Source organism: Nomascus leucogenys, chromosome 8 (assembly GCF_006542625.1).
Source record: "Nomascus leucogenys isolate Asia chromosome 8, Asia_NLE_v1, whole genome shotgun sequence".
NCBI lineage: Eukaryota > Metazoa > Chordata > Mammalia > Primates > Hylobatidae > Nomascus > Nomascus leucogenys.
Window position 1 is genome coordinate 42,470,514 of NC_044388.1, and position 72,089 is coordinate 42,542,602.

The 72,089-nt window shown below is 44.8% G+C and overlaps 1 protein-coding gene, 1 long non-coding RNA gene and 1 other non-coding gene across 3 annotated transcripts in view; all 3 read left to right on the plus strand.

Moving 5' to 3' along the window:
• The first annotated feature begins 43,434 nt into the window (after positions 1–43,434).
• LOC115836465 lies at positions 43,435–43,542 on the plus strand. Its single transcript, XR_004031547.1, has one exon. It is a non-coding gene; the product is annotated as a U6 spliceosomal RNA (small nuclear RNA).
• Positions 43,543–45,107: 1,565 nt separating this feature from the next.
• Positions 45,108–53,008, plus strand: LOC115836258. Its single transcript, XR_004031220.1, has 2 exons — positions 45,108–45,147; positions 52,909–53,008. It is a non-coding gene; the product is annotated as an uncharacterized LOC115836258 (long non-coding RNA).
• Positions 53,009–70,901: 17,893 nt separating this feature from the next.
• ZNF703 (zinc finger protein 703) overlaps positions 70,902–72,089 on the plus strand; it is a 4,333-nt gene continuing 3,145 nt past the window's right edge. Inside the window, exon 1 of the mRNA XM_030817094.1 lies at positions 70,902–71,393. Within this exon, the coding sequence (XP_030672954.1) occupies positions 71,145–71,393 (249 nt within the window). The 5' untranslated portion in view covers positions 70,902–71,144. The remainder of the gene's footprint in view (positions 71,394–72,089) is intronic.

The following is a 72,089-nucleotide window of genomic DNA, read 5'->3' on the forward strand; positions in this document are numbered from 1 at the left end:
CGAATATATTCAGCAAGCACATAGTCCCAAAATAGCACTCCTTGCCCCAACTTTACCTGGCCTTTCAGCACAGGCACCCAACACCAGCCAACAATTTCTTTCTGGTCCCTGGTTCAGATTTCCCAAAGAGAGGCTCTTATTGGCTTAGGTGAACGTTTTGTTCCAGTCCACATAAGGCTTTCTTGTTCTCTGGCCAGCCCACAGGCAGGCCACTCCTGGCTCCCACACCAACACTGGGTCCAATCAGTTGTGACAAGCGAAGGCAGTGTCACATGGGTCCTGCTCACTCAGCAAAACATGGGAGGACAGAAGATTCCCTGAAAACGGAGTTTGGGCCAAGTGGGAGCCACTGTGACTAATTCCTTCACCAAGAGCTATTAAGAGTGTCACTGAATCAGTGATTGTATTTCCAGAAAGGTTCTAGAAATGCAGCCTTCAGGAAAGTGCCAAAAAAACGCTATCTCTTCCCCAACAGTCAGGTGGACAAACAACGTGGTTTACGGAAACCATAAGCTCTGTGTACCCTTTCTCAAGCCGCTGATTCTGGTCAGGAACTTTGAGGCTCCAGCAGGTTCTTCCAATCAGCCAGTACCTGATCTACCTGCAAGCTCAGGGGAACTCCAGGAGCATCTTGGGGTTGGAGTGAAGGTGTCCTGGCAGGTATGACTGCTGCCTCCAGGCTTCCCCAGGTCACAGTGCAGTCTTCTGGTCTGCAGGAGGCAGTGGTGGTAACTGAAAGCCACTGGACCTCACACCCCAACCAAGATTTCATAAGCAAAACACAATAAGACACTTGTCATAAGGCAAAATGTTGATACATTAAACAACACTACAATTAGAAACTTATCATAATAATATACCATCAAGAGAGTGAAAAGGCAAGCCCCAAAGTAGAAGATACGTGCTCTCTCTCTCTCTCTCTATATATATATATATATGCGACAAATATATTGTAATTAAAATATAGTAAGAACTTCTGAAAATAAATGTAATAAAAAGTGGACAAAAGACTTGAACGAGGGCTTGAAAAAAGATATATTTAAATGGCTTGTAAGTGTATGAAAATATGCTTAACTACAGTAGCTATTGGGGAAAGGTAAATGAATAAACAAAATGAGATACCGCTATACCTCACCAGAATGGCAAAATCAAAAATATCAATTGCCAATATCAACTGTTGAGGAAGAGGGAAGGTAACAGAAGCGTGCTGCTGCCTAGAGGTGTAAATTGATACACCCATTTTACAAACCTATCTGGCAGTGTCTATCAAAGCTGAACCATACATATACCTTAGGAATCAGCAATTCCATTCTTAGGTATATGTCAAACAAACAGAAATGCCTGCAACATAAACAAGCATGTGTTGCAACTGGAAAACAACCCAAATGTCCATCAACAGAATAAGCTGGGCACAGTGGCTCATGCCTGTAATCCCAGCACTTTGGGAGGCCGAGGTGGGCAGATAACCTGAGGTCAGGAGTTCGAGACCAGCCTGGCCAACATGATGAAACCCCATCTCTACTAAAAATACAAAAATTAGCCGGGCATAGTGGTGGGCACCTGTAATCCCAGCTACTCAGAGGAGGCTGAGGCAGGAGAATTGCTTGACCCCGGGAGGCAGAGGTTGCAGTGAGCCAAGATCATGCCACTGCACTCCAGCCTGGGCAACAGAACAAGACTTTGTCTCAAAAAAAAAATAAATAAATAAAAAGTAACAGTGGAATGGATACATTAGAGTCTAATCATACCATGGGATGTTGCATAGCAATGAGAATAAATGAATGGACTGCTGCTAAGTACAACCCCATGGATGAATCTCACAAGTGAGACATGCCAGACACAAAAAAGTACACACTGAATAGTTTCATTTATGTAAAGTTCAAAAACAAGCAAAACTAATCTATGGTGTTAGGACATAGGATTGTGGTCTTTTGGGGGTGGGGGCAGAGAGAGGGTATTCTGGGGTACTGGTAATGTTATAATTCTTGATCTTGGTGGTGGTTACATGAGAGTGTTCACTTTGTGATTATTCACTGAGCTGTACATTTATGATTTAGGTAGTTTTCTAGATGTATATTATATATCAATTTTTAAATGTTCATTTTTTTGCAAAGATAATTACTATGCCATGGAATACATCTAACTATCCCCAAACATTATTAAATTCCATGTACATGTATAACTCCTGTGGACCAGAGAGGTTAAGTGACTTCCCCGAAGTCACACAGGTTAGTTAATGGTGGACCCAGTCTCAACCCAGGTTTTAAGACTCCAAGACCAGTTCTCTTTCTACTATAATGTTGCTTCCATTTATATATTAAAGCCTCACCCATAACTCCTATTCCTGGCAACACTGATCAACTATGCCGCCACCTCACAGAAAAAAAAATTAATATTTAAGATATTTTTTTAAGCCATGAACTAAACTTGATGTAATGAAAGCTCTCTAGTGGGAATTAGCCAAACTCAACACTCTTTTGCCTTGCATGTATAAGTCATTCCTGCAGAAACACCTCATCAAGAAGGCACCAAACCAAGGTGCCCCCCTCCCACCAGCCTTCCTAGACAGCTGCTGCAATGCTGACCTCATGTCTGATAATACAGCCTTGGCAAGGAAGCTGTGTTGCTCTTCACAGACCCATTGTTGCTTTAAGGATCTATTTGGTTCAACTTAAAACAAAAATAAAGAAACAACTACCAAACTGCACTAAATTAAGAGGACAGAGAGTAATCCCACTGGATTTCACTTGGATTTGATGTCCCTCCCTCTTGAGACTGTGGGTGTCTCGTGGGAAGGAAGAATACAGAGATCTGTCCTAGGAAGAGTCTAACATCACAGCATTTTAAAGTTGAAAGGGACTTTAAAGTTCAACTTCTAAGAGCAGAGAATAATAAAGACAATGCTAGAAAGTACCTTATAGATTCCAAGATCTTTTTACATTTCTCCATTGATCTTCCAGGCAATCATTTCAGGTAAGGTATTATACCCCTTTTAGAGGCAAGGAAATCAAAACTCAGGCAACTTGCAGAGCTACTAGTGGTGGCCTCTTATTTCTGGGCCCTGTCTTGTTGAGCCTCAATTCTAAGCTCTTTCCAGCACAGCACATTATAAACCACGCCCAGCTCACTGGAGACACCTGAAATTTGTCATCACTAGTTCTCAAGGAGTTTCAGAGTCAGAGACAAGTAAGATTCTAAGAAATACAACTGTTAGCTAGCCAGACTCTTGGACTAAATAGTTATGTTTAGCCCAGGAGTCTGGCTGGTTCCATGCTGAATGTCTGGATTTTTACAGAGATGCCCATGGGTTTGTAACACACTGCACTCATAGAAAGTATCCTCCTCAAATGGATTAATGGTATTCACAGCAACCTGGATAGGATTGGAGACTATTAATCTAAGTGAAGTAACTCAGGAATGGAAAACCAAACATGGTATGTTCTCACTCATAAGTGGGAGCTAAGCTGTGAGGACGCAAAGGCCTAAGAATGAAACAATAGTCTTTGGGGACTCAGGGGGAAAGCATGGGAAAGAGGTGAGGGGTAAAAGACTACAAATTGAGTGCTATGTACTGCTGGGGTGGTAGGTGCACCAAAATCTCACAAATCACCACTAAAGAACTTACTCATGTGACCAAATACCACCTGTTCCTCAATAACCTATGGAAACAAAAAAAAAATTGTTTTAAGAAGTAAACAAAGAAGCTATTTGATTACAGTTTAAAAAAAGAAAGAAAAAAAGAAAGAATCCTCCTCAGTCAGCCCTAACTCTGCAAGGCTTAACCACTCCAAGGTGCTTGCCCACTTGGGTTGTGACCCAGGTCTACATTAAAACAAAGGTACAAAGTTAGTGGTGAACAAGTGGAATCTGCGTAAAGGATGCATCCCTAGCATCCTTTGTTATTTCTCTCCGTAGATGCAAGTGCTGCCCTGATAGTACCAATAGCTGCAATTAGGTTGGTGCAAATGTAATTTGCATAAAGTAACGGCAAAAACCGCAATGACATTTGCGCCAACCTAATAACAAAGGTCCCACCTGTGCTCTTCAGCTGACTCCTAGGAAGCCACAGAACACATCTGTGGGAAGGTGGGTGCCAGAGGAAGGGCAGTGAACACACACGGCAGCAGATCCTGGAAAGGGATGGGAACATAGTGAAACCCCTTCTCTACTTAAAAAAATACAAAAACTAGCCAGGTGTGGTGATGGGCTCCTGTAATTCCAGCTACTCAGGAGGCTGAGGTGGGAGAATCACTTGAACCCAGAAGGCGGAGGTTGCAGTGAGCCGAAAGCGTACCACTGCACTCCAGCCTGGGCCACAGAATGAGACTCTGACTCAAAAGAAAAAAAAAATTGCTTTTCAACCATGAGCTTTTTTGTTCATAGCCTAGCCCCAAACAATGACAGGGAGAAAGGAGACCTCTTCCATCTACACAAATGAGGAAGGAGAACTCAGAAAGACCACTCTCCCTTATGTTCAAAATGTAGCTGCTGTGAAGAACTTCCTTTTTCAGGATTCTCTTCCTCTGCACACATATTCTAACTCCCCCCTTACAAACTCTCTTCACTGGGCAAATTGAAAATAAGTAATGGTTTAAATACTGCACTACTGCCACTACCTTAAAAAGTACGGCCACAGAGCCATTTTGGTGGGCACGGCCGGCCAGCTGGAGGCAGCTTGGAGCCAGAAGCCAAACCCCAGGTAGCCACTCATTGCCTTTTCCTCCCCAAGTTTCCTGAAGTTCTGCTGACTGCACCCTAGAGGCCCCAGCTCTTCCTGCACATGGCATGAGCTCACACACAGCCCTGGGCATGCCATGGGTTTGGCATAAAGGGCTCAGCTGAACCAGTGGAGTTGTTCTTATGGCCAGGAGGACTGGGCCCGGCTGGCTTTCAAAGAAGCCAATCCGCAGAGCTTGAGTTCCAACCCTTCCAAAGCCTTTCCCTATAGCAATGGGACTGTGAACAGGCGATTCCCCCGCCTGCTGCTCCCTCTGCAATCAAAAGGAAGAAAAATATCTGGGCCTGGAAAAGTGATTGCCATAGGCTACAGCCCAGCACAAAACAGCAGACACCCAGACATCCATCAAGAGCAAGTATTGACATTTATTGACTGCAGACAGAGGCTACACTACGAGCTCAGAGGGTTACTGAGGATCAGCCTCAAAGGAAGCCCCAGAAATACCACATTACCTTTGCAGAACATTCTGCAAATCCTAGTCCCTCTGCAAGAGGGTTGGCCTGAACAGCACTACTATACCAGACACAACAGAATCACATCAGCCAAGACATAAATATATACCATTATCAAAGAAGGGTCCCTTCGCACAGTGATTCTCAACCAGGGAAGTAACTCCCACTAATAGGGCATCTGGAAATTCAGGGAGTGAGGTTTGTGTTGTCAGAGGACCTGAGAGATGCTACATGGGGGAAGGAAGCCAGGATGCTAAGCCTCCAGTGATGTAGGAGATCACCTGCACAAAGAACTGTCCTGCCCAAAATGCCACTAGTGTCCTTGGTGAAGAAAACAGTATACCTACCATCCCTCAACCTTCATTCTCAGCCTGATTTTGTCTTGTCACCCTTGAATCAATTTCACATTCTCAAGCAATGCCCTGCAGTCTGGGGGACTCCTTAGCATACATGGGAGGGCACTGTGCTAGTCGGTATAGATGCCGTGGGGCACAGTGGTTATAAGCATGGATTCTGGATAGCCTTCCAAGGTTAAAATCCTGTATGTGTGGATGCTAATTTTCTCTTCCCTCATAGATTCATAATGAGGATTCAATGAGATAATGGGCTTGCAGGGCCGTGCTCAGTAAGTATAGTGATTTTTTTCTATTTGAGAAATTTTTGTCCAGGAATCTGGATTTAGATTTTTCAGTAGCAAACACAATGTGGTAAAGTGAAATGAAGACTGGTATTTAGAAAATTGAACCTCAAACCCCAGATCTACTTGTTTTACCCATGAAATCATAGGCCAATCGGCTGACGTCTCTGAGCCCCATCTTCTCACATTTGAAATGTTCAGAATAACAATAAAGCCTTCACAGGGAGATTATGGGAATTAACCAAAAGGAGGAAGTGAAAGTGACCTGACTGCTGCAGTGAGCGTCAAGCACCCGTCACATGTTCTATGTGGAACCGCCTAAAACAAGAGCGTCACATAATGTGTGTTTCCTCCTTCACTTAGGATGGCATCACTTCCTCTGAGATTAAAACTTAACAACACGATGACATATAGAAAAATGTCCAACCTCACTAATAATAAAAGATGCATATTAAAATATCAGGAGATCGTTTTCACACAACACTGGCAAAGATTCAAAAGGCAGATGATAATCAGTATTGGTGAAGGAAACAAGCTTCTTTATATACAATATTTCAAAAGACAATATGGCAAGGTACACCAAAAAGTATGTGCATGTGTGTATGCATACATATATATGAAGGAAATAATTAGTGCTCACAAAAATCTGTATAAAATGCTTATTGCAGCATTCTTTACAATGGATAAAAATTAGAAACAGACAGCCTAAGTCAGCTGGCATGGTGGCTCATGTCTGTAATCCCAGCACTTTGGGAGGCCGAGGCAGGTGGATAACTTGAGGTCAGGAGTTCAAGACCAGCCTGGCCAACATGGTGAAACCCTGTCTCTACTATACATTTTTTAAAAATTAAATAAAAAAAATTAACCAGGTGTGGTGGCCCACGCCTGTAATCTCAAGAGGCTGAGACAGGAGAATAGCTTGAACCCGGGAAGCAGATGTTGCAGTGAGCTGCGATTGTGCCATTGCACTCCAGCCTGGGCAACAAAGCGAGACTCCCTCTCAAAAAAATAATAATAGCCTAAATGTTCTTTAATTAAGGATTGGGTCATTAAATAATGCCACATCCATACAACAGAATATATGCAAGTCATTACAAAACATAAGATACAGCTACACATAGTCTCACAGAAAGATGTTTGAATTAAATTATCTTTAATGTAATGGTAAATAACAAATTACTGGACAGTATATGGGATGATCCCACTGTTGCAAGAACAAATACAATTATTTTATAGAAACATTTCAAAAGTCTGAAAGAGTATACACAAGGCCCTTAAGCACCAGTGGTTATCTCTGGAGAAGAGATCAGGGGTTGGGGGAAGAAAAGATTTTCAGTTTATATTTAGGGGTACATTACAGTTACAAGTACATTATGGCTGAATGCCAAATGGCCAAGTGTTAAAGTTCAGCTGAAGAGGAGGCCAAAGCCTGTGCATAATTTTAAATACAAATTTTATTATTACAATTTTGAATTGAAGCTATAGTAAAGTTTTCAGGGCTGACATAGGGCGCGGAAACAGTTTTCTTGGGCCGCCATCTTGAAGGGATAATCCGAGGCCCTTCCGCTGCCCATTTGAGTGACTGAAGGTTGATCACTTCCACCCATGTGGGTGAGGAGCCAGATGTTTGGAGGGAAGTCTCATTTTTCTCTAACAGCATCTTTTTTCTTCATTTTTATATTCTCTTTTATGACTGGATCAAGGATCATGTATCATGGATGCTGTATGCGATTTTGGAATGTTTCCTCTTTTTGAAATTTTAAGGCAGCAAAGTTGACATTCTGTCTTTTATTCATCCTCACAAGATGTGAAAGATTTTCAAATGAGACTTTTTCTTGAAAGATTTCTGGCCTTGATGGAATTAAATATTTAAAAATGAAAAACAGTTCTGAAAGGTTGTTTTATTTAATGTCATGCATGTTGCTACAACAAATAATTCTATAAAAATGAGATTTAATGACATCAGCTAATCTACTTTTTATTTTGTTATTTTTTAGGGTTTTATAATATTTTTGGCTCCCAAATAGGATACAAGGATATGTTTTCCCTAAAAGTTGTCGAGCTAGCATTACTCCCCTACGACTCTAATTAAGTGCTGACTATTCCCGTATTTATGTAACTATTTGAAAGTCCAGGATAATTCCTGCACGTAAAAGTAACAACACTCACTTTCACAGTTATTGCAGCTCTTTAGTCTTGCAATGATTATAAATGCACATTTTAACTTCAACCGATTGATGGAATTTGATGGAATATACAGCACAAAAGATATTCCCACTCCAAGTTACACCTAGAGGATGTGCCTCTATTTCAGAATGAATGGTTTGCTATTAATAAATCTCAGTGCTGTGCCTTGTTCATATCACTGCTATGGTTATGATCATTAGATTCAATGCAATCACATACCAGTTCAGGGATGCAAGAAATGACATTGAATTCACCATCAACTATACAGCCTTCTGCAGGCCAACTCCAGAGCTGAAGCCAAACAGCAGATTTGAGACGAGTAGCAAGGCCAAGGCAGACTTTCCATGCATCCCTAACTTATTCTTGTCTATATTATTTTTTTACAAGAAGCATGTATTTTCATTATATCAAAAGGATACCTGCACTTGTATGTCTATCACAGCACTATTCATAATAGCAAAGAAACAGAGTCAACCTAAGTGTCCATCAATGGAAAATTGAATAAAGAAAATGTGGTCTGTGCACACCATGGAATACTATTCAGCCATAAAAAATACTATTCAGCCATACTATTTGCAGCAACTTGGATGGAACTGAAGACAATTATCTTAAGTGAAACAACTTAAACAAAGGCAAATACTGCATGTTCTTACTTAATAAGTGAGCTAAATAATGTGTACACATGGAAGCAGAGTGTGGAATGATGGACAATGGGGACTTCAAGGGGTGGGAGAGGGTGGATGATGGGAGGTTGCTTGGTGGGTACACTGTGCATTGCTCCAGTGACAGATGCACTGAAGGCCCTGACTTCACCACAGTGCAATACATCAAGGTAGCACAATTGCACCTGCACCCCATGAATATATACGAATACAAATAAATAAAAGATGTATTTAATGATTTTAAACATTTTTATTAAAATCACATACACACTAGTACCCTACCCCTGAAAGAAAAATATGGTGGAAACATTAAATTGGACCTTTATATTATTCCCAACCTTTTTGAAAAATTGTTGTTATTTGATCACTATTTGAGTGTGAATCACACATTCTCAGAGCTTGTAGTCGCTACAGTAATCAACATGACCCTCTGCACCTCCCACTCAGATCATCATGGACTTAGCTGTCTCTCTGACATCAGTCTCCCCTCACTGCAAACCACGCTTCAACGCACTGCCAAAGGCAGCTGGCTGCAACACAGACCTTGCTATGTCCAGCCCCCAACACAGAAATGACTATGTCCAGCCCCTGGACAAAACTTTCAATGCCTTATTTTCACTGACGGGATAAAGCCTAACTCCTTGGGGTAACATTTAATGTCTTCCAAAATATGGCTTTGCCCTGCCTTTTCCATCTTATCCCCAGCCACTCCTCCCTTGCAAACCAAGCTACTGGCATGCTGAACTCTGCTCATCCTGTTCCCTTCCCTAGAACTACCGGTCCTGGTAAACTTGTACTCGTCCTTCGAGATCCAACATCAACATCACTGCCTCCGTGATGTCCTCTTCTACCATGCCACAGTGGAATTATCTGTCCTTGCCAGTATAGACAGAGTGGACCCCTCACTAATCTGCAAATTTCCAAAAACAGGGACCTCATCGTTGTCACTTTAATCTCCAGCCCCCTGCACAGTTCTAGCAAATACCTCCTTTGAGCCAATAGAAGGACCCCAACCAATTTTGAAAGAAAGAGTGAATGAGTATGTATCACTAATCCCAAATTTTTGTGTAAATTTTTTTTTAATTTTTTTGATACACGTTCTCACTCTGTCATCCAGGCTAGAGTGCAGTGGCACAATCGTAGCTCACTGCAGCCTCCAACTCCTGGGCTCAAACAATCCTCCTGCCTCAACCTCCTGAGTAGCTGGGACCACAGGTGTGCTCCACCAAACCTGGCTAATTATTTTTATTTTTGTTAGAGATGGGGTCTTGATATGTTGCCCAGGCTGGTCTCAAACTCCTGAGCTCAAGCGATCCTCCCGCCTTGGCTTCCCAAAGGTGCTAGGATTACAGGTGTGAGCTACCTTGATATTACTAGGAATGTTCTGACTAGACTGCAAAACTAGAGTTAAAATCACTGCACCATTGGTCTTCAAGCCTCACTCTCCGGAGACCTCGGGTTCACAGTAGAGACGGACGACCACTCTGTTGTCAGGAGGAATGGTCCCTGCACTCAACCATGTCACGTACAGCAGATCTTTCCTGTTCCTTCATCCGGATTCTGTGGGACAGTGTGTTTGTAAGACAGGGGGATGTTTGTGCCGCCAGAAAGAGTCTGAAAACCACTGTATCACAGCAAGAGGCCCACTTATGGTGGGCAGGCTTCCTCTCAGAGGGCCACCCATCAAGTGAGAATGTCACTGAAATAAGTGTCGGCTCCAGAGTGAAATCAGAGCTCCCTCTGAAACCAACTGCATATCCTTGGGCAAGCCATGCCTCAATTTCCCCACCTGCAAAGCAAGGCTACCGATGCCTGTCCTCTGTGTCTGACTTGGGGTGGGGTGGGGGCGAAGGGAGTTGAGGCATAACAAATATAAAATATGTAAAGTGCATCAATCTTACATTTACAGAGTGATGGTTTTTTCTTATGTGTACCCGCCATGCAAACCAAGATATAGAGCCATTTACAGCACTACAGGACTCCTTCAAGTCTCCTCACTTACACTTACACCCCCCACCACCCAGTGGCAAACACTCTTCTGACTTCTTCCCCCATAGATTTGTTTTGCCTATCTTTATTTAGACCAGATAAGTTGAGTCCCAGAGTATGTATTCTTTTGTATCTGACTTCTTTCATTTAACATATCTGAAGTTTCATCCGTGCTACTGTGTATTTATTTGGGTGCTGAAATAGCCAAATAAAATACCAAACAGGCCGGGCGCAGTGGCTCACATCTGTAATCCCAGCACTTTGGGAGGCCGAGGCTGGCGGATCACTTGAGGTCAGGAGCTCGAGACCAGCCTGGCCAAACCCCGTCTCTACTAAAAATACAAAAAAGTAGTCCACGTGGTGGCACATACCTGTAATCCCAGCTACTTGGGAGGCTGAGGCAGGAGAATCCCTTGAACCTGGAAAGTAGAGGTTGCAGTGAGCCAAGATTGCGCCACTGCACTCCAGCCTGGATGACAGAGACTCTGTCTCAAAAAAATAAAATAAAATAAAATAGCAAATGAGGAAATTATTTAGAACGCATAAAATACAAAAATAGGCAAGACACAGTATTACTAGCTGAGTCTCAGACTGTCTGTAGACTGTAAGCTCCTTGAGAGTAAAAGCAATGCCTATAATTCAGTTTTGTATTTCCAACCTTTAAAATTATCCCTAGCTCATGAGAGGGGCTCAACAAATGTTGGTGGGATTGAACAGTATTATTACTGCATAGATAATAATCTGGCCTTTTTTATCCGGCCTTTTTTTTTTTTTTTTTTTGAGACGGAGTCTGGCTCTTGTTGCCTAGGCTGGAGTACAATGGCACAATCTCAGCTCACCGCAACCTCCGCCTCTCGGGTTCAAGCGATTCTCCTGCCTCAGCCTCCTGAGTAGCTAGGATTACAGGCATGTACCACCACGCCCAGTCAATTTTTTATTTTTAGTAGAGACAGGGTTTCTCCATGTTGGTCAGGCTGATCTCAAACTCCTGACCTCAGGTGATCTGTCCCCTCATCCTCCCAAAGTGCTGGGATTAGAGGCATGAGCTACCGCGCCCGGCCAATCCTGCCTTCTTTTTTAACCCGAAGCCCCGTGGGCCTCTCCCTACCTCTTCAACCCACACCCGCCCTGCTGAACTCTGTTCTTTGTCTTTCCTTTCTGGGCTGTACCCACATGGTCTGTCCCTGTTTGAGGCTGCGTTGCCTCCTTCTCTGGACGCTGGAATGACTCACAGGCTGGAGGGGAGGGAACTGAGAGGGGGCAGGGCTGACTGGCTCAAAGGCCCCGACAGAAAACTGTCAAGGAAGGGTCCTTCCCAGGGAGGGAAGGAGCCCCAAGCAGCGTGCGTGGCCCCAGGGGTCAGACAGGAAACAGAGGCGTGTCCAACAGGGCCCCTGGCCTGGGCTCCAGACCCGGGAGCCCCCTAGTCTCAGTCTGAGGCCTGTGACCTTCTCTGGGTGATGTGCACCTTAGCCAAGTTTACAGCTCACCCCAGCTGTCGGGGCACACTGTCACTCCAGCTGTTACTGAGCAATGGATTCCTGTTGCCAAGATATGGATTTGGTTTTAATAACAGTTAGTGCAAACACTAAATTTACTGCTGCGAGAGAGAGTTTTTGAAAACGTCCACTCTGGCTATAATTTTTCAGCCGCGCCAGCTGTTTGTGCTCAGCTCATACCTGACATGGTGCTTTGAAATAGCAATCACTGTATTTATAAGAAGGCAAGGACTCATAAATATGTCACAAGTGGAATATACAACGCCATATTTCACCATTTTCTATTTTAAAATTGTGAGTTATGACTGCAGAAATGCACGCCCATTAAAGGTGATATGATGTATTTTCTGCCTTGTTCAGGAGTCCATCCATCATCAAGACAATAAAGAAAACCGCACTTACTTTTTTCCTGTCGTCTGTAATTTATGATCTCCAAAAAGCTGTAACCTTTTGGCAGGCTTTGCAGAAACCACTGCACTGTTAGCAACTAAATAACCTTTTATAAGGTTTTAAATGTGTTGCTACAGTCTCAATGCACTTGCTGTATTGATCCAGAAGATCTTGGAGGGAAAAGAAGGTAGGGGGAGGAATGGAAGAAGGTGATCTATAACAAGATCGATAACGGCATATAGATTGTTGAAAGATGCTTCTAATGATTTTTGCCAGCCATCATCTTTCAGCACGCCACGCCCTATCTCTTAGGCTTTGGTCTTGTCTCAGAATTGATTGACCTTGCCTCCCAGCTGCCTCCCTCTCTCCCTCCCTCCCATCCAGCAGCCAGACAGGGAGAAGAAAGAAGAACATATCGGCCACCACAGGCTATTTGCAGAAAAGCTCTGAGAATCACAGGGTTGAAAGGTACCTTCAAGTCTGTCTCAGGATACAGATATGGAAACCGAGGCCCAGCCAGCGGCTGTGACTTGCCCAAGGTCAAATGAACCCGGATTTGGATGCTGGATTTCAGTCTACTCTTTTCCAACCCTGTCACCCCACCTCTCGTGTTTGCCCCAGAGAAAGAGGGAGTGGAGGGAGCAGGTGAATGCATTTCTGATGAGCTTTGCAGACCTAATAAATCTGCCTGGCAACAAGGTGTGGTAGAAAGATAATGAGCCTGGAAATCACATAGACCCAGGCTGGATCTCGCCCCCACCCCTCACTCCCTTGGGCAGGTAACTGGCTTCTCTCGGTCTCTGCTCCTCCACCTGTATGAGGGCAATCATAATTTACCTTGTAAGATGATGGAGAAGATTAGATCTTGTGTCTGGGAGACACCGAGATCAAAGCCTGGTGTGCACATAGCACGTGAACACGAGAAGCTACTGGCTCATCCAGCTCCTCCCATCCCCACCATTTTCTGGGCTCCCTCCTCTTCCTTTGTCCTGCCTTATCCTCCAGGTCAATGGCCATAGAAACTTCCAGGGAAGAGCCAGCAATGGAGGAAAGTAGGATAATCTTTAACCACAAAATCTTTAGCACAGGGCCATTTCCCTGATTGTTGCAGATGAAAGCACATGGAGTGAATAGGTTGTCTAAGCCTGAGCTGAGCCAAGCTCACACAGCACAGGGACCAGGCCTGCACAGTTCCCTTTAGAGGTGCCCACAGGAGGCTGCATGCATGAGCTTCTTCTTTTTTTTTTTTTGACGGAGTCTCCTCTGTCGCCCACACTGGAGTGCAGTGGCATGATCTTGGCTCACTGCTGCAACCTCCTCCTCCTGGGTTCAAGCGATTCTCCTGCCTCAGCCTCCCAAGTAGCTGGGACTACAGGCGCGTGCCACCACGCCCGGCTAATTTTTTTGTATTTTTAGTAGAGATGGGTTTTCACCATGTTAACCAGGATGGTCTTGATCTCCTGACCTCGTGATCCACCTGCCTCGGCCTCCCAAAGCGCTGGGATTATAGGCGTGAGCCACTGCGCCCGGCCACATGAGCTTTTAACACTACCTTCTTGGCAGTGATAACTTGCAGGTTAAAAAAACAAATATGGGGGTGGTGGGAAAGGGGAGGGAGAGCATTAGGACAAATACCTAATGCATATGGGCTTAAAACCTAGATGATAGGTGCAGCAAACCATCATGGGACATGTATACCTACGTAACAAACCTGCACATTCTGCACATGTATCCCAGAACTTAAAGTAAAATTGGAAAAAAAAAAAAAAATGGGCCTGGCATGGTGGCTCAAGCCGGTAATTTCAGCACTTTGGGAGGCCGAGACAGGTAGATCACTTCAGGTCAGGAGTTCAAGACCAGCCTGGCCAACATGGTGAAACCTTGTCTCTACTAAAAACACAAAAAAAAACAAAATAGCCGGGTGTGGTGGTGCAGGCCCAGAGTCCCAGCTACTCAGGAGGCAGAGGCAGGAGAATCACTTGAACCCAGGAGACAGAGGTTGCAATAAGCCAAGATCACACCAGTGCACTCCAGCCTAGGTGACAGAGCAAGACTCTGTCTCGAAAAAAAAAAAAAAAATGTCTGGGCCTGGGCACAGTGACTCATGCCTGGAATCCCAGCACTTGGGAGGCCAAGACAAGACGATCTCTTGAGCCCAGTAGTTCAAGACCAGCCTGGGCAACATAGCGAGGCTCAGTTTCTACAAAAAAAAAAGAAAATATTTAGGAGTTAGCTAGGCCTGGTGGTGCGCACCTGTAGTCCCAGCTGATCAGAAGACTAAGATGGGAGGATGGCTTGAGCCCAGGAGTTCAAGGCTGCCGTGAGCTATGATCACACCACTGCACTCTAGCCTGGGTAACAGAGAGACCCTGTCTCAAAAAAAATTTTTTTTTAATGTCGTGTGATTCAACCAGACTGCAGTACAGTTAATGTGTCTCGGCATATCCACGACCAGGGAACCATCCCACAAGACAGCCCTGCTTTCTCAAAATCAGTGCTTTTCGCCCCAGGAAACTGCTGCCCTGGAACATGGATCCACAAACTACAGTCTGCAGGATAAATCCAACCAGAGCCTGTTTATATAAAGAAATTTTCATTAAAACACAGCCGTGTCCATTCCATGATGTGTTGTGCATGGCTGCTTTCAAAATACAACAGCAGAGTTGAGTCGTTAAAACAGAAAGCAGAAGGCACACCACACCTAAAATACATACTCACTTGCCTTTTGCGAGAAAATGTGTAAACCCCTGTTCTGGATTCTATCCAGTAATGCTGCATGACAGGGGAGTCTTCTTAGTAAAAAGCAATCAATAATTAGTATGCATACGGCGATGTATTGTTTACCAAGTGTGCTCATGAACGGGATCCCAGCATCCTGTGAGATGGAGATTCTCATTATTCCTGTATTACAGAAGAGCATACTGAGACTCAGAGAAGCAAAATAATTTACCCAAGGTCACACAGAGAGTCAAGAGGTGGAGCTGGGGGTTGAGGCCAGGCCAGGTGATCTAAGAGCCTAAGCATCCCCACTATTCCACCCTGAAGTGGAGAAGCCCTGGGCTGACTCCAGTGCTACTACTCAACAGCTGGCGACCTTGGGAAGGTCACTTAACCTCTCTCGATCCTAGTGTCTTCAACTCCAAAATGAGGAGTCACAAAGCTGAGCGCAGTGGCTCACACCTGTAATCCCACACTGGGAGGCCGAGGCAGGAGGATCATTTGAGGTCAGGAGTTTGAGACCAGCCTGGGCAGCAGAGCAAGACCCCATCTCTACAAAAAAAAATAAAATAAAAAATCAGCCAAGTGTGGTGGCACACGCCTGTAGTCCCAGCTCCTCACAAGGCTGAGGCAAGAGGATCCCTTGAGCCCAGAAGTTCGAGTCTTCAGTGAGCTATGATTGCACCACCAGACTCCAGCCTGGGCAAGAGTCAAACCCTGTCTCTAAAAAAGAAAACAACAACAACCACCAAAGAAAAGAAGAGTTGTTCATTGGCGAGCCACTAAAACACTCATTTTGATAGATGCTAAGGGACTCTCCAGGCAAAACCCACAACGCAAACAGCCTGTGAAACATCTCCTGAGGCAAAAACCCAGTTTCCTTTGCCTGATCCGATGCCTCCTCCACCCACAGACGGATCATAGAAGAAGCTCCCAGGCAGTCCTGCGGATGGGAAGGAAGGGGGTCAGGAGAGGCCTGCTTTGAGGACTGGCCCTCCAAAAGCCCCTCAAGTGCTGCTGGACCCCAAAAAAGCCCCATCAGAGGGTAGAAACATTAGCAGCAGGCAGGAGAGGTTGCTGAACACACAAAGACACCCCTGACCCCACACCAACCCCACCGCCGCTCCCTGGTCATGCGGCCTCCGGAGAGAGCAGTCTGCGCTGCCAGAAAGCCCCCACTGCCTCAGTGGTGCTAGGCTGCCTCACAGCTGTTGGGGAGGTTGAGGCAGGGGCAGGTGAAAGCAGGAGGGAGAATGCTCATCCCTTTGTCATAGGAACTGCCATCTTTCTGTGTCGACGACTCTGTCTTCTTTCTCTCTTTTCGTACGCTCTCCCAGAGCACCCCTCAAATCATTATTAACATGATAAATAAAAACGAGAAACAAGTTATTAAATATAAAATATGCAAAGTTCCTCCCAGAACTCATTGGGCAGTTCATAAATGTGGCAGCTTAATGTTGCTGCTGATGCAGGCAGCTGATGGAGCCTCACCGGCTCCTGGCTAATTGAAGCTGTTAACGAAGTGGAAGAGAGAGGTGATTACGGGTGGCTTTTTCCCACCTGTGGGAGGATCAGAAGAGCAGCCCTCGACTAAGACCCAAGACAGAGTCCATGGTCCTCGTTGAGTACCTGCAGCCACTGACACCAGGGCCAAGGGCCTGGAAATTCCCAACCTACCCAGATCTCAGAGTCTCCACCTGGAGCCCACTTTACGATCTCTCTCATCTGGAGAAAAGCATTTTCTTCTTTTCTTTTTTTTTTTTTTTTTAAGAGATGGGGTCTTGCTCTGTCGCCCTGGAGTGCAGTCTCATGATGAGAGCTCACTGCAGCCTCGAACTCCTGAGCCCAAGGGATTCTCCCTGCCTCAGCCTCCCCCATAGCTGGGACTATAGGCATGCACCACCACACCTGGCTAATTTTTGTATTTTCCGTGGAGACAGGTTTCACCATGTTAACCAGGCTGATCTCAAACACCTGAGCTCAAGCCAGCTGCCCACCTTAGCCTTCCAAGTCAGGGTTTCACCATGTTACCCAGGCTGGACTCAGGCTCCTGAGCTCAAGTCATCTGCCCACCTTCCAAATAGCTGGGACTAAAGGTGCACACCACCATGTCAGGCTAATATTTTAATTTTTTTTTATGGAGATAGGGGTCTCACTATGTTGCCCAGGCTGGTCTCAAATTCCTGGCCTCAAGTGGTCCTTCTGCCTTGGCCTCCCAAAGTGCTCACATTACAGGCCTGAGCCACTGCATTCGGCCTAAGAAATGCATTTTCACCCAGAGATTGGGGCAGGGTCCAGAAACAGTTGGTTTTAGGGTAACTGGAGGGATTCTGACTCACATAAGCCTTTGTCCTCAAAACCCAGGCCAGGTAGAAACAACCCACCTGTCTGCCAACAGGTGAATGGATAACACATTGTGACATACACTTATGATGGTGTTCAGGCATAGAAGGAATAAAGCGTCGATGCCACACACAGAGAGGCCTTGAAAACATGAGGCCAAGTGGAAGAAGCCAGGGACAGGAGGCATATGATTCCATTTCCCTGAAATATCCAGAATAGGTCAATCCATAGAGCCAGAAAGTGGACTCACAGGGAAGAACTGCTTAATGCGTGCAGGGTTTTGTTTTGGGGTGAGGAAAGGGTTTTGCGGCTAGACAGAAGTAGAGTTGCACCACATTGTGAATAACTGAATGTGGCTGAATCGTTCACTTTAAAAGGCTTAATTTTATATGAATTTCACCTCCATTTTTAAAATGGGAAAAACACAAAACCCAGGCTGCTTCACTTCCCCACGTCCTGTGAAGTTGCGCTCCTTTTCGTGGGCTTCTGATTTTTCCCTCAGGAAACTCGATCAAGATCTAGCTCTGTCACCCAGTTCCTTGCATGGAAGGGGGTGACCTGGGGCCTTTGGCTTCCCCCTCTTCAACCCATCCAAGCATCAAAAAGAGCTGCCGGCCATTTCCTCCAGTCACGGGGTGTGGAGAAGGAGCAAGGGAGCCTTTGGGAGGCAGAGCTCAGTACAGAAGAATGAACAGGAGCTTCAAGACCAAAGAAGCCAGTGCCGCCACTCCACTGTGATGAAGGGTGAGCAGAAGGCAGGTGGAAGGCGGCATTATTGCAGTTCTGCTTTGCCTGGGTTTAGCTGTGTGATCTTGAATAAGACTCTTGAATTCCCTGATCCTCAATTTCCTCACCTATAAAACAGGGTTGTAGGTATCAGCCTCGCCCTCTTCATGGATTTAAGCATCAAATGAGATCCTTTGTATATCTGTTATTGATAACTCTTCTAAAACCGGTGTATTAACCAACAAGCATTTATTAAGGAACTGCTAAATTCCTAGCAGTGTGTTCAGGAATGCACAGGAAGCAGGGAGTTGGGAGCCAGGTGGAGGGGATGGAGAGTAGCTATGAGGGACAATCCCTGCCTTCTTTATAGGAAGGCAAAACTAACAGAAACAAAACCACTAGGAAGCAAAGAACAGTGATCTACAATCAGTCCTGGTGTATTGATGCGGGAAAGACCAAGGGTTCTGAACACTGAGAATCCAGGAACCGATGTTCTAGCCACACTACTGCCAATGCTGTGAGCTACTTGGGAGTCATTTAAATATTTTGGTGTTAGATTCCTTGTTTTCCAGGTGAAAGAGTTCAATTAAAAGTCATCGGCCGGGCACGGTGGCTCACGCCTGTAATCCCAGCACTTTGGGAGGCCGAGGCAGGCGGATCAAGAGGTCAAGAGTTCGAGACCAGCCTTACCAACATGGTGAAACCCCATCTTTACTAAAAATACAAAAACTAGCTGGGCATAGTGGTGTGTGCCTGTAGTCCCAGCTACTCAGGAGGCTGAGGCAGGAGAATCACTTGAACCCAGGAGGTGGAGGTTGCAGTCAGTCGAGATCACACCACTGCACTCCAGCCTGGGTGACAGAGTGAGACTCCATTTCAAAAAAAAAAAAAAAAACAAAGAAGTCAATAGGAATAAAGATGACTACCCAAAAGGAAAAAAAATACATAAAGGACACAAGAATCTATACAAAGATTTTCCCACTAATTATGATAAAGAAAATCTAGAAAGAGTCTGAATCAAAGCAATAAGAATAGTTTTCATTTTAATCACAGTAGAGTCACATTACATAGTCGTTGATAATCGTATTTTTCATATTTAATGATAAAAGAAAGTGTTCATAATCAAAGAGAAAAAAAGAACTTTCATGATTCCAGTTTTGTTTTGTTTTTACTAAAAAGAAAACATTCATAAGTAGGTGATAAATAGGTCAAAATTAATGAACAGCTAGAAGGATATACACCAAAGAGTTAACAGTAGTTCTCTCTGAATGTGGATTAATAATTTTATCTCTCCTTTTGTGTTTTTCTGATTTCTACAATGAGCACATTATTTTCTAATTTAGAAAAATATACATAATCTGCAATACAACAGAAAAGCAAATTTAGTGTTTTACATTCAGTTTCATTAAAATTTAATTTTAACACCAAAATGATAAAAACCTTCAAAACAAATTTTCAAGGGTTATTAAAAAACGACTGTTATCTTTCTAAGGCTGTTTCTCCATAACAGCACCCATCTCACTTAATTGTTGACTAGCCTACCTCTGTTCTCAATTACACTTCCAATTCCTTGGAAGCAGGACAGGAATTGAGTCATATCCACTCACGGCACCAGGTGCCATAATAGACGCTCAATAAATGTTTGCTGTGGCTGGGCGCGGTGGCTCATGCCTATAATTCCAGCACTTTGGGAGGCAGAGGCGGGAGGATCACTTGAGATCAGGAGTTTCAGATCAGCCTGGCCAACATGGTGAAACCCCGTCTCTACTAAAAAAAAATACAAAAATTAGCCAGGCATGGTGGCACATGCCTGTAATCCCAGCTACTTGGGAGGCTGAGGCAGGAGAATTGCTTGAACCCGGGAGGTAGAGGTTGCAGTGAGTCGAGATCGTGCCACTGCACTCCAGCCTGGGTGACAGAGCGGGACTCCATCTCAAATAAATAAGTAAATAAATAGTAAGATAAAATAAAATCAAATAAATAAATATTTGTTGAATAAAGGGTAAGAATTGAGAGATCGTTGGTCTGGAAAAAATTGGACAAACGGCCATAGAAAGTGAGGTTGGCCTTGAAGGATGGGCAGCAATGGATATTTATCAATTTATTCATATACTTAGTGAACCTGCTAGGTCTGAGCACTGCACTGGACACAGAGCTAACTATGACACTGTGCCTCGCTGGGAGGAATCGCAGGTTAGGGATAGAGGCAGACAAGTGCAATAAAGATAGGAATAAAACAATGAAGCTAGAAGAGGGAACACCAAAGAAGAAACTGTCCATCTTGCTGGCACAGAGGGCAGCAAGAGCCGTTGTAGAGAGGGACAGGCCATGAGGACAGTGCTGGAGTGAGAGGGAGGACGAGAGAAGGTGTCCTGCAGCATGCACCACAGCTCCATCACCCAGTGACCATCCCCAACTTCCACACAAAGTTCACAGGCAGGGAAGCCAAGGACCTGGAAACAGGAACACCTCCTCGGGAGGGCGAATCCACATGCCTGCAGCCTGGGTTGGTGTCCCAGCGGGCTCTCCCTGTGTAGCAGTCCATTCTTGCATTGCTATAAAGAAATACCTGAGACTGGGAAATTTATAAAGAAAAGAGATGTAATGAGCTCACGGTTCCACAGGCTGTACAGGAAGCATGGTGCTGGCATCTGCTCAGCTTCTGGGGGACCTCAGGAAGCTTCCAATCATGGGGAAAGGTAAAAGGGAAACAGTCATGTCACACAGCCAGAGCAGGGGCAAGAGAGAGAGGAGGGGACGCCACACCCTTTTAAACAACCAGATCTCATGAGAACTCACTATCACAAAAACAGCACCAAGGGGACAGTGCTAAATCATTCATGAAGGATCCACCCCCATGATCCAATCACCTCCCATCAGGCCCCACCTCCAACATTGAGGATTACAATTCAACATGAGATTTGGTGGGGACACTGATCCAAACCTATCACCCTATGACCAATGCCTTGGGCCTCAATATCCAAGTCTGCAGGAATCATGTGTCCAACTCAAACTGGGAAATTATTTTCACCTTGAGAAGAGGTGGTCCTTAAACTGGGGACCCAATAACCATGCTGTCTGCATCACAGTGCCGTCACCCCGTGGTGATGAAGGGTGAGTGGAAGGCAGGTGGAAGGGGGAGTTTCTCCCTGTGTTTGGCTCCCTGACTTTAAAATGGGGTGACCTTACCCGGTGAGTTGGTGGGACTTCTCCCAAGGAGTTCCCTGAAAGCATGTCTTCTGGATGCAGGAAAAGTGTTGTTGTTGTTGTTTTAATTTTTTAATTTTCACACACTTGGGGGTAAAAGTGCAGATTTCTTATGTGCATCTATTGCATAGTGATGAAGTCTGGGCTTCTAGTGTATTCATCATCCCAATAGTGAACACTGTACCCCATAGGTAATATGTCAACCCTCACCCCCCTCCCAGCCTCCCATCCTTTGGAGTCTCCAACGTCTATTACTCCCCTCTGTGTGTCCATGTGTATGCATTGTTTAGCTCTTACTTGTGAATGACCACATGCACTATTTGACTTTCTGATTCTGAGTTATTCCACTTAGGATAATGGCCTCCAGTTCCATCCATGTTGCTGCAAAGGACATGATTTCTTTCTTTCTTTTTTTTTTTTTTTTTTCTGAGACAGAGTTTTGCTCTTGTCCCCCAGGCTGGAGTGCAAGGGCACAATCTCAGCTCACTGCAACCTCCGCCTCCTGGGTTCAAGCAATTCTCCTGCCTCAGCCTCCCAAGTAGCTGGGATTACAGACACATACCACCACACCCTGCTAATTTTTGTATTTTTAGAAGGGACGAGGTTTCACCATGTTGGCCAGGCTGGTCTCGAACTCCTGACCTCAGGTGATCCACCTGCCTCGGCCTCCCAAAGTGCTGGGATTACAGGTGTGAGCCACTGTGCCTGGCCAATTGTATTCTTTTTTGTGGCTGTGCAGTGTTCCATTTTCTTTATCCAGTCCTTCATTGATGAACACTTAGCTTGATTCCTTAACTTTGCTATTGTGAATATGCTGCAGTAAACATGAGTGCAGTTTGTTTTTTATACAATGATTTATTTCCCTTGGGGTAGATACCCAGTAGTGGGATTGCTGGATGGAACGGTAGTTTTATTTTTAGTTCTTGAGAAATCTCCATTCTGTTAGGAAGGGGGTTTTTATCTATGCAGTAAATACCAGTGTCTGCCTCAGAGCTGCTGCTGGCCCTGATCTGGAATGCATTATTTGAACACAAGCAAATGTAGATTGTCATCTTCAAGTGGAGCTTCTCAGGGAGGTAACAAAATGTTGCCACTGGCCTGAAAGTCAAATGAGGCTCTGCGTGACATGGTGTGACCTGTGGTGCTGACACACCGGCCCTCCCCTTCCATCCCCAGGAGAGAAAGCCCAGGATTGGGAACAGAGCCCATGACTTCAACCACTTCCCAGAGCACCCCTGGACAGCGAGGAATCCTCGTGTGGCAGGTCCATGGTGTTGCGTCTCCCCTCTCCAGGACACATGCACAGCACGTTCAGTCATTCTTCGTGTAGGGCTGATTGTCTACCACGTGTCTTACACTGGGAGAGGTATTGGGGGCAGCGGTGGCCTCCGAAGGGAGAGCAGACCCAGGTCCAGCCTGCACAATCTTTCTGGGACTGTGGTCAGCCGTCATTACCACCCTGCAGCTCTCCTCCCCTCCACAGACATGTGAAAAGACATTGTTGGTTGCTTTTGGGGTGAATGTTTTAGGGAGGAAGTGGGACTTGAGCTGTCCCACTTTGAGGGAGCAGAAGGTTTCGTTACAGGGAAAAAGGCAATCCAGGCGGGGGCATTCAGACCAACCAACGCACAGAGGAGACAGTGATTCAGAACCCTCGGCCCATGGAGCTGCTGTGGGAGGTGGAGTGGTGAAGGCCCCTCCAACAGCTCCTGCTTATGGGTTGAGAAGACGGCAGGTATAACTCTTCGGACTTCCCCCTGAGAGGAATGATGTGAGGCCTTTTGTTAAAACCTGCTCTGAGCTCTTGCTGTTGGCAGCTCTTAGAGGACAGGGAAACCTGAAATAGGAATGGCATCCACCCTCTGCAGTGCCCCTCGGGTGAGATCTGGTGCTGCGGGAAAGCACCTGTTCTGACCTGGTGGCGGCTTCCTCTGAGGAGCTCATCCACCTGGAGCATGTTGCCCTGTTCCGTGTTCCAGGCAGCACAGTCGGGGAAGGGGACTTAGCTCCGGGCATGCAGGGTGCCCTCCAGGCTCTGCATGGATGCTGAAGCAGGGACCAGAGGCCGGCACCACAGCATGTCTCAGGAGGTTCCCTTGGTCTAGTGTCCCCGCCTACCTAGCAGACAGCACTAAGTGGGGCCCTAAGGTCCATGAAAGGGACAGGACTGTGCAGAATTGCCCACAGGGCGCGAGTGGGCAAGGTAGCAGGCCCAGGCCTGCACCATCCAAGCAGGAGGAGGAACGTGGAGGGCAGGCTGCTTTGACACGATGGTCATAGGCCTGGTCATGAGAAGGCCAAATGTCACACTGGTTGAGTTAGACCAAAGTGCCCATTGCTTTTCTTTATTTTCATTTTCTATCTTGATAAAAGCTTGCATGTGTGTGAGTGGGCGTGTGTGCGCACATGTGTATTTGTGCATGTATGTGCATGTGTTTGTGCATGTGTGTATGCATATGTATGTTTGTGTGTGTGTGTGTGTGTGTGTGTTGTGTTTTACATTGCCACAAGATAAATAGAAACATAACTTACACTTCACAATTCCTACAGGGATTTCACGTGCATTTGACAGTTGGGGCATGTGTCCTGATGCCATAATTTTTTCCCCATCTAGAAAGATAAAGGGGGTGGTGTTCATGTTCCCCAAAACCACAGCCCTCTAATGTTATGTCCATGCCATGCCTCCTCTCCCACTGCCTCCCAGCCCCACCAAAGGGCAGTAAATCACAGAGACTAAGCACTATTCTCAAGGCAGCTCCTGTCCATTCCTTTGGGGCAGGTGTCATTAAGAGTTAAAACCAACTTTTGCCCCCAGGTACAGGGACAAATCCTCCCTCCTTAGCCACACTAACCTCCTGGAGAAGGTAAAATCCTGAACTCTGAGAAGAGGTCAGATGACTTGGACACAAAGATGGGCTTTTCAAAAGAGGCACGGGGATGGGAGTGGCTGGAAGAGAAAGCAGGAGTCCAGTGCATAATGTTATGTTTTAAACCACATGCCTTTTTCCAGACTGGGTTATTAAATTAATTCAGAACTTATGCTCACACTTAAAAGATTTCTGTCATATTTTATGAACACGATGATCTCAGAGTAATTTGCACTGGAAATGTGTCATATTAAATCAGGGGCACTAATAAACTTTATTACTTAAACTCTACATGGATCAGACATGGCAGATAAACCATCTTACTTTTGCACTCATCTTTATACCACAGAAATATGGCCCCATCCTATGGGAAAACATAAATAAACTTGATAGCCTTTCCTCTGCCCCACCATAAATGTATCCATCTGGGCTGGAGGCATCACCTGCCTGTCCTACTACCCCACACAGAAGCTTAGCATGGGAGTGGGAAGGTTTGATCCAGGCAGAGAGATTTCTTCAGGGTTTTAAAATGCTTTCATTTCTGTGGCTTTATCACCTTTCGTTCACACTGGCCTGGCCTTTATACTGGGCTGTGTGTAATAGCTAAGAATGGGTTTACGGGTACAAGTATGGTATAAAAAGTACTGACTGGTGAGTTACGAGGCCTGAGTTCTTCTGGTTCTGCTACCAGCTGGCTCTGTGATCTGAGCACAAATCAGACAGGACCATGTAATAGAAAAAGCATAGGCGTTGAGATCAGAGGTTTATTTCCATTTAACAGATGTTTTTTGAAAGCGTAACATGATCCAGGCCCTTGGCAGGGCACTGGAGATGCAAGAATGAATAAGAATTCAATTAGAATCCCAACAGAGTTATTTGGGACATGAAGTTAAATTGTTACAAAATATGTGTAGATCCGAACCATTCTACAGATTTAAAATATTTGTGATTGTCTTAAAAACTTATATCAAAACATCTAAGAACAGCCAAGAAAATTAAGAGTAGCATGGAGGGACTTGCCTCATGAGATATTAAATACAAAGCCAATGTATTCAAAATGGTGTGGTGTTAGCAAGCTCGTAAGCTCATCTACCAACTTTCAGCCAACAACCCCGTGGTCATGGGAGTTGAGGTGAAAAGAAGGGAAATGATTGGAAGCCGATATTTGGAGCATGTGGGCTTCCCAGGAGTCTTCACCAATGCAGGCATCCAGGCATCCACCTTTCCCTAGGAAACTGTAAGTTTTTTTTCTGAAAAAAAAAAAAAGTAAACTGAAGAGGTTCTGAATTCAGAGAAATGGGATCACCAAAGGACAGGCGCAAGGTAAAGATAGTACAACAGTAACAATAGGGAAATTTGGTGAAAGTTCATTCTTTACATAGAGAAACATGAAACTGCCGGCCCTTTCCTGCTCTGTTTCTGGGCTGCAAGCAGCTGAGAACACCCTCACACGCATCACCGGAATTCTGGAGCAGGAGATTGTATGACACTTCCAGGGTAGAAAGAAAAAGACCCTCACATACTAACACTAGTGGGATGCAGTGATAACCTGATCTACCCCAGGAAGGGCCTCCCCTACACACAAACAGCCTCCACTTAAGCATGGACACAGGGCCAAGGACCATCAGACCCTTGAGGAAATATTCTCATAGAAGATACGATCAAAAACAAACAGGAGAAAAAGAATTTGGAAGGAAAATAGACAAGGCAATAATATCCTCAGAGAGATAAGATGACTTTTCATCCATAAACAAAAGTAAAATGCTATTAAAAAGCCCAGCTTGAAAACAAGAAAGAGAGCTCTTGCAAATTTAAACCAATAACCAAAATAACATTATTCGGAAGGATTAAAATTAAAAGCTAAGGAAATCTCCCACACATTATGACCAAATGGCAACAAAATAGAAAATAAAAGTGGAAGAGATATAAAAATCTGGTGTAAGCACAAAGGGCTAAAATCCAAATAACAAAGAGCTAAAATCCAAATAACAAGAATTTTATAAAGGTAGAAGAGAAAAATTGTGCAAAGGAAGTTATTGATGGAAAAAATTAAATACAATTCCCCAGAATTAAAGGACATGGAGAGTACTCCAAGTGACTGTTCTAGTGAATGGAAAAAGCCAACATCAGGGAATATAACTGTGAAATCTCAGAACATCAAAGATAAAGAAATGATCCCTACAACTTCCGTGGGTCAAGATGGGGGTGGAGGGAGCAGGTACATTAAAAGTAATAGGAATCAAAATGGGTCAAACTTCTCAAAAGAAAACCTAGATGTCAGATGATGGTGGATCAATGTCTTAAAAGCTATTGGCCAGGCACGGTGGGTCACACCTGTAATCCCAGCACTTTGGGAGACCAAGGTGGGTGGATCACTTTAGGCCAGGAGTTCGAGACCAGCCTGGCCAACATGGTAAAACCCCATCTCTACTAAAAATACAAAAATTAGCTGGGTGTAATGGTGCACACCTGTAATCCCAGCTACTTGGGAGGCTGAGGCACAAGAATCACTTGAACCCAGGAGGAGGAGGTTGCAGTGAGCCAAGATCACGCCTGACAACAGAGTGAGACTCTATCTCAAAAAAAAGTTATGAACAGCCAGGTGTGGTGGCTCCCACCTATAATCCCAGCCACTCTGGAGGCTCAGGCAGGAGGATCACTTGAGCCCAGGAGTTCAAGGGTGCACTGAGCTATAATTGTACCTCTACACTCCAGCCTGGGTGACAAAATGAGACCCTATCTCTTAAAATAAAAAAGTTATCAACACAAAAACCAATTTCACTTCTATACAATAACCATGAACAATCTGAAACAGAAATTAAGAAAACAATTCCGCTTCCAATAACCTCAAAAAGTATAGAATGCTTAGGAATAAATTTAAAGGGCTGAAAGACTGGTACACTGAAAGCTACAAAATGTTGTTAAAAAAATTAAAGAAGACACAAATAATTGGAAAGATAGTCTGTGTTTACAGACTGGAAGATTTAATGTTGTTCAGATCTCAATACTACTCAAAGCAATCTACAGATTCAATGCAATCTCTATCAAAATCTCAACAACATTTTTTGCAAAACTAGGAAAATCTACCATAAAATTCATATGGAATATCTGACTAGTCAAAACAACCTTGAAAAAGAACTAAGTTGGAGGTCTCCTACTTCCTCCTTTGAACATGTACTACAAAGCCAAAGTGATGAAAATTGTATGGTACTGACATAAAGGCAGACACTCAGTGGACTATAACAGAGAGCACAAAAATAAATCCCCACATATGTGGTCAAATGATGTTTTTTAATTTTTGAGTCAGGGTCTCACTCTGCTGCAGGGGTGGAGTGCAGTGGCACCATTATAGCTCACTGCAGTCTTGACTTTCCAGGCTCAACTGATCCTCCTGCCTCAGCATCCCCCATAGCTGGGACTACAGACATGCACCACTACACTGGGCTAATTTTTTTTTTTTTAGAAACAGGGTCTCACTATGTTGTCCAGGTTTGTGGTCAAATGATTTTTGACAAGGGTACCAAAGCCATTCAATGACAAGACCATTCAACAGTCTTTTCAACAAACGGTGTTGGGAAAACTGGATATCCACATGCAAAAGAATCAAGTTGAACTTTTACCTTATACTGTATACAAAAATTAACTCAAAATAGATCAAAGACTTAAACATAAGCGTTAAAACTATAAAACTCTTAGGAGAAAACTTTCATGACGTTGGATTTGGCAATGATTTCTTGGATATGATGCCAAAGGCACAGGCAATAAAAGAAAAAATAGATCAGTTAAACTTCATCAAAATTAAAAACTTCTGTGCATCAAAGGACACTATCAACAGAGTGAAAAGGCAACCCACAGAATGGGAGAAAATATTTGCAAGTCATATATCTGATAAGGGCCAGAATATGCAAAGAATTCCTACAATTCAACAACAAAAAAACAAACAACCCAGTTGAAAAATGGGCAAAGGACTTGAATAAACATTTCTCCAAAAAAGATAACAAGTGATCAATAAGCATATGAAAAGATTCTCCACATCACTAATTATTAGGGGAATGCAAATCAAAACCACAATGATATACTGCTTTATACCCATTAAGATGGCTACTAACAAAAAGACAGAAAATAAGAAATGTTAATGAGAATATGGAGAAATGGGAACTCTAGTGTGTTGCTGGTGGGTATGTAAAATGGCTCAGTAGCTGTGGAAAATGACGTAATGTATGAACATAGAATTACAGTAGGATTCGTTAATTCCACTTCTAGGTATATACCCCCAAAAAAGTGAAAACAGAGACTCAAACAAATATTTGTACATCCATGTTCATGGCAGCATTACTCACTATAGCTGAAAGGTGGAAGTAACCCAAATGTTAATCAGCAGATGAATGGATAAACAAAATGTGGTATATCCATATAATGGAATAGTATTTAGTAATAAAAAGGAGCCAACTACTGTTACCTGCAACAATATGAATGAAGCTTAAAAAAGTATGCTAAGTGCAAGAAGCCAGGCATAAAAGGAAATATTGGCCAAGTGAGGTGGCTCATGCCTGTAATCCCAGCACTTTGGGAGGGCAAAGCAGGTGGATCACCTGAGGCCAGGAGTTCAAGACCAGCCTGGCCAACATGGCAAAACCCTATATCTCTGCTAAAAATACAAAAATTAGCCAGGCATGGTGGCACACACCTGTAATCCCAGCTACTTGGGAGGCTGAGGCAGGAGAATCACTTGAACCCGGGAGGCAGAGGTTGCAGTAGCCAAGATGGCACCACTGCACTCTAGCCTGGGTGACAGAGTGAGAATCTGACTCAGAAAAAAAAGTAAATATTATATAATTCCATTTATCTGATATTTCTAAAGATGGAAAATCAATAGAGACAGAAAGCAGATCAGTGGTTCCCCGGGACTGGGGGGTGGAAGTGGAGACTCGCTGTGAATGGGTCCCTGGGAACCTTTTGAGGGGACAGAAAAAGTTCTAAAACAATTTTAGTGATGGTTGCACAACTGTATAAATTTACTAAACTCATCCCACTATACACTTAAAATAGGTGAATCTTATGATAAATAAATTATACCTCAATAAAATTTTGGGGTTTGTTTGTTTTTGAGACAGAGTTTTGCTCTTGTTGCCCAGGTTGGAGCACAATGGCGCGATCTCGGCTCACCACAACCTCTGCCTTCTAGGTTCAAGCGCTTCTCCTGCCTCAGCCTCCTGAGTAGCTGGGATTACATGCATATGCCACCACGCCCAGCTAATTTTGTATTTTTAATAGAGATGGGGTTTGTCCATGTTGATCGAGCTGGTCTCGAACTCCTGATCTCAGGTGATCCGCCCACCTCGGCCTCCCAAAGTGCTGGGATTAGAGGCGTGAGCCACTGAGCCCAGCCAATAAAGTTGTTTTTTTAAGTCACTCGAATTGGTTATTCTTTCCAACACTTAACTGTGTGACCCAAGAGCTTTGTTCTGAAATTCTGAAAGTGAGCAGAGAGGGGTTGCATGGGTGAGGCAGGCAAAATGAAAAAGATCAAATTGTCCACTGAAATGCTTTATGACACCCAGAGGAAAGAACTGCAGGCTTTGGGGGCTGCTCTGTCACAATCCAAGAACAGATAGAGCCAGGGTGGAGCCAGGGTCCCTCCTGCAATGGAGAAGTTATGAGTTACGGGCAGCAACATCCTTCCCTCTGCAACTCACGGGTGCTATTTCTCAACCTTCCCCTGGGACATCAGAACACCAGTGCAAGGTGAAGATGGCCCTGAGGAGAATGTTTTTCCTCACTGTCCCCCTGCCAATTTGCAATGCACAAAAGACAGGAGAAAGAAGTAGTTTATGGTTAGAGGACAGTGTGTGTGTGTGTGTGTGTGCGTGCACATGTGCGTGTATGTGTGCGCGTGTGCGTGTATGTGTGTGCGTGTGCGTGTGCGTGTGTGTGTGTGTGCAGTTAAACCCATACACGGGCCCATTTGTACGTGTGAGGGGTGGGAAGTGGGAAGATAAAAAATGTAGAGTTTCATCACAATTATATTGCACATTTTTAATTATAGGGAAAAGATAAGAAGGCAATGCACTCGAATGCTATTCTTGGTTGGTTGTTAATTTTTAAACTAGGAAATGAATGTTACTTAAAAGAAAAAAAAAACTTTCCTTTTTACATGGGTTGGCCCACATGCAAATTGGCAGACAGAATCTACAAGTAAAGAGAAATGCTTAATTCAAGCTTTTGTGTAATGAAATTAATTTTAATAGAAATAAGATTTTAAAAGGATAAAGACAATTTAGAATGTTAATTTCAAATTTTGCTTCGCTATTGAAAGAACTATTAGGAAACAGGGAAACAAAAACACTTTCATTGGGTTAAAACAAAAACTTTCACTAACTTCGTTGGTTTGGAGATCAATGTTCTTTAACACAACAAGAGCAATATGATGGTTGTTGTCGTCTTTGTTTATGATACCAGAAGATGAGGAAGGCTGAGAGGGCAGAGGTAGACTTCTCTGTGAGGATGAGACACCTAAACAATGCAAGTCGTCAAAGAGAATTCTTTTGCTCATATTTCCTGAATGGCCAGTTCCATATCACATTAGCCAAATATTTATAGAATTTCTACTTTTCTATTATGCTTTACAGACAAAACAAAGGGTGTAATTTATTTGTATGGAAAAAATTCATTGAAATCAAATATGGTTTGAAGTCAAACGCCATTTACAGGCTATCAACCTATGTGTGTCCCCGTTTATGCATGTGGGTAACAGTTCTCGCATGTTTAAGATATGGAGGATAGTTTCTACCTCTCATGATTGTCTGGGGAATTTTTTCTTTCTTGAGATGGAGTTTTGCTCTTGTCACCCAGTGCAATGGTGCGATCTCAGCCCACTGCAACCTGCGGCTCTCAGGTTCAAGCAATTCTCCTGCCTCAGCCTCTCGAGTAGCTGGGATTACAGGTGCACCCCACCACATCCAGCAAATTTTTGTAATTTTAGTAGAGACGGGGTTTCACCACCTTGGCCAGGCTGGTCTCAACTCCTGACCTCAAGTGATCTGCCCACCTCAGCCTCCCAAAGTGCTGGGATTGCAGGCATGAGCCACCGCGCCCGGCCTGTCTGGAGAATTTAAGGGTGTAATGTCTGGTAAGGCACTTGCCAAAAATAGGATGATATTCAGTAAATGGTAGATCTTTTCCATCCCATTCCACATCTCACCCATTGTCCACCACCCCACCCAAATACACACACACACACACACACACACACACACACACACTTTACAAGTCTTACTCTGCAAAGCTTCACTGATACATCCCATGGAAAAATTAAACGAACCATTTTCAAGAAGAAATGCCCCACTGCACACAAGAAGACTGTAAAGGGCATTCCTCCTCCCAGGGAAGAAGAGCTGGTGACTGGAAACAGCAAAAGGACACCTTATTCCCCTGCCCTCCCCCTGTGCTGGCAGGAGTAGAATTAGAAGATGCCAGAGCACCCAAATCTGGCTAGGAATCTGCTGAGTGAAAGGCAGAGCCTGGTGAACTTGGCAGATTCTGAGGTCAAGGTTGCATATTCAAGCCCCATAAGGAAGATTTATCCTGGCAGCAACCTCCCCCTGGCCCTGGCCCATTCATGGATGTTTCCCATTGCATGGAAGAGCTTTGTCAGGGGGTGGGGTAGAAAAGGCTAAACACAATCTGTTCCCATCTTCATAAAACTAATACTTTTTAAAAACACAAAACACTGTTCCTCCTGACAGTGGAGCCAGATGTCATTTTCAAATATCAATACCTGGGAGAAGCCACAAAGAAGCAGAGCTCTGGCATATAGAGGAGAATCACATGACTTAGGGAAAACATTCAGTTGCTATAACAAGTGTCAAAATAATAGTGGTTTAACATGGTAGTTTATTTCTCTCTCACATAAGAATTCAAGTATAAAAAATCCAAGGCAATAGGGCAGCTCTGCAAGATGAGGAACCCAGGTTCCTCCTAGCACACACCCCTGACTGCCTGGCATGAGGTTTCCATTTTGCAATCTAATATGGCTGCTGTAGCTCCACCATTACACACACGTCCCAGCCAGAAAGATTGGAAAGAGTGAGGAAGGAGCAAAGGCAAGGCACCACCCCTCCCTTCTGTTTAAAGGCACAATTAGAAAGTTGCACACATGACTTGGGTTCACATCCCAGTAATTAGAACCTAGTAAGAAAACACAGCTATCTAGCTGCAAGAGAAGCTGGGAAATGTAGTCTTTCTGTTGGGTGGCTGGTTGCCAAGCATAATTTAGGTGGTGGATTGGTTTCCTGGGGTTGCCATAACAAAGTTCCACAAGCTGGGTGGCTTAAAACAACAGAGATTTGTGCTCTCACAGTTCAAGAAGCCAGAAGTCTGAAATCAAAGCGTCAGCAGGGTTGATTCCTTCAGGAGTCTCTGAAGGAGAAACTGTCCCACATACCTCTTTCCTAGCTTCTGCTGGTGTCTGGCAATCCTTGGCACTCCTCGACTTGTAGCTGCATCATTACAGTCTCTGCCTCCCTTGTCATATGGCCCTTGTGTCTCTGTATCTAAATCTTTTCTTTTATCAAGACAACAGCCATTGGATTTAGGGCCCCACCCCCAATCTAGTATGAGCTCATCTTAAATTTGATGACGTCTATAAAGTTCCTATTTCCAAATAAGGCCATATCTACAGGTACCAGGAGTTAAGACTTGAGCCTATCTTTGGAGAAGACACAATTCAACCCAACAGAGGGGCTTCATGCCAAAAGAAGAAGAGGAGAATGTATACTAAAGAATGACAACCCCCTTGCCACGGGACCCCAGGGAGTAGCGCTGGAAGACAGCCACTGTGATGTCAGAATGCACACTCTGTTCCAGTTGCTTGCAAGTGAACCTGACTGACATCTTCCTCTGCAGACACTTCATCTTCCAGGCACGTCACACGGCCTGTGTCTCCCAGGCTCATCCGTTCTGCTCCCACAGGTCCAGGTCTCAAAATGCCCTCCCATGCTCTTCCCCTCAGCCAACCCCTAAGGAAGAAGCTGCTCCCACAGGCTTTTCTCCTTGCCCCAGCCCACAGTGGCTGACAGCTGTCACCCTGGGCTTCCATTATGACTTTTATGAAACCTAAGCACTTGCCCTCATGGGCCCTTTTCCTTATGAACAAAAACTAATCCTTATTAAAATTTTTGTTTAAATGTTCATATCATGCCAGGTGGGTGTGGTGGTACGCATCTGTAGTCCGAGCTACTCAGGAGGTTGAGCCCAGAAGTTCAAGTCCAGCCTGGGTAACATGACAAGACCATCGTCTCAAAACAATTAAATAAATAAATGTTGTATTAAAAAGCATTTTATGATTGCACTTGGTATAAAGATGAATGTATTAATGCTATGCACAAAAACATTCTCTCCACCTAAAAGATTTTTTCGTCATCATTTTAAGGAAACTAAAACATTTCCCCAGATCCTTAAAAGTGTTATGGGCACTGGGCACTAAGCACTGCCTTGCCTGCTGAGCAGATAAGTCAACTCTTCTGGAAAAGATGCTGAAAGGGACAAGAGAAAAAACCCCAGCCACCAAATCTGACCACAGAGTGCTGAGTAGAGAGTGTGAGTGCCATCCACCACCTCTTCCACTCCCAACAGGGAGGATACTTTATGTGCTCTCAATGCAACTTGGGAATATGCAACAAGATCTCAAACAACCCACTGATAGGTCAGAAAAGACAGCCTCGGCCGGGTCTGGTGGCTCATGCCTGTAATCCCAACATTTTGGGAGGCCGAAGCGGGTGAATTGCCTGAGCTCAGGAGTCTGAGACCTCCCTGGGCAACATGGTGGAACCCCGTATCTACTAAAATAAAAATTAAAAAAAAAAATTAGCCAGGCGTGGTGGCTTGTGCCTGTAGTCCCAACTACTATGGAGACTGAGGCACAAGAATCGCTTGAGCCTGGAAGGCGGAGGTTGCAGTGAGCCAAGACCATGCCACTGCACTCTGGCCTGGGCTACAGAGTGAGACTCCATCTCAAATAAAAAAAAAAGGAAGAAAAGAAAACAGAAGAGAAGAGAAAAACAAAAAAGGCAGCCTCCTCTCAGAGCTGTGAAATAAGCATCCTTCACCTTCCACCATTGTTGTCAAACACAATACAACTTAAAGAGTGGCCACCCATGCAACACAGTGGATACAAAGCCTTTATTAAAGGATGCGAGAAACCTCTCATCCTTCAGCATCATGAACTGTTCAATCCTTTGCCACAAATCTGAACTATCTCAAAATATGCTTAATCCCAAATTAGTCTTCCTTCTTATTGTATAACCCATGTAGATTTCAAAACTATTATTTTCTAATGTATTTACTTTCAATTCATAAACTGGTTTGCAAGACATGTTTGCTAGGGTGATCAACTCATCTTGGTTGGCTCAGAACTTTCCTGGTCTTGGCCCTATTGCATCCCAGAAAACCTCTCAGTCCCAAGCAAACCAGGACAGTTGGCCAACCTATAATGATACCTAAGCTTCATCATCCTCTTCTGAATTGTATGTGTTTAGACCAACAAGACAAAAATAACCGAGAAATGTTTTAAAGTAGCAATTGTTGTTCTGGAAAGTTCAAGTATGGCCCAATGCAACAGCTCAGCAAGATGTATGCAGGCACTCAGTGTGGCCCAGCCAGGTCCCCCTGGCTCTCCAGGCAATGTTGGCATGGGTAGGGGTGGCTATGAGTCATCTCCCTCTTTCCTGGGCTTCTCAGAATGGTCTCTTCCATAAATGTTTTAGATGAAGGAGGAGGATTTGGATTTCTGCCAAAGGAGAAAAAGGATTCCAACAGTGGTTCCCAAACCACAGTGCACTTAGGAATAGCCTGAAGAACTTGTTAAAAATAGACAGGTCTGGGCTCTATCCCCAGAAAGTTTAGTTTTGGAGAGTCTGAGAAACACTCTTGTTAACAAGTACCCTGGGTGATCTTGATGCATGTTATTTGTGGATGACACTTTTCAAAACTCTGGATTTGGGGCACAGCTGTGAAAGTTGCTTCCTCTTCTGTCTGAAGTGAAGCAGGACCACAGCTTACAAGAAAGGAAGGGATAACTGAATGCAGTAATAAAGAGGGAGGCACTTAGTGTCAGGGCTACTGTTATCTAAAAAGCACTTTCTTGTAAATCTTGAGATTGTTGGAATATCTTAGGCAAAGCATATCTGGGTTAATCAGTGAAGCTGTGCTTTACGTACACATACACACTGTGTGGTACATAGATCCATACAGCTGTAATGTAGACACAGATAAAGCATACACGAGATAGCAGCCATGAGGCTGATTTGTGTATAACAGGCACTTATAAGTGTTTATACATATATATATGTCATGGTGGTGTGTTTAACATACATAGTAACAAATCAGTAGTCCTGTTTTGACCATGTTAAATCTGAGATGGCCATAAGATAGCCAAATGCAGGTGACAAACAGGCGGTTGGATCTAGGCACCTACAGCTCTGGGATTTGACCAGGGGTCAAGTTAGGACTAGAGATGCAGATTTAAGGAGTTATCGGCATATAACTCCCAGGGCATCAATAAAAACTGAAGCCACAAGGCCTGAGGTTTTCATGCCAAGTCAAGGTCACAGGCCCTATGGCTTTACAACGTGAGCTAGGTTCACTAAATGAAACCAGAAACTAGTAGACCTTAGGCTATCCATAAACAGGAACTAGAATGTCCTTGTTCATCAGCTCAGGGTACAGCTCAAAGGCCACATGTAGAAGTCCTTTGCCTCTCAAGGTGAAAACCCTAATTCAAGTTAACCCTCAGTGCAGGAACCCATAGGCCCTAGGCTGAGGCAAGCACGGTTGCCCCGTAGGCAGGCCTCCACAACACAAGATGTGAACAGGAAAACAATTTCCACAAACAACATTCCCAGGGGAAGGTGCACTCGTGCCAAAATCACAAAATATATGAGGAAGTCCAAAACCAGGGCGGGTGACTTACAAACCCCACATCACCCCCATCCCTATCTCCAAAAAAGAAGAAATCATATCTAAAGAGGTAGAAATAATAGAACAATCTGAAAGGGACTTTGAAATCAGCACAGTTGGAAACAGAAAATTCAGAGTCTTGAAAAAAAGCAGGATATGCTGAAATTGGTGTTTTGGAATGATTAGAACAGCAATGACATGCAGAATTAAGTGGAGAGGAGTGAGAATAGAAGCAGCAAGACCAGCCAGGAGGCTTCATGCAATCTACCTACAGGTAATACTTTCTCTCTCTCCTGAAGTCCTGTAAAATTTAACTGGCATATCTCTGATGGCCTTATGACCTCACCAACTTTATTTGTTGTTTTATAGCTGCTTTCACATATATAAACCATATAAAGGAACTCATTGAACTCAATGCTTCTTGGAGTGGTGTGTTTGTGTAAATGGCAAGATGCATGGATACATAGATGATGGGTGGATGGATGTATAGATGGATAGATAGATAGTAAATAGAGTATGGATAGATAGATAGATATATGGATGGATGGATAGATAGATAGATAGATAGATAGATCTTCCTGTATCCCCCACAGCACCTAACACAGTGTACTAGGCACATGGAGATGTTTCATAAATGTTAAATAAATAAATAACCAACAAATGATAAAGAGTCATGTAAGAAACTGATTGATCAGACCCTCTAGCTTGAAATAAAGCACAAAACGAAGCTGATGGCCCACCATTAATTGATCTCCCTAGGACCTAATAGGCTCCCTAAACTCACTGTCTTCTTCTTATCCCATGGATACATCATCTATTAATGCATTTAAAAGTCAGCTAAATTCAATGACAGCTTTAAGCCCTGTAGCACTGATGAGAATATTTTGCTATGTTTGGGTCTCCCTGGTGCAAATTGCTATATAACATGTCTTCCTTTTCAAATTGATTGTCAGTCCATAAGCATTTGCCTATAGGTTTACAGCAGGCCTTGAACTAAATCTGACTGCGGTATTCCTAATTAGGTAGAACCCTTCCCCTTCCCTCTTTAAGAAAAAAATCCCTAATGCAATGGCCAAGCCTTGGGAAACAGGAATAAGCTAGTGACTTGCACAAGGATACAAACCTGCCACACTGAATAGCAGAATAGCAAAGATTTCCGGACCCCCTGAGAGGCCTAGAGTCATACTTATCTCCAAAGCATGGTGACAATCATGATGATGACAATGACACAAAGCCGTCTTTTATTGAATATCTAATACTGCCAGGCATCATCCTAGGCATCTTCAATAAAATCTGGCATATAATCCTCACAAGAAACCAGTAAGGAAGGTACCAGCATGCTGACTTAGTCTGTTTTATATTGTTTATAACAGAACACCAAAAACTGAATAATTTATAAAGAAAGGGAATTTATTTCTTAAAGTCATGGAGGATGAGAAGTACAAGGTCAAGGGGGTACATCTGGTGAGGGCCTTCTTGCTGGTGGGAATTCTCTGCAGGGTCCTGAGGAGGCTGAGCATGCTAGCTCAGGTCTCTCTTCCTCTTCTTATAAAGCCACCAGCCTCACTTTCATGGTAACCCACTAATTCATTAATCCATGAATGGACTCCTCCATTCAGGAAGGTAGAGCCTTCATGACTCGATCACCTCTTAAAGGCCCCACTTCTTAATAGTCCCTCATTGGGGATTAAATTTCAATGTGAGTTTTGGAGGTAACAAACATTCAAACCATAGCACATGTCCATTTGGCAGATGAGAAAACTGGAGATGAAAGAAGTTAAATAAATTGCGCATTGTAAAAACCTAGTAAGTGTCAAAGCCAGGATTCAAACCCAGGTCAGTCTGAATGTAGTCTGTGTTCTTTCCACTTCTCCACACTGCTTCCTCTGCCGATGCTCATGCACCAGCAAAACAGCAAGTGGCACTCAGCCACTTTGAGTGATTGTCTGAAGGACTTCAGGTGATAGACATGGGCTCTAGAGCTGGAATTGTTTCCCAGGAAACTATAAATACACACAGGCACCAGCTTGCTCTGTTTTGAGTCCAATCTTATCCATGGCTTGCAAGGGAAAGACTAACTCAACCTGGTCTTATCATGCTGCCTCCATTTCACTCTATGGAGAATGAGCTGGTCCAGTCCAGTTCCTGATTTTTGTGTCCCCATTGCGAGACCAGCTACTTACCTCCGTGGCCAAAACAACTGCAAACAAATAGCTCTGAAATGTTAATGGTCTTCTTGAGGGATACAGAATAAGGCATAACAGGGAAAGACTATTCATAGCACGTTCTAGTACCTACACCGTTGAAATGTCCATTACCAGTGCAGTCTGAACTCATTGTACTGGCTTGCTTTTCAGACTCAAATTAACCACAGAATTAATTATTTGAAATGATTTCAAGAAGCTTAAGATGATGTATTTTCTTTAAAATGATTCTACAAACCATATGACCATCAACAAGACAATGGGAGAAGTTGTGATCCGTTCATACTGTGGAATGTTATACAGTTGTAAAAATAGATGAATTATAACTACTTGCAACAACATGGAGGAAGCTTAGAAACATAATGTTGGTTAAAAAACCAAATCCCAGGAATCTACATACAATACGTGGTAATTTTTAGAGGTGTTTACAAATTTTTTGACACCCTACCCTTCCAAAGATGGAGACTAATTTCCCTCTTCTTAAATGTGGGCCAGATTTAGTGACTCATTTCTTTTTTTATTTTCTTTTTAATTTTTTTGTAGAGACAAACTCTCACTATGTTGGTCAGTCTGGTCTCAAACTATTGGACTCACACAATCCTCCCACCTCAGCCTCCCAAAGCATCAGAATTACAGGTCTGAGCCACTATATCTCACGTAGTGACTTTTTTTTTTTCCCTGAGACAAGGTTTCACTCTGTTGCCCAGGCTGGAGTGTCGTGACACAATCTCCTCTGTCTACAACTTCCACCTCCCAGGTTCAAGCGATTCTCCTGCCTCAGCCTACCAAGTAGCTGGAACTACAGATACGCGCCACCACGCCTGGCTAATTTTTGTATTTTTAGTAGAGACAGGGTTTCACCATGTTGGCCAGGCTGGTCTTGAACTCCTGGCCTCAAATGAACCACCTGCCTTGGCCTCCCAAAGTGCTCTTTAGCATGAACAACTGCGCGGCCCTATTGACATGGAAAAAGCGATGGTATGTTACTTCCATAACTAAATCAAAAAAAGATATTGCCACTTTTGCCTTACTGTCTTGTATCATTTGTTCTAGAAAAGCCAGTCAAGACCAGATGCAGTAGTTCATGCACACCTATAATCCCAGCACTTTGGGAGGCTGAGGCGGGCAGATCACTTTAACTCAGGAGTTTGAGACCAGCCTGGCCAACGTGGCAAAACCGCATCTCTACTAAAATACAAAAATTAGCCAGGTGTAGTGGCAGGTGCCTGCAATCCCAGCTACTCAGGAGGCTGAGGCAGGAAAATTGCTTGAACCCAAGAAGCAGAGGTTGCAGTGAGTTGAGATGCCACCACTGCACTCCAGCCTGGGTGACAGAGTGAGACACCCTTGAAGAAACAAAGAGAGAGAGAGAGAAAGAAAAAGAGAGAGAGAAGGAGAGAAGGAAAGAACGAGAGAAAGAGAGAGAGACAGAAGAGAAGCCAATCACTAGTCCTCAAGACCTTTAAGCAGCCTGCAGAGAGGCCCACATGGAGAAGAACTTGGTCTTCCTGCCAATATCTAGCAACAACTTGCCAGCCACATGAGTGTGCCACCTTAGAAGAAGATCCCCCATCCCTAGTCAAGACTTCAGATGACTGTAGCCCCTACCAACATCTTGACCTCAACCCGATGAAAAATCCCAAGCCAGAACCACTTCCAAGTTCATGATCCACAGCTAAGCCACTGCCAAGTTCATGATCCACGAAAAGTTGTAAGATCAATATTTATTGTCTGAGGCCACCAGATTTGGTGATAATTTGTGATACAGCAATACAAAACTAATAAACAATATGATACCATTTCTTTCATTTTTAAATTTTTTTCTGCAGTTTGTAGCAATCATTTTTTATAAATATCAAGAGCAAGAAATTGCTTATACAAACATGTACATGTGATAAACTATTTTTTAAGTGTGGGAATATTAAACAACCATTCCACTGATAACTGTAATGCTTAGATTAAATACATAAAACAATTGTGCAAAAGCATCAGAGAGCAACAGAGTTTGGCAGAACTGGTGGGAACAAGAGTACATAGATAAAGGAAGTGAAGTAAGCCATACATTTGGCTCTGATTTTTCCTTTATGTTACTTGCCATTTTATGATGTGGAGCAATAAAGGCTGAAGGCAGAGTATCAGAGAGGCTTGCAGAAATCTCATTAGGCTAGGGAGTCAGAGGTTGGAGTTCAAGGCCCATCAATGGGGAAGGAACTTGGAAAATACTTGAGGATTTTAGTTGAGATCGCTAAAGAACTGTGCCCCTAGAAGAGAGTTAAGCTCCAGAAGTAAGGAAGACTACCCTTAGGAATCTTGGAATATCCCCTAGGCACAGTTAGAGGTAGATGAACCCTAACAAAGCTCCTAGACCTATCCTCAATTGCATCAGCATGCAACTGAGAATACCCTATTTCCCTGCCATAAGAAAATTTAATAACCTTTGAAGGAAGATAGCTAGAGAATACAATTTTTCACACATGATGTCTAGATTTCAATTGAAAATTACTAGGCATGCCAAGAAATAGGATCAAATGACTAAAAACCAAGAGGGGAAAAGCAATAGAAAAAAAACTGATACAGATATTGGAGTTATTACACAGAGACTTTTAAATAACTATTATTAATATGTTCAAGGAAATAAAAGAAAGAACAGAGAATTTTACCAAAGAACTGGAGTCTGCTTAAAAAAAAAAAAAAGTCAGGCCAAGGCAGGTGGATCATGAGGTCAGGAGTTCGAGACCAGCCTGGCCAACATGGTGAAACCTCGTCTCTACTAAAGATACAAAAAATTAGCCAGGCGTGGCGGTGTGTGCCTGTAATCCCAGCTACTTGGGAGGCGGAGGCAAGAGAATCGCTTAAACCTGGGAGGCGGAGGTTGCAGTGAGCCGAGATCGTGCCATTGAAATCCAGCCTGGGTGACAGGACGAGACTCTGCCTCAAAAAGAAAAAAAAAAAGTCAAATGAAAATCTTAAAATTAATAAAATAAAATTACTGAAATTAAAAATTGAATAGATGGGTTCAATAGCAAATTAAACATAGCCAAGACAAGATAGTAAAGAACAGAGACAAAAGAATGAAAAATGGGGGAAAAAACATAATTGGCCGGCCACAGTGGCTCACACCTATAATCCCAGCACTTTGGGAGGCCAAGGTGGGCAAATCCATTGAGGTCAAGAGTTTGAGACCACCCTGGCTAACATGGCAAAACCCTGTCTCTACTAAAAATATAAAAATTAGCTGGGCATGGTGGTGGGTGCCTGTAATCCCAGCTACTCAGGAGGCTAAGACAGGAGAATTGCTTGAACCAGGAAGCAAAGATTGCAGTGAGCCGAGATTGTCCCACTGCATTCTAGCCTAGGCAACAGAGTGAGACTGGATCTCAAAAAAAAAAAAAAGTAATTGATATAGGGGCATGGTAAAAACATCTAACATATTTGTAATTGGGACCCAGATGGAGAGAAGAATGGGATAGAACCAATTTTTAAACAAATACTGACTGAGAGTTTTCCAAAAATGATGAAAAACATCAAGCTACAGTGTAAAGAATTTCTCCTCATGCTAGACAGACACAAACACACACACACATACACACACCTAGCTATATCACAGATAAACTGCTGAAGACAAAAAACGGAAAAATCTTAAAAGCAACCAGAGGGAAAAACCCACATTGTTTTCAAAAGAACAACAATAAAACTGACAGCTAAGCAAGAGAAAAAATGGATAAAAAAAATTGTTAAAGTGCTGAAAGAAAGTAATTACCAACTTAAAATGTTATATTCAATGAAAATATCCTTCAAAAGTGAAGGCATAGTAAAGACATTTTAGGGCAAACAAAAACTGAGAGAACTTATTGTTGGCATAGCTACATTCAAAGAAATACCGGAAGAATTTTTTCAGGCAGAAGATAATCCCAGATGAAAACAGTAATGAAAGACGGAATAAACAGGCTAGGCGCGGTGGCTCACACCTGTAATCCCAGCACCTTGGGAGGCCGAGGCAGGCAGATCACCTGAGGTCAGAAGCTCTAGACCAGCCTGGCCAACATACTGAGACCCCATCTCTACCAAAAATACAAAAATCAGCAGGAAGTGGCAATGCATGCCTATAGTCCCAGCTACTGGGGAGGCTGAGGCACAAGAATCACTTGAATCTAGGAAGTGGAAGTTGCAGTGAGCCGAGATCATGTCACTGCACTCCAGCCTGGGTGACAGAGCAAGACTGTATTAAAAAAATAAAAATAAAAATAAAATTTAAAAAAAGAAAAAATGAACAGCACCAAAAAAGTAAAATTTCTAAATTAATATTTACTACATACAACAATAACACTAATGTCTTACAGAGTTCAAAATATAGAGAGAATTAAATATATGTTAACAATAGCACAAAAGGTAGGAGAAGGGTAAATGAAGTTAAAGTGTTGTGAGGTTCTTGCATTGTCCAGGATATGACCTGTACAGTTGTTCCTCTGTGTCTGTTAGGGATTTGATCCAGGACTTCCCACAGACACCAAAATCCACAGATGTTCAAGTCCCTTACATAAAATGGCATAGTATTTGCCTATAACCTACACACATCCTTCCATATACTTTAAATCATCTCTAGATTACTTATAATACCTCATACACTGTAAGTGCTATGTAAATAGTTGTTTTACTGAATTACTTAGGGAATAATAACAAGAGAAAAGTCTGTACATGTTCGGTATAGATGTAATCATCCATTTTTTTCCCAAATATTTTTGACCAAAGTTTGGTTGAATCCACAGATATGGAACCCATGGATATGGAGGCCAACTCTGGTAATTTAAGATAGGTTATAATAAAATAATCAAACATGTTGCAATCTCTAGGCTAAACATTGTGTTCACTTTGGCAGCATATACACTAAAATGGGAAGAATACAGAGAAGATTAGCATGGCCCCTTGAGCAAAGACGGCATGCAAATTCTAGGGTAATCACCAAAGAACAATAAAAGAATGTACAGTAAACAAGCTTTAGAGCAGGGAAGTGGAATAATTTTTTAAATGCATGAATAATCCAAAGAAGGAGAGAAAGGGGAAAAATTAACCAAAAAAAACACATGGAACAAATAGAAAGTAAATTGTAAGATGATGAGTTTAAATCATAGTGTCAGTAATTAAATATAAGTGGTCCAAAGATGCCAATTAAAAGACAAAGATTGTGAGACTGGATAAAAATAAACCTCAAATATAAGGATACGAAAAGAAAAGTTGTGTGGCAGTTTTAAAACATAGCCACAAATCCTTTGGCACCCCGCTCATTAAGAGATGGGGTCTGTCTCCCTTCCCCAATCTGTGTGGGCATGTGGTTCCTTCAACCAACAGAGTACAGAAGAAGTAACACCGCGGGACTTTTGAGGCAAGAGTGTAAAAGTCTATGCAATTTATGCCTTGTTTGGTGAAACAGTCACTTTTGGAGCTCTGAGCCACTGTGTGAGAAATCTGACTACTCAAGTCCACCATGTTATAAGGAAGTCCAAGTAGGCACTACAATCAACAGTCCTAGCTGAGTCAAGTCTCAAGTTAGCCCAGTCCAGGTAACAGACATGTGACTGAAGAAGTCTCCAGATTCTAGCCCCCAATCATTCACATCTTTCCAGCTAAGACTCCAGACAATGTAGAACAGATATGAAGTGTCCCTGCTAAGCTCTGTCCAAATTCTTCACCCACAATACCTATAAGCATAACAAATTGTTTGTTGGTTTATGCCACTACGTTTTGTGGTGGTTGGTTATGCAGCAGCACAAAAATGGAAAAGGTTGAAGCTAAAAGGATGAAAAAGATACATCAAGCAAACAATCAAAAGAAAGCTGGTATAGCTAGACAAATATCAGAGAAAGTAAACTTTAAGGCAAGCAGTTTTACTGAATATTTCCTAACAATAAAGGGATCAATTCAATTAAAAAAATGGCAAGTTTGACTTTGTATACACATAGTAACGTGGCCTCAAAATAAATAAAGCAAAGACTGACAGAACTAAGGGAGAAAAATTCAGATCCACAAGTACTGTTGGAAATGTTAACATACCTAAGTAAATTTTAAAGTACTGAAGTAATTCTAAGGATATTCTCTGATGACAATGAAATTGAGCAAGAAGTCCAAAACAGAAAGATAACTAGGAAATCCCCAGATATTCAGAAATTAAGGAATATACTTTTCTAAATATGCTTGAGTAAAAGTGAAAAAAACTCATTAAAATATCAAGCTTCTAGTTAACAAAAAAAATACCACTAATAACAAGAAAAGGCAAGTCACAGAATGGGAGAAAATATTTGCTATATATATATATATGGAAATCAGAAAACATTTTGAACTGAATGGCAATGAAAATAACATATCACAAGTTATTGGATGCAACTATAGCTAGGAATGGTGGCTCAGTTCTATAATCCCAGCACTTTGGGAGGCCAAGGTGAGAAGATCACTTGAGCCCAGGAGTTCAAGACCAGCCCAGCCAACAGCAAAAAGCAAAACCCCATCTCTACAAAAAATACAAAAATTAGCTGGGTACAGTGGTGCACGCCTGTAGTCCCAGCTACTCAGGAGGCTGAGGTGGGAGAATCACTTAGACCTGGGAGATCAAGCCTGCAGTGAGCAGTGTTCATGCCACTGGACTCCAGCCTAGGCAACAGCAAGAGACCTTGTCTCAAAAAAAAAAAAAAAAAAAAGAAGTACTGAATACAACTAAAATAGAGACAAAGGGAAATGTATAGCCCATGACAACTACCAATATGGCTGAACATGTTTTTTAACTAACAATACCAAATATTGGAAAACTGTTTGAAGTATCTATTATAACATGTACCTAAGTGGTGACATAGCAATTACACTCCTGTTATACCCAACATTAATGAGTAAATATGTGCCCCAAAAGATGTGGACAGGAGAGTTCATGGCAGGTTTCTTAATAATAGCCAGAAAATAGACACAGTGCAAATGCCCATGAATAATAAAATGAGTGAACAAATTGCACGGTTTATTCTACAGTGGCATACTCCTCAACCACAAAAAAGAATGAGCTACTGATGCATACAGTAACATGGAGGAATCTTGCAAATAGAATGCTGCCCAAAAGACAAGAGTACATACCTAACAATTCCAAAACTAATCTACACTGACATATATCAGAACAGTGGTTACCTTGGGATGGGGGTGGAGGGAGGATTGACTGGGAAGGGACATTTCTAGAGTATAAATAATATTCCATGACTTAATCCAGGTGTGGTTACCTAAGTGTATAGTGTGTAAAAATTAATTGAGCAGTACACTTAGAATCTGTGCATTTTATTATTATGTATGTTGTACTTTATTTTTTTAATGAAGCTTTTAAAAAAAAAAAAAGCAAAAGGAAAATAAACATAAAATTCCAGAAAGTGGCTGGATGCAGTGGCTCACGGCTATAATCCCAGTATTTCAGGAGGCTGAGACAGGTGGATCACCTGAAGTCAGGAGCTCGAGACCAGCCTGGCCACCATGGTGAAACCTCATCTCTACTAAAAATACAAAAATTAGAGCAGACGCGGTGGCTTATGCGTGTAATCCCAACACTTTGGGAGGCCAAGATGGGTGGATCATGAGGTCAGGAGTTCGAGACCATCCTGGCCAACGTGGTGAAACCTCGTCTCTACTAAGAATACAAAAATTAGCCGGGAGTGGTGGCGGGCGCCTGTAATCCCAGCTACTCAGGAGGCTGAGGCAAGAGAATCACTTGAACCTGAGAGGCAGAGGTTGCAGTGAGCCGAGATTACACCACTGCACTCCAGCCTGGGCAACAAGAGCGAAACTCCTTCTCAAAAAAAATAAAATAAAATTCCAGAAGGTGGTCATTTCTGGAGCAGAGACCAGAAGACCGAAGAGGAGAGGCTAACATTTATATATACAATGCATACACTCTTTTGTATGCATCAAATATTAAGTGCTAACAAACACATTATATTAGTAAAAAACAAATTCTTCAAATATTTACCACACATGTACTGAACTCCGGAAGAATTTTAAAAGTAAAATGAATATAAATGACTCTCACTGATGTTTAAATACACGAAGACAACTGCATTACTTTAATAAGTGCCCTCCTTAGCATCATGCTGATTGTACCTTCAAGAGACCACTTTGTATGACGTAGGGCCATAAGCATGACAGGCATTATTGAATGCATACTGTCTGTTGGGCACAGTTGTGAATGCTTTACATGCATTTAATTGTCATATAACCCTATGAGGCCAGTACTGTTATCACCCCAATTTAACAGATGGGGAAACACACACAGGGAGTTCAAGTGATTTGCTGGTGGCCTCACAGCAGGCAAGCAGTCGAGCCAGCATTTGAAGCTTGCTTTTGAATGGCTGTCTGGTTTCAGAGCCTACTCGCTCTACCTCTGCACCACTCTGCCTCTTTTAAGGAGCACAGCTCCCATTTCTGGGAATTTTCCACCATACCCCTGACTTCCAAAGAGGACTGAAATGGAGTTGCAGGGTGTCCATAGAGAGGGGGGGCTTGTGACATGTCTGTAATTACAATGACAATGAATTACATTGTCATCACTGACAATAACAATCATAATAAACATTGAGCCCTCATTGTTCTTTATCACAGAGTATATTAAAAAGTTGTTATGATTAAACAATTAACGGGTTTTTTAATTCCAGATCTTCACTAAGAAATAACCTGGTTTGGCCAGGCACGGTGACTCCCACTTGTAATCCCAGCACTTTGGGAGGCCGAGGTGGGTGGATCACCTGAGGTCAGGAGTTCGAGACCAGCCTGGCCAACATGGCGAAACCCCGTCTCTATTAAAGATATAAAAATTAGCCTGGAGTGGTGACGTGCGCCTGTAATCCCAACTACTGGGGAGGCCGACGCAGGAGAATCGCGTAAACCAGGGAGGCAGAGGTTGCAGTGGGCCAAGATCACGCCACGGCACTCCAGCCTGGGTGACAGAATAAGACTCTCTCTCAAAATAAATAAATAAACAAACAAACTAAGAAATAACCTGGATAAATTATCTTCTGTCTCTGAATTATCTCCCATCCTTTTCTGGCTTATGGCACCTACAACTTTTTTTTTTTTTTTTGTTTTTTGTTTTTTTTGTTTTTTTTTTGAGACGGAGTCTCACTGTATGGCCCAGGCTGGAGTGCAGTGGCGCGATCTCGGCCCACTGCAACCTCCGCCTCCCGGGTTCAGCCATTCTCCCGCCTCAGCCTCCCAAGTAGCTGGGACTACAGGTGCCCACCACCACGCCCAGCTAATTTTTTGTATTTTTACTAGAGACGGGGTTTCACCGTGGTAGCCGGGATGGATCACCTATGACTTTATAAATGCTCTTGAGTTTTTCATGATCTGTGTCTTATTTCTCCCCCAGGAAGATAGCATTTGTGTCTCATTCTTCTTTGCTTTCTTGTGGGGCATGTTACTTAGACATGGAAGGTGCTGAGGAAATATCTGTGTAATATCTGTGAAATAGCTGAATCCATACATGACAAATAAATAAAGATGACGTCAAACATCCAAGGTCTTTGCAAAACCTCCCACATATCCCTTGGCCTTGCCCGTCATATTTACTGCTGTAACCCTGAGATTTAGAAAAGAGCCTGTAAGTTGTAAGTGCTCACTCAATACTAAGTTTTGGTTGAATGAATGAAAGCAGGAATGACAGATAATTCTGGCGCTTTGTAAAATATCTGTAGACCAAGACTTATTATCTCTGTGAAAGGCCTTGCTGACACTGGAATGAGTCGACATGTCTACCAACTCAGAGGGATAAGGAAAAGACACTACACTGCTGGGTCCTGATAAGAGAAGAAGGCATGTACAATGCTGGAGTGGACAGCAGGCTGGAGGGAGAATCATTTGAGAAAGCCCATGTATGCGGCAGGTGCAAGTCTCCCAGGTTTGCAGTGAGCGGTTCTTACCATGCACAGGGGAGGATAGGGATGAGGGTAAATGTCTTCAGTATCTTTGAGAATTTTCTTTTTTTATCTTTTTTTTTTCTGAGATAGAGTCTTGCTCTGTTGTCCAGGGTGGAGTGCAGCTCACTGCAGCCTCCAACTCCTAGGCTCAAGCCATCCTCCTGCCTCAGCCTCTTAAATGACTGGGACCACAGGTGCACCACCACACTTGGCTAATTTCTTTTTTAATTTTGTAGAGACAGGGTCTCACTATGTTGAACAGACTGGTCTCAAATTCCTGGCCTCAAGCAATCCTCCTAAGCTTGGCCTCCTAAGCCTAGTGAGAATGTTCCTTCCTCGACTAGTAAGAGTTCAGCAGTGTCTGCCAGGCTAAGCAAGTGGAGCTCGGGGGTCAGGTGGGTGGAAGAAGTTCCCGTCCTCAGTCTCCCTGCTCCACTCCTGTCTCTTTGGCGATGGGGAAGGCATGTGATGGCCTTTTTAAGGATAGAACATCACGAGTCATCTGGAACCGCCTCTTGGGGAAAGACTGTTCTCTTTCCTTAAAAAGCATGCGTTGCTCTTCCAGGAGAGATGCTTGACTTCCTTCCTCCCCCTCCCCTCCACACTTCCCTTCCCACCCTAGCCTCTCCTTCAAGCTATCTTGCTTCCTCTTCTCTCTACTCCTGCCTTTTTCTCTGGTCCTCAGCGGGGAAAGCCAGAAGCCTAATCTCAGGAGCAGAAAAAATCTCCAAACCAATACACACAGCCCAGGAGAAATGATCTGGAGCAAAGTGCTTCTCAGGGGCTCATGCAGCAGAAAATCAGAACCTGATCATCTGGCCTGATGTGTCTGTTCATATCCTTTGATTGCAGAATATCAAGTTCTGGCCATCATGTCTGATACAAGGCATTGCTTAGCAAAGCCCTGAACTCTGCCTCCCACCACCACCCCCAAGGCTAAGTGAGGTCGGGGGGTGCTGACATCGGCCTGGCCTCATCACTCTCTGACTTTGAGACTCAGAACCTAGTATTGGGGAGATTTCATCCCGAGACCTCCTTGTCTTCTGGGGGCCTTCATTCATTCACAGCATTCTGAGTGAGTTCTTATGTCACCTGCCTCAACAACTTTGGTTCTCCGCTTCCAGTTATTTCTATCTTGGTCCATTTTCCCAGCTCTTTCTCTTTCCACCACTTTTCTCTCTGTCTCCTTCATTTCTTTCTGTTCCAGGTGCTTCACATGGCCCTGTCTGCAGGCGCCTCTCCTGTCTCTGTCTCTGGGAGCGTTTTCCTCCATCCTCCCTCCTTCCTGGGGACTCTGGGAAGTGCCTGAGTGTGGCCTTGCAGGTTGCGCCACCGCTTTCATCCCAATCCAGGTGGCTGCAATCCAGTACAGGATTTACGCTGCCCTGACCCTGAGCCGTCAAGAAGGAACAGCCAGATTAATGGGGTGGGCGGGCTGGGGTAATAATCGTTTGTTTGATGTGACAAGCCTGATAGGCGTTGATTTACTTACAGACTGATGGGCTTTTAATTGAGCACGCCATCCCAGTCACTTCAAAGGCAGGGGAAGTTGACAAGGGGCCCCTTTCACGAGGGCTCCTGGTGACTGACAGGCCCCCTCTGCTAAGACTCCCGCCTGGCCCAGGACCGGCCCGGGCAGCCCTCACCCGGCTCTGAAGCAAACGAACACATTTTCTGTAACTCAGAAATGGCCTTTTGTCTGCTGCCAAGGAAGGCAGCCCCTGCTCGGAAGGCCTCGCATCCCTCAGAAGGTTGAGGATTAAGGAGGAATGGGGGATCCTGAGATGGGGCTGCAGAAAGGGCCTGGAGGAGGTGGGGGAGATTCCAGGCCCTTGATGTGCAAAATGGCTACTTTGTTCTGACCTCCTGTGCTGAGTCAGCCTCCTCCACCTCACTTTCTCCTCCTTCTCCTCACTTCCTCCCTCTCTCTCTCTCTCTCTCCATATATATGTGTGTGTGTATTATATATATAATATATATGAAAATATATATTTTTATATATTATATTTACATTATATATACATATATAATACATATATGAATATATATACATATATAATACATATAAAAATTTGTATATGTATTATATATACATATATAATACATATAAAAAATTGTATATGTATTATATATACATATATAATACATATATATAATTTTCCAATTTTAAAAAAAAATTAGAGACTGGGTCTCATTATGTTGCCTAGGCTGGTCTCAAACTCCCGGGCTCAAGGGATCCTCTAACCTTGGCCTCCCAAAGTGCTGGGATTACAGGCATGAGTCACTGGGCCTGGCTGCTCCCTCTTTTCAAGCCCTTCTTTTTGTATTATCCTTCCCAGTTCTCAGGCCCCTTCCTTCTCCCCCTCTTTCTCCTCCCACTTCCTCCTTCCTTCTCCCTCACAGGAGAGGCCAGAAAAGGTGGAGTCAGCTCCCAATGTCCCTGGAGTAGTGGCCCGTTCACAGCAGCCCCCTCCTCCCTGACAGCCACCCTTCCTCCCCCAGGCTGTAGGCTGTGAGGCCTTCAGACCAGGACCCCCTGGGACTTGGAGGGGGGGCCCCTACAGCAAACCCCTCTCTCCTATAGACAGCACTACAATGAACAGGGACCACAGACACCCACACCTAAGGCCAGGGACTCAGGCTCAGTGCAGTTTCTATCCCATTCTTGTTTGGTCTGGAAGATGCTAGACCAAATGTGATTAATATTAAAACAGAGGTTTTATTCTGTTTGAAATGTTAGAAAACCTTCTTTATCAAGGATGCTCTGTCAAAATGGATTTGCTTTGGTTTTGTTTTGTTCAAGTCCCATAGGACACAGTCCCTGACCTCTAGGAGGAGGGACCTTCTACATCAGCCGCCAAACTTTCTCACTAAGTGGGGAGTGGGGATGGAGGGGAGGTCAGTGAGACTCCCTCCCTGCAGGAGCTTTGAGTTCTAAGTCAGGCCCCTTTAGTGACTGCCAGAGACTGTAGGCAAGCCCTGTTCCCTGCGTTCCTCTTTTTTTCCCTGTGGTAACTTACCCAAGCACACAGAGCTAGGCCCTGGCTAGAAAGACCATGCATGCCATCCCATCATTTCATTTGGAAAGGACTTTCTTTCCTTTTTTTTTTTTTTTTTTTTTTTTTTTTTATGGAGTCTTGCTCTGTCGCCAGGCTGGAGTGCAGTGGCTCGATCTCAGTTCACTGCAACTTCCGCCTCCCGGGTTCAAGCAATTCTCTTGCCTCAGCCTCCTGAGTAGCTGGGACTACAGGTGCACGCCACCACGCCCAGCTAATTTTTGTATTTTTAGAAGAAATGGGGTTTCACCATGATGGCCAGGATGGTCTCGATCTCTTGACCTCATGATCCGCCTGCCTCGGCCTCCCAAAGTGCTGAGATTACAGGCATGAGCCACCACACCTGGAGGCACTTTCACATATATTATCTTAATTAATCTTTTAACAACTGTGGGAGGTAGATAAGCGCAATGTTATTATGCCCATTAGACAGATGATAAAATTGAGACTCAAAGGATGATGTGCTCCTAAGAGGCAAAACTGGGTCTCAAACTGGAGGATTCTCCTGCTTCTTCTTCCATCACCCCTCACCGCGTCCCAATGACTATTGCCCCATTCCTCTGGAAGCTGCATTTTCTCACTCTAAACAGGTGGTTTGTTCCCATTTTCCTTCGTCTTTTTCCCCCTTTTAGGTCCTTCCCTGATTTCCCCACCCTCCTGGCCTCAGTGCCCAGAGTCAGAAAGCCTCTAGCCCTAATCTTACAAGGCAGAACTCTCCTGCTGGTCTCTGTCTCAAAGCTCACTTACAAATGTGGCCTGAGAGCCTGATATTCCCTCAAGATTTGCTGCTCCCAGCTCTCCTCTCATCCACAGAAGAAAGGGCCATAGGTGAGGTGCCTGGGCCTTTGGTTCTCCGCTGTGGAGAACATGTTCACTAAAGTAGCTTATGACCTGTTGGAGGGATATTTCCCACCGCAGAGCTAAGCCCTAGGGCCGATGCTTGAGAGAAATCAATTAGCTCTCCCTTCTCTGCCTCTATGCCTTGAATCTAATATTTCCACAGAAATATCAATGCCCTGAGACATTATGGCTTGTTTACATGTTGGTCCCCTCACTAGAGAGTCCAATCCTTTAGGGCAAGTACATATCTTTTCATCTTATAGCCCCAGGGCTCAATAGTGCAAGTTTAGCTGAAATGTTTGTTGTTGAAAGTTTTGTTGGCCCAGACTGTATGGTGGTTCACGCCTGTAATCTCAGCACTTTGTGAGGCGGAGGAGGGGGAATTGCTTGAGCCCAGGAGTTTGAGACAAGCCTGGGCAACAGGGTGAAACCCCATATCTACAAAAAATAAAAAAATTAGCTGGGCATATTGGCATACTCCTATAGTCCCATTGACTCAGGAGGGTCAGGTGAGAGGATCAATTGGGCCTGAGAGGTCAGGGGTGCAGTGAGCTGTGAGTGCACCACTGCACTCCAGCCTGGGTGACAGAGTAAGATCTTGTCTCAAAAGAAAAGAAAAGAAAACAGAAGAGAAGAGAAGGAACTAAGGAAGGAAGGAACGAACCAAGGAAGGAAGGAAGGAAGGTTGGAAGGAAGGAAGGAAGGAAGGAAGGAAGGAAGGTTGGAAGGAAGGAAGGAAGGAAGGAAGGAAGGAAGGAAGGAAGGAAGGTTGGAAGGAAGGAAGGAAGGCAGGCAGGCAGGCAGGAAGGGAGGAAGGAAGGAAAGTTGGTTTTGTGTGAAAGGCCGAATAGTAAACTGGTGGAGTCAAACAGCCTATGAGAATTTCAATCCCAGCTCCACTGCTTGACAGCTAGTGTTGGACAAGGCATTTAAATGTTCCATGCCTCAGTGTCCTCATCTATAAAATGGGACAAAAATAGTACCTACCTCATAAAGTTACATTATGAGGCTTTCATGAGTTAATAACATATTTCATCTCATCTGCAATGCGCTGTTATTTTAGGTCCAACAAAGAAAGAAAACAACTGCTGTTAAATAATCAGTGACATGGTGCCTTTTTTATCAGTGTCAGAGATGTTTAAAATGTAGGGAAAATGCATCTTAGAACTGATTAGCGATGTCTGTGTGAAACACACAGAACAGTCGTTGGCACACAGCACCTGCTATGAGAGTGAGAGCTACTGTCTGTCATTGCTGTTGAACTGAATTCTCACAAGAACCTGATGATGAGTTCACTTAATCCTCATTTTACAGATGAGGAAACAGAAATTCAGAGAGCTGAAGTGGCTTGACCAAGCTCACTCTGCCAGGGAGTACTCGAAGGCATTTAAACCTGCCTTTGAGGTGCAATAATCTATAGTGATTACAGTTGCTGGCAGCCGCCCACCAAACTACCAGGGAGTTAGGAGCTGGGTTTTGTTCTCAATTGCATTCTCTTTCCTTAATCTAAGCTTTTTTTCCCCTCTGGTATAATTAATCTCCTTATTCCTCCCCCTCCTCCTTTTTACTTGGCTCTGATCTTTCTACCTTTCTGCTAATGGCTTCAGGTTTTACTGCATCTGCATTTGAAATTGTAAGCAACCTCATATCTTTCACGGCGGTAGAAGGAGTATAAATAAATATAAAGGCGAAAACTGGCTTTTAAAGATGACAGGTAGCAAGAAAAAAGATAGAGAGAATATGCCCACAATCACATGTGGGGTGTGTAGGCTCCACGTGGACAGGCTGAGGGACAGCCCAGCCAGTGCCCACCCAGACACCCTGCCCCCTGGCTCCCTCCAGCCTTCTGTGAGAGCCTCTGAGGCCAAGTGCCCTGATAAAAATGCAGAAAGCGCCACATGCCCCTCAAGCCAGTTGTTGGCCACACCAGACTCCTTCTCCCATGAACCAGCGAGACACTATGACGTGGAGGGGAGGTTTGACGGAGGAGGGAAGTGGTTACAATTAACTGTTCTAGAACCTTCTCTGGCTCTGTTTGGCACCTCCAAAGAAGCAGCAGCTACTTGAAAGTGTAAGTTTCTAGCTTGCTATTGCAATGAGTTTGAGGCAAAGGAAGGAATCCTGTTACCTCCAAATGGAACCCATGTAAAAGGTATATCACTGTTTTTACCATCAAAAAAAAAAGTCTTGGCCAGGTACAGTGCCTCACTCCTGTAATCCCAACATATTGGGAGGCTAAGGCAGGAGTATGATTAAGGCCAGGAATTCGAAACCACCCTGGCAACATAGCAAGACCCCTTCTCTACAAAAAAAAATGTTTAAAATTTGCCAGCATGGTGACACGCACCTGTCATCCCAGCTACTCTGGAGGATGAGGCGGAAGGATCGCTTGAGCCCAGGAGTTTGAGTCTGCAGGGAGCTAAGATCACAGAACTGCATTCCAGCCTGGTCAACAGAGCAAGACACTGTCTCTAAAACAAGGAAAGGAAAAGAGAGGAGAGGGGAGGGGAGGGGAGGGGAGGGGAGGGGAGGGGAGGGGAGGAAAGAAAGAAGGAAGGAAGGAAGGAAGGAAGGAAGGAAGGAAGGAAGGAAGGAAGGACGGAAGGAAGGAAGGAAGGAGAAAGAAGGAAGGAGAAAGAAGAAAGAGAGAAAGAAAGAAAGAAAGGAAAGAAAGAAAGAAGGAAAGAAAGAAAGAAAGAAAGAAAGAAAGAAAGAAAGAAAGAAAGAAGAAAAGAAAGAAAGAAAGAAAGCCTCTAGAATATACTTTATTTGGGATTTTGTAGTAGTCTCCCCACAACCTTAAGTGGCTGTCACAGGTCACAGAAAGATGCCACTCCTGAATCATTCCCCCAGGTGATGAGCCCCAATATTCTGCCACTTCGGCCAGGCTTGCCACGCTCACCTTAACAGATAATGAGTGAAATATGTCATAGTATTGTAATGAGTTTTTTCCTCCCAAATAGGGAGGCCATGGGCCGGCTAGAGGGTTGTATTTGTGAATTTGCTTGAGTTTGTCAGGATGGGATCAGGAATGGTCAGGGGGGAGATGGTTTCTCCCAAACTTCTCTCCACTCTCCCACATGGCCTGTGACCTATTGAGTTAAAGGCTGGGTGAGGAAGAGGTTTTTAAAAGGACAATTGCATTTGGGAGGTTTGCCAGGGCGAGGAGGGACAGCATGCCATCCTTCAGTAGCCTGAATGCAGCCTACAGTCCTTCCAGTTCCAAATAAAATGTACTCAAGGCGCAGATCCATCAGACAAAGAAATATACATCAGCAGAGGAGGGGAAAGATGAAAATGGGAGTCCGGCTCTTCATTCACGTACATGTAGTTCATCTCTAAGGCTTCCAAGAAAGCAGCCGCACACCAAATCCCTTCCGATGCCGTCTGTATCTGAGCCTCCTGTGAGATAATCCTCTTAATGGAATATTTAAGAAATCGGATATAAATCACCAACCTTTTGTCTCACCTGCAGATTCATATACCATAGGACGTATCGTGTATATGTCTATCTACATATAGATGGTTGCAGCTGCTTTTATGAGTGGATATTGCCATGTTTTTAGGCTCAATATGTTTTTCAACATCTAAACCTATTTTTTTCCTGGAGATATGGGTGCAAAAATATAAATTTTAGAGCTCAGAGCCCAGAAAATAGATGTACCTAGAGACGTTTCAAAATTAAAACACACATCCCTCTGAAAATCTTTTTTGTCATTTGCAGGCACTAAAAATGCCTGTTGTTATGATGCACTCATGAATAACTTGATTTTGGCATACGCTTTCATACCATACAGAAAATGAATAAATTAAATTTGATTTACCACCTTTTTCATTTTTATTAGCACTACTCTGAAGAGTTTATGTAAGGGACGTGCCAGAGTAGTTATGCCAAATGTTTTAAGGCATTGGTATTGATATTATATAAATTGAGGTGTTTTAATTTGCATCCTTTAATTAACTAAATACTGGCAGAAAAATAAAACACAAGGGCAGCCCTGACTTATTGCCTTTATTAAACTGCTGACATCTCCAAAAAGATGCTTTAAGTAATTCAATCCATGCGGTGGGTGGGAGGGGGATATTAACGCTCTCTTATTTGGCAAAACTTATTGGGGTTAAAGAAACCAATATCGTGCTTTGCTTGCAGATTGGTAAGGGACTGGGTGTGTTCTAAGAAGGTCTGAATTTGTGTTCCCAAGGAGAAGTTAACTAAATGCTTTTAATTCTCTGCCCTGCCCAGGCCTGAGCATGGCGGGCTGCTGGGTGCAGGGCCCTGGAGACCTCTGCTGGCTATCTTTGCCCCCAGGGCTGCACCCCTGACAACTTGAGAAGAGACAAACTGGTTGAATTAATTAAGTAGATTCCATATCAACATAATTTTACCAGAAACAACAAGAGGAATCATCAAAGACCCTTCAGCAGAGCTGGCTGCTTCCCATCCATCCTCTTCATCACACTTGGGCCCCCAAACCATGAAAAGAAGTTTTTCTCAAAAGATATGCAAAAGCTACTCACCATAGCAAAGACATGGAATCAACCTAAATGCCCATCAACAGTGGACTGGATAAAGAAAATATGGTATCTATACACCAGATACCATAGCTGGCACACCCAGCTAATTTTTGTATTTTTAGTAGAGATGGGGTTTCACCATTTTGGACAAGCTGGTCTCGAACTCCTGACCTCAAGTGATCCACCTGCCTCGGCCTCCCAAAATGCTAGGATTACAGACGTGAGCCACCACACCCAGCCCTGAATTTTTTTTTGCTTTTTATTTTTTAAGACAGGGTTTCACTGTGTCACCCAGGCTGAAGTGCAATGGTGAGATCACAGCTCACTGCAGCCCCGAACTCTTAGGCTCAAGAGATCTTCCCACTTCGGCTTCCCAATTAGCTGGGACTATAGGTGTGCACCCCCATGGTCAGCTGCTGCTGCTTTTTTTTTTTTTTTTTTTTTTGTAGAGCTGGGTTTCTCCTTGCTTTCTTATGCGGGCTGGAATACTATACAGCCATAAAAAATAATGAAATCATATTCTTTGCAGCAACGTGGATAGACCTAGGGGCCATTATCCTGAGAATCAGTGCAGGAATAGAAAACCAAATATTGCATGTCATCACTTATAAGTGGGAGCTAAACATGGGGTACACATGGAAATAAAGATGGCAAGAATTGACACTGGGGACTACTGCGGGGGCAGGGCAAGGGCTGAAAAACTATTGGGTACAATGCTCACTACCTGGGTGACAGGATCAACCGTACCCCCAAACCTCAGCATCGTGCAATATACCTATGTAACAAACTTGCACATGTACCCCCTGAATCTAAAATAAAAGTTGAATATTTTAAAGAAAGAAAGAAAAAGGCTATCCGAGTTTTAAAACATTTAAAAAATACAATTAAAAAGATGTGCCAGGAGTACTCTAACTCCCTTCCAAACCCTGGGTCTCATCACCACCTCCTGAGACTTTTCAAAAATTTCCCATCACAGAGGAAACAGCAGCTTCTTTCTCGGCTAAGTAAATGCTTTCTTTTCCCTCCTTGCCCTCATGTGTCCTTGATTTTTGCTCTGTTTCTCCTCTCTCTCCTGTAGGACACAAGTAAATTCTGCTAAGTTCTCATCTTCTTTAATTCTTCCTCCAGATTTTTAAGAGGGAGCAGCCCTAAGGAGAAGATTACAATCGCCAGTTGGTAGCCATAGGAAAGGAATTGATCCCAAGCACAGGCTGAGACAACTGTATTTGTCTTCCCTAAGGCCACTGAATCCTCACTGAACTGTCTGTACAACAGCGTTTACTGTTCTCTTGACATTCTGAGGACATCTGTCTTGCATTCTTCACTACGTCTGGGAAGCCTCATGTCTAGGGGCCTCATAGATACCTGCTAAGTTGACCTGAGACATCACACAGGCATCATGGGGCTGGGGATTGGAGTTCACCTTCTCCTGGCCCCCATGTGACCTTGGCATTTTCATACAGCAGTGTCTCTTGTGAGAGGGCCCAATAAGAAGCAGTTCAAGGCCACCCCAAGCCCTATTGCCCAAGTCTCTGAGTACTGTTATTATGCAATGTCCTTACCCCAGCTTTCTTCTTAAGACGGAGTCTCACTTTGTCACCCAGGCTGGAGTGCAGTGGCGTGATCTCAGCTCACTACAACCTCTGCCTCCCAGGTCAAGCGATTCCCCTGCCTCAGCCTCCCCGAGTAGCTAGGATTATAGGCACACACCACCAGGCACACCCAGCTAATTTTTGTATTTTTAGTAGAGATGGGGTTTCACCATTTTGGACAAGCTGGTCTCGAACTCCTGACCTCAAGTGATCCACCTGCCTCGGCCTCCCAAAATGCTGGGATTACAGACATGAGCCACCACACCCAGCCCTGAATGGTTTTTTTTTGCTTTTTATTTTTTAAGACAGGGTTTCACTGTGTCACCCAGGCTGAAGTGCAATGGTGAGATCACAGCTCACTGCAGCCCTGAACTCTTAGGCTCAAGAGATCTTCCCACTTCAGCTTCCCAATTAGCTGGGACTATAGGTGTGCACCCCCATGGCCAGCTGCTGCTGCTTTTTTTTTTTTTTTTTTTTTTTTGTAGAGCTGGGGTTCTCCTTGCTTTATTACCCAGGCTGGTCTCAAACACTTGGGCTCAAGCAATCCTTCCGCCTCAGCCTCCCAAAGTGCTGGGATTACAGGCATGAGCCACCACCACACCTGGCCCTGGGTAGTTTGCTTTATTTGTTCAAGGAAGAAAGGATAAATTCCAACATTTAATAAAGAAAACACTTCTCCTTTGCCAGCCTCGTATCCCATCCTCCCTAATTTAAAAAAAAAACTCACTTTCTTGTCGTTTCCCATCTTGCAGCTCCTGTCAGTTGTTTTAAAACAACTGTTTTAAAACATGTCTCCTGTCATGAATAAAGTCATCATTATGCATTTTGACTGCAGTGATGAAAAATTCACCCAGCTTAGAGAGAGGACAGAGACCTGGCAGAGCCCGTTCAGGCCTGATGGGAAGTGAGAATAAACATAAGGAAAAGGACACATTCGACTCATGGTTTTTAACTGCTGTCGCTTTTCTGGTTCTGGTTGGTTTGATTTTGTTGTTGTTGTTGTTTAGTTATTGGTACATTGGTTTATTTCTTTAAGGAAATTAAGGAGAAAAACAAACACACCCTGGAAGAAAGCAGTGGTGCTGACCTCATCAATGTCAGGCCTCGAGAGACACGGAAGGAGCGCCTCAGGATGCCCAGTGACTGTTCTTTAGCACACGGGGTGACAGACGCAGCGGGTGACACAGAACTAGAATTCTTGCTGGAAGTTTACTTTAGACATCCTGGAATTTCCACTCATCCCGACTCTACAAGTGCATCAAGACACTGACCAGTCCTGATCCTTCTTCCCCGTGTCACAGAGTCAAAGTCACTCACAAAGAGTGCGGTTTGACTCCGAGGTCCAAGCCCAAGACTGATGGTGAAGAGACGAAAGTTGGGCTTCAGCTCCTGGGGAGGCTGAGGTAGGGGGATCGATTGAGCCTGGGAGATCAAGGCTGCAGTGAGTCAAGATCGTGTCACTGCACTCCAGCCCAGGCAACAGAGCAAGACCCTGTCTCAAAAAAAAAAAAAAAAATAGGGGGCTTGAGCTGTGAGTCTTTGCAATGAGAAGCTGTGTAAACCAAAATGCCTAGTGAATGAGAGGCTCTGCTTGACTGTTTTTTTCTTTGTAAATGGTTGATAAAGCAGAAAATTCTCAACATCTCAGCCCTTGTTGAGAAATTATATAGATGCGCCCTTTGTACCTTTAAATTTTGCAGGTAATACCTACACAAAAAATAAATAAAAACAAGGACAAAATAAAGACAACTTTCCTGCCCTGGTGAGTCCTCTACTAACAATAATTATTTATTTCATGCTTTGATAGCTTCTAGTGCTTTACAGTTCTCATTCGGGCAATTCATGGTTAAGCCTGAAGACGAACCTCTGCTGACACTACCAAAATCATTTCATATATTTATTGTCTTTGACACAACCTTTGCCTTTTTATGAACATGATCCAAAAAGGTCTGGATAAACCAGAGTTTTAATTAGGTTTCAGTTACTGGAAATTCTGCTTTGTTAAAATATCTATTTGTCAATATCCTGGATTATTTTAGGATAGCTTTGATGTATTCCTCTCCTCCTTCTTCTTCTCTTACTAAAGGATGGAGAGGATGGGAAGAGGAGAAGGGGAACATGAGAAGCATGGTATTTACTTAAATCCAAAGATGGAAATGCAACCACTTCCTCTATCAGCCTTTATAGTTCTCCAAGTGAATGTGACCAGAAGGTCCCAGAGGCATTTCCTGTGTATTCCTGCTCACACCCCAAAGCTGAATTTCTTTTTGTTTTTTTTAAACCGAGTCTTGCTCTGTCTCCTAAGCTGGAGCATGGTGGTGAGATCTCAGTTCACTGCAACCTCTGCCACCTGGGTTCAAGTGATTCTCCTATCTCAGCCTCCCAAGTAGCTGGAACTACAGGCACGCACCACCATGTCCGACCAATTTTTGTATTAATACAAAAATAATAATTATTATTTTTTTTGTAATTATTAATAATTTTGTATGTTGTAGAGATAGGGTTTCACCCTGTTGGCCAGGCTGGTCTCAAAGCCCTGACCTCAAGTGATCCGTCCGCCTTGGCCTCCCAAAGTGCCGGGATTACAGGTGTGAGCCACCACAGCTGGCCCCAAGCTGAATTTCTAACACACTCCAAGGCTACCTTACCAATTTTCTTAAAACAGATTTGTTCTGAATGCATATAGCTTTTGCCCTAACAATTCTACTCCTAGGAATTTCCCCTATACTCATGCTAGCACACATTGAGAATAAATGACATATATATATAGAGAGAGGACATTATATGTATACAATGACATATATAGTTATTCACTGCAGGAGCAAAAGGTTAAAACTATCTAAATGTCGGCCAGGCGCAGTGGCTCACGCCTGTAATCCCAGCACTTTGGGAGGCTGAGGCGGGTGGATCATGAGGTCAAGAGATGGAGACCAACCTGGCCAACACGGTGAAAGCCTGTCTCTACTAAAAATACAAAAATTAGCTGGGCATGGTAGCATACACCTGCAGGCCCAGCTACTCAGGAGGTTGAGGCAGGAGAATCGCTTGAACCAAGGAGGCAGGAGGTTGCAGTGAGCCGAGACTGAGCCTCTATACTCCAGCCCGGTGACAAAGCAAGACTTCGTCTCAAAAAACAACAACAACAACAAAAACTATCTAAATGTCTAGCAGTAGGGGAGTAGTTAAATAAACTGTGGCATATCCATGTAACAATGCTGTGAAACTGGAATAAATAAACAAAACACAGAAGCCCATTAAGCAATCTCTAAAATATATTATCTTTAAGAAATAAAAATAAAAATCAATAAAAAGCAAGTACAGAACAGTTCATATAGTATATTCCCATTTGTTTATAAAAGGGGGAATGAAGCCAGGTGTGATGTCTCACGCCTGTAATCCTAACACCATAGGAAGCCGAGGTAGGAGGATCACTTGAGCCCAAGAGTTCAAGACCAGCCTGGGCAACATAGCAAGGCCCCCCATCTCTACAAAAATGTTTAAAAATTAGCTGGGTATGGTGGCATGCACCTGTGATCCTAGCTACTTGGGAGACTGAGGTAGAAGGATCACTTGAGCCCAGGAGGTTGGGAGTGCAGTGAGCTGTGATTGTGCCACTGCACTCCAGCCTAGGCGACTACAAGAGATTCTATTTTTAAAAAAAGGGGGTGGCGGCAATTCACGATTACAGAAATATGGAACCAGCCCAAATGTCCATCAATCAATGAGTAGATAAAGAAATTGTGGCATATATATATATATGCCAAATATATGCTATATATGTATAGATAGATAGATGGATGGAATACTACTCAGCTATGAAAAAGGAATGAATTAATGGCATTCACAGAAACCTGGATGGAATTGAAGACAATTATTCTAAGTGAAGTAACTCAGGAATGGAAAAGCAAACATTATATGTTCTCACTCATAAGCAGGAGCTAAGCTATGAAGATGCAAAGGCGTAAGAATGATACAAAGGACTCTGGGGACTCAGGGGAAAGAGTGGAGGGGTGAGGGATAAAAGACTACAAATTGGGTTCAGTGTACACTGCTTGGGTGATGGGTGCACCAAAATCTCACAAATCCCCACTAAAGAACTTACTCATGTAACCAAATACCACCTGTTCCCCAAAAGCCTATGGAAATTGAAAATGCGGCCAGGCATAGTGGCTCACGCCTGTAATCCCAGCACTTTGGGAGGCCAAGGCGGGCAGATCACCTGAGGTTGAGAGTTCCAGACCAGCCTGACCAACATGGAGAAACTGTCTCTACTAAAAATACAAAATTAGCCAAGTGTGGTGGTGCACGCCTGTGATCCCAGCTACTCGGGAGGCTGAGGCAGGAGAATTGCTTGAATCAGAGAGGCAGAAGTTGTGGTAAACCGAGATCGCGCCATTGCACTCCAGCCTGGGCAACAAGAGTGAAACATCGTCTCAAAAAAAAAAAAAAAAATCACCACTACAGAACTTACTCATGTAACCAAATACCACCTGCTCCCCAAAAACCTATGGAAATAAAAAAAAGTTTAAGGGTAGGCGGAGAAAATATATATGTATGTATTTGCCAATATGTGAAAAAATACCTCTGGAAGGATGGGCAATAAACTCAAAGCACTGATGCACTGAGAATGATCAACAGCTGGAAGAAGGTTTTTTCCACTCATAGCTTTGGAAATTGGTGCCATGGGAATGCACTTCATTATAAATAAATAAAATGCATTTTTCAACAAACTTAAAAATAATTCTAAATCATTCTTGTTATGTAAATCCCCACTCTGAATGAACCATTATACTTTTGGCCATGGGTTTCGTTGGGGCCACGCTCCTCAGGCCCCCTTCTCCAAGCAGAGGCTGGCAGAGGGCCACTGAAATAAACACTCCTTGAAATTTTCCTGACATCTTGGAATTTGGTTTTATCAAATACAACTTGCGATCATCAAGCCGCTTCCTGAACAGCTCCTCCTTTTTCTCGAATTGTGTTTGTTTAAATGAGTTTGGAGCTGCCCATCCCACTTGGAAGACTGGCCTAGAAACGGGCACATTTTGGACAAGCCTAGAGGCTTACTCCCTAGAAAGGGGGTCACGGAAATATCATCACCTTCATGACTAAAGCCACGGCAAGGGTCAGAAGCAGGTGATAACTCATAGCCTGACACAAACTCATAGCCTGACACCCAGCAAGGTCTTCTGGAGGGCCTGAGGTTTCCTGTGGTTCTGGCTAGCAGTCACTCAATGCAGGGAAGGGCAGGATCCTGGGGGGCATAATGCCATTGGGTAAGCATGGGCCCTGCTTCTTATTTCAGGGGCCTTTCACTCTGATCCTGGATTCCCCTTCCACCCAAGTGAGAGAAGGTGCATGAACACACCTAGAATAATGCCTGCACCCAGAAGCTGCTCCGTAAAAGTTACTGGAAATCTGAATTTAACTTGAAGTAAATGCACTTAAAAAAGAAGTGGGGGTCAGGTGCAGTGGCTCAGGCCTGTAATTCCAGCACTTTGAGAGGCCAGTGAGGGCAGATCACTTGAGGTCAGGAGTTCGAGACCAGCCTGGCCAACATGACCCCGTCTCTACTAAAAATATAAAAATTAGCCAGGCGTGGTGGCATGCACCTGTAATCCAGCTACTTGCAAGGCTGAGGCAGGAGAATAGCTTGAACCTGGGAGGTTCAAGAAAAAAAAAAGTGGGTGGGGCAGCGCAGTGTCTCATGCCTGTAATCCCAGAACTTTTGGTGATCAAGGCAGGAGGCTTCCATGAGGCCAAGACCAGCCCTGGCAACACAGCAAGACCCCAACCTCTACAAAAAAAAAAAAAAAAATTAAAAATGAGCTTGGTGTGGTGGCATGCACATGTAGTCCCAGCTACTCTGGAGGCTGAGGTGGGAGGAGCAGTTGTGCCCAGGAGTTTGAGGCTGTGATTGCACCACTGAGGTCTAGCCTGGGCAACAGAGCGAGACCCTCTCTCAAACAAACAAACAAACAAACAAACAAAAAATCAGGGAACAACTGAAAGATGGGGATACTAAGCAGGATTTCAGTTAAGGCCGCCTGACTTTTTTATTTCTTAATCTGCAAAAGGAGCACGCAGATGCAGAGAGGATAGGAATGTGCAGCTGCTGAATGTGCATCATCGAGAGACGGGCGCGGGGCTTACTGGCTTCCTCTGGTCTTTACCCACCATGAAATCGCCTTGAGCCTGCACCTACCAAGTGGTCCATAAACAGTAATTGAATGCATGATTAATTTAGTTAATCAATTCAATCTAATCAATTAATGGAATAAATGGAAGCTCCCTTCACTTCCTTCTCTGCCTCAGTTTTCTCCCTCCCCTATTTCTCATTTCTCAAGATGAAAGGAAAATCTGATGGAGAAGACCAGCCCTCTGGAAAATGATTAATTTGTCTTCAGTTTCTCCTCCTGCTCTCTCCGACTTTAAGCCTCCCTCTCCTTCAGTCCTGTAGTCTGTAGAGTGGCTCAGGAACCAACTATCTGGACTTGAATCCTGGATCTACCACTTTCTAGCAGTGTAACTCAGGCAAGTTGCTTAACCTCTCTGGGCCTCACCTACAAAACAGTACCTTACCTATAAAACAGGCATAATAATAGTGCTCACCATGGTTTGTTGTGAGAAGTAAATGAGTTATTACAGGCAAGGTGCTCAATACAGTGTCTACCAGGCTAAGTGTTCAATAGATGTTATTATTATCCTGAGAGGAACACTCACTCTGCTAACCACAATTGGCTGATAACAAGGGTTTGACGCCTCCCAGCAACATTAGCGATTTAGAAAAGGAATCTCTAAGAAACTTGAAGGCCCAAAGGAACAAAGCAGTCAGGGGTGAATGCCCAGGGCTAGGGTTGATGTATCAGGGCAAGTCAGGCTAAGGAAGCAGAACTTCAAAAGCACACCTACTCCATCTCCCCGGCCTAGCTCCCCAGGAGCTGATAGGAGATAAACCAAACCACCCTCTTCAAAGCAGCTGCTCAAGGACCCGGATCAAAGGGATCAAACGCACAGGCTTGGAGATAAGCTTCGGTCTGCACTTCCTTTTGTCCCTTCCTCCCCACCACATCTCTAGAGGAAATTCTCAGGTGAGGAAAAGGAGTTCATTCTTCCTTCTTTTATCAAAAGGAGTTAGCTCTCTGTCCACACAACAGTGGCAGAAGGCAATAGACCAAGAACCAGGGAAGGGATGGAGAAGGCCTCATTCTACACCCATTCTGCAGGCCTTTTGCTGTGTGTGACTTTGGACTGTCTCTTAAGTTCTCCGAGCCCATTTCCTCATCTGTCAAACAAGGATAATAACACCTGCCCAAAGGAAAGAAAATTGCTGTGAGATGCTGGACCCAAAAATGCATTTGGGGCCAGGCGCAGTGGCTCACGCCTGTAATCCCAGCACTTTGGGAGGCCAAGGCAGGAGGATCACCTGAGGTCAAGAGTTCGAGACCAGCCTGACCAACGTGGTGAAACCCTGTCTCTACTAAAAATACAAAAATTAGCTGGGCATGCTGGTGGGTGCCTGTAATCTCAGCTACTTGGGAGGCTGAGACAGGAGGAGAATCACTTGAACCCGGGAGGCGGAGGTTGCAGTGAGCCAAGATCACACCACTGCACTCCAGCCTGGGCAACAAAAGCAAGACTCTGTCTCAAAAAAAAAAAATGCATTTGGGAAAAGATACTGTAACATGTTTATACCATCAACATTTTGAAAAATAGAATCATCCTTAAACCTTTTGGGAATACAGTGAGGTGTGATATAAATAAATAGCCCTACTTTTGTAAAATTCTTCATTCATCAGAAACATTCACCGGGTACTAACTGCACTGAGACTGCCTGGATTTGACACTCCAGGCTCACCTCCTACCAGCTTGGGCCTTGGGCAAGTTACTTAACCTTTCTGTGCCTGCGAAATGGAAGTAACCATAGGACACATCTCCTAAGGTTTCTGCAAGGATTAAATGAGAGAATGCATGCAAAGTGCTTAGAACAGTGTTTGGCACTCAACGTTGGCTACTGTGGTGATGGTGAACCGCTCTGTTAGGCAATAAGTACACAAAGAGGATGAGGAAAACAAGAAGCATTCACAGTCCAGTGGGAGATCAGACAAGGAAGCAAATAGTGGCAGATGCCATGTGATAGGTGTAATAATAGAACATAATACCAACTGTGAGAATGCAGAAGAGGGAGCCTCTTGAGTCATCGGTGGGGCGGGCTTCCTGCAGGGCTGGCTGTCCTGGTCTTAGCCTGCTTGCTCCCACTGTTCCCTGGTGCCCCTCTCGTGCCCCAGGCTGTGTCTGAAGCCGGGGGATGGGGCAGACAGAGGAAGCGCCTTCAAGTGCCCTGAGTGCAGTGTGTTAAATCAGGGCTCCCGGCCAAAGCAGTAATTGCCAGCCGCTGAAAGATATTAAGCGCCAGGGAGGAAAACCAAGTTCTCTATGAGGCAGACTTTTCAGAGTTCTTACAGCTTGTAAAAAAAAAAAAAAAAATGTAAATAGTTACCCAGTGAGATATTATTTCATGTTGTTGCCATTAGGGTTTGAGTGTTATGCAGAGAGAGGAGAGAGAGGCGATCATTCAGGCAATTCTGCCTCGGCAAGGACTGAAAACTACACATTAACCCCACACAACAAATCTATCCCCTCTAGGTCTTAACCTGACTCGAGCATTTTTTCCTGGGTGGTGAATTTTATGTAAATTGAAGTAGTGAAAAAAAAAATCTATACGTATTCACAGTTTCCTAAAGGATTTTCTTGATGGCTTCTAGGGAGGGATGGGCTTTTTTTATTTTATTATTATTTTTTAAGACACATTGCGAGCTGGGCGCAGTGGCTCATGCCTGTAATCCCAGCACTTTGGGATGCTGAGGCTGGCAGATCACTTGAGGTCAGGAGTTCAAGACCAGCCTGGCCAACATGGAGAAACCCCATCTCTACTAAAAATACAAAAATCAGCTAGGCATGGTAGCACACACCTGTAATCCCAGCTACCTGGGAGGCTGAGGCAGGAGAATTGCTTGAACCCGTGAGACAGAGGTTGCAGTGAGCTGAGATCACACCACTGCACTCCAGCCTGGACAACAGAGCAAGACTCCGTCTCAAAAAAAAAAAAAAGACACATTGAACTGGAGGCTGGGGAGGGGTTGCTTTCATTTCTGTAGAATTCAGAGACAACTTGGGCTCTTCTGCTTGGGTTCCCAGGGCTAAATCTGGTGCTGTGGCTGCTCCCCTGAGCAATTGCTCCTGAGACACAAATGATGCAATTGGTTACAGCCATCATTTACCTTCAACTTTCTTTGTGCCAAGCATGAAACAGGTGACATGCATTGTCTGCTTCTGGTCTCCCAACTCTGAGGTGGCCATGCTTCCATTTTACCTTGGAGGAAACCGAAGCTTAGGGAGGTTCACTTGCCCGGGGTCCCCACAGCAGCCTGGTTCTGCGCCTGACTCTCTTCAGCTTGAACTGAGAATGATAGCAATACCTGATGTTTATTAAGCACCTGACATACCGAACTGTCATTCTTCACCACAGTGTCATAGGAGCACTCAGGCCGCGTTCTCCCCTGTCCCATTTTAATGGTGGCCGCTCATTCCCAGGGCCATCTGAGAAGGGCCTGGACAGCGGAAGGCCCCTGAGCCATGCATCTGCCACTTTTTTGCAGAGGGAGAACCTGTGCCATATGTCCTGCCCAGGGACGTCTTACTCGGGCCTTCCAACCACACCCTCCTCAATAAACACAGCCCATCTGAATACGGAGCCACATTCCCTCCCAGGTGACATGCCATTCCTCTGAAAACTACACTTGCCTTCAGGCCCTGAGGGCTCCATTTAGTGCTCTGTATAGGTTAGCATTTTAGCTAAGTGGATGGCGAATCCCGATTGTAATAATCATCTAGTAGTGTTTTAATTAGGCCTCTGGCCTGGCTATGCATGGTTTTTCATTTTCCCTCCTAAGACGTTTGGATGGATCCAGCCAAAAAAACCCTGCTGCCCTGACCAGCAGCTCAAAGTGTGTCCCTCCCACCTTGCATGCTTTCGGAGATGTGTCCTACCCACTTCCCAGGAGGTGGGAGCAGGCCAATGCTGTGTGCCCCTGTCAGTAATTACCACTGGGAGCTCAGGGAGTGAGGTGTTTTTAATAGGACAGTATAGTATTACCTAGGCAAATTCCCCATCACAGCCGGCCAGCCTATCCTTACCTCCTCTTCTCTCCCTTCCTTTCCTTCATTCACTACCTTTTTCCTTCTCTTTTCCTCTCCAAACAGAGAGTGAATATTCTATTATTGTCCTCTCTCTTCTCCCCTCTCTCCTTTCAGCCGCCTCCTGCTCCGTCTGTTTTCCAAATTCCAAAATACCTCTTCCCTCTCTCCTCCCCTTTTCCTCCCAACTTATTTCCCATTAATCATTTCTAACACACATCTGCTCAGGCCCTAGAAGGATCCCTTGGCTCCCTCTCACAGCTGGGCTGGTTACAATAATCAGGGAGTCTTTCATCTTTCACAGCCTACTAGGTCTCCCCTCTGCCCAGCTCCTCCTCCTCTGCGTTCCTGCAAAGGCCAGCCTTTCTGTGCCCTGGCTTCCTTCTACGCTTCCCGCTCTACACAGCAGTCTCCCGAAGGCCAAATGGCTTGTGGGTGGACACAGCTCTGCAGTGGACTTTTACAGGTGGTGTTGGCAGTGATGGCAATGGCTGCGCACAGAAGTCGGCATGAGAAGCCTGCCACATCAAATAAATGAGATCACTCCCTCCCTTTTCATTCCCGCACCCCTCTTGCTGCAATGTGGGATCCATCTCCCAGTCAGGTTACCCCTTGCCATTTGGTGTAACATGATTTTACCAAGATTAAAATTAGGGAACATGTAATTACAGCTTGTGTAATTTCTAAGCATTCTATAAGTGCTGCTCAAAAAACAGTATGGATCCAGGGAGTGCGCTTAGTTTCGGGTATGACTGATATTGCCTGGAAGTGGGGTCTGCTGTCTTCTCTACTGGGCAAGATACAGATTCGTGATAGCTATTTCCTTCTGTTTGAAGAGCTCCTTTGAAATCACCTATCCCCATCTTGGGTTCTCAGGTCATCTCAAGGCGTCGGTCAGCGCGGCAGAGTCGGGAACCTGCCATCCTAGAGCAATACGCCCTGAGTGACAGCCCTGACAACCGGAGTGATGGATTGAGACTGGAAAAGTGGTGCTGGGAGCCAAGCAGTGACACCAGCGCGCCTCCACTGGCCGCCGAGCGCACGGAGAAGTGGGCTCCCCAGAGGTTGGCGCCCAAAGGACCAACTTCGCCTCCGGAAAAGCGGCCGATCCGGAACTTGGATGTCAGGACTTTGACTACGTAAAATCTCTGCCCAGGGAGAAGCTAGCAATGCACACTTTATCAGAAAGGCGCAGGGAGTCGGGAAGGGTTTTGTTATTTTTAATTAAAAGTTTTTATCCCGAAATTTCCCTGGGGAAAGCTAGTGCTTTTTCCCCGGAATGAGAAGGATGGCGGGGCGGGGGTGTTGTGTCGCCGAGCAGCGCTTAGAGAGAGATCCCCCCATCCAGGGACACACGCCTCGCCCGTGACGTCGGTCTCTCCTCGTAGCAGCTGGGCGCTGTACAGTGAGGAACTTTACGCCCCTCAACAGGACACGGTGAGAAGCCTGTAACACACCAGACACCGAGACTCTAACGCATGGCGCAGGCACAGCGCGCACAGCCTGGGGTCCCGCGCTTGGTCGCCGACCATGTCACTCCAGAAGGGAGACAAACTTGCAGGCTTCAGACAGGACGGGCTCAAAGTAGTTGGAAGTGCCTACGCCGCGTCCCGAGAACAGTGGGTGCCTCCGAGGCTCAGGCGCTTCCACGTGAACACACCAAGGGGAGGCCAAGTAGGGGAAGGAGAGCGGGGCCGAGGAGAGCCCGAGCAGCTCTGGAGAAGGACCCGAGCTCCCGAGGCGAGGCCTGCCCCCAGGCGGTCTCTGGGAGAGGCTTGGACTTCAGCGTCCCAGAGGCCGCGCCGTGCGATCCCTCCCACCCCCCACCCCACCCCACCCCACCCCACCCCAACTCGGACACACGCCGGCGGCGGGGTTACAGCCCCCGCCAGCATCACCCCTCACCCACCCAGTGGTGAGAAGGGAGAGAGGAGACAGAACGACAGGAAAGGAGGACGGGGCGCAGAGCTCAGGGTCCCGGAGAAGTCCCGTCCCAGGCGGGACCCCAGGGCGAGGAAGGCCCAGTCGGGGGGAGGGGAGGAACCCCGGGAGCGGCCGAGACCGAGGCAGCGGCAGCGCGCAGCGCGGCCCCTTTAAGGCTCTCCCCGCCCACCGATGGAGCAGGCCTCCGCCCGCCGCTCTCCCCGCCCCGGGGTCCCGGCGAGAGCTGCGATTGGGCGGGCGCGGCGATCCCTTTGAAGTGTGGCTGCCGATCGCGGCTATTTGACGTGCGGCTCGCGGAAGGCGAAGGTTTTTGTGTTGCTAGCCGGGGCCAGCGGCTGTGGCGGCTGCGGCGGCGTCGGTGGAGGAGGGGAGGCGGCGAGGAGGCGCAGCGCCCGCTGCACCGCGATCGACGCTGCGGAGCGAGCCCACCCGCCCCGGGAGCTCGCCTCCCCGGTGCTCCCCCGCCCTCCCCGCCCCCCCAGCGGCGCTGCCTCCTCCAAATGAGCGATTCGCCCGCTGGATCTAACCCAAGGACACCCGAAAGCAGCGGCAGCGGCAGCGGCAGCGGCGGCGGCGGGAAGAGGCCGGCGGTGCCGGCAGCGGTGTCCCTCTTGCCACCGGCGGACCCCCTGCGCCAGGCGAACCGGCTCCCGATCAGGGTCCTGAAGATGCTGAGCGCTCACACCGGTCATCTCCTGCACCCGGAGTACCTGCAGCCGCTGTCCTCCACTCCCGTCAGCCCCATTGAGGTCAGTCCCCGGCCGCTGCCCCCCGACACCGGCCCCATTCCTCCCACCGCGACCGGGACCCTGACCCAGCTCCCTGCGCCCCGGGGCTCGGTGCGACGCCCAAGTCTGGTCACGCCGGCGGGCTGAGTGAGGAGGGGAAGAAAACCGAGGGATCAGAGCCCACCAGGGCCTCCCCAGGCTTCCCCGTGGAAGGGTCTCCTTCCACGCTCGCCCTTCGGAGCTCCGTGTTTTCTCTCGGATTGGATTCGCTCCTGGAGTCCCCTCTGGGTCCTTTACTTTTCCTCTGATCCCCAGTTTCCAGCCAGGAGGTGATCTCTGTTGGGTCTTCCCCCCCCACCCCCCCGCCCCCACGCCGGGCTGTTTTCTTTGAAGCCCTGGCTGCCCGGGTCCCACTCCGCCTCTGTCCCATCCGGTGAGGGCGCACGGCGCCCGGGCGCTCCCGATCCCGGGTCTTTCTTCCTGCCTCTTCCCTGGGTGCCCTCCCCGGGAGGGAGGGGCTACGGAGAGAGCGCCAACTGCAGCCCCTCCTTTAGAATCCGCGTTCCCCGCTCCTGCCCCGCGGCGCCATCGCCAGAAACCCGTCCCAAGCGAAGTTCCCCCAAACTAAAGGAATAAGTTTTTTCCTGGGCCTGGAGGAGGGGGACATTAGAGGGAAGTGGCGAGTCACAGCCCCCACTCCAGAGACGTCACCTTCTC